Consider the following 72,089-nt stretch of genomic DNA (forward strand, 5'->3'; position numbering starts at 1 on the left):
GCAAACTCAGCAGAAACCTAGAAATGCGCTGTCAGTTCAACTTTGTGAAACTTGTGGTAAACCACATAGTGGGGTATGTTATAGAGCCATATGAGCATGTTTTAATTGTGGAGAGACTGGTCATTTTGCTAGGGATTGTATAAATCCACACCATTCTGGATCATTTACTACATCAGATGGATCAACCCATCTTTCTACCCCAAAGAGTTCACCATTAGTTAGTAGAGGCAAAGGTAGAGGTAGGGGTAGTACACCTAGAAGTCAGAGTACTGTGAATCAGCTAGAACTGGGTGATGCTTCGGCTAGAGTATACGCTATACAACAGAGGGAAGAGGCTGAGACTTTTCACATCATTACTGGTACTCTCTAAATTAGTAACTAATATATATATGTATTGTTTGACCCAGGGTCTGCGTACTTTTATGTTAGTGCCAGCATTGTTTACCTTCCTGCTGTCCCTCATATAAAAAAAATTTTAGTTATCTAAAAGTAAGTTACAGTAATGGAATTGCTCTAGATGAGGGCAAAGATGTTACAGTTAGTAATTATCAATAGATATTGTAATCAGAATAAGTTTTGGATATTAGTGAATTCGAAAAGGATAAAAGATAGGAAAATTTGATCTATGGGAGTGTATAGTAGTAACTATGCAATGTTCTTGATGTTTGTACTGTAAGCTGCAGATTACAGTACTGACTTGAGATTATTGTGTAAAGCTATGTACTACTCGATGGTACATCAAGATGAGAATAGTTGCCAACGACATTTGTATTGGTATAGTTATGCCAGGACAGAATTTTATTGTTGGAAATGAGTTTGGAAATCCTACTTAGGGAGTTAAAACTCAAAAGTTAGAATATCGAAAGGTTATAGTTTAGTATAAAAAGAAGTAAGTTATAGAACATTAATAGATAAAAAGAGTTGTTGAAGTAAAAATTTGAACAGTTGGTTCAGATATAACAAAGAAATGTTACAAATGTGAGTAAGATTGTTAACTAGAATGGTCAGAGGACCAATGACTAAATAAATAATTCTAACATGACCTCAAGGGGCATTCAATAAGGAAACATGAACCGAAATATTAGACAGAATAATAGTAAGAGAAGATTGGTGTTATACAAACAAAGTAAATGTTATATTAGATTGTTAAAAGTTTTACACAAATTCAGAGGAAAAAAGATTATACGATCATATAGAAAGGAGAAAATAAACGTGTGAATATTGTAAGACTGCTATTGGGTAAAATTTCACGGACAAAATTTATTTCAAAGGGGGGAGAATTGTAACACCCCTATGTTCGGTAGTGCGTTCTACTGTTCCAGTGACTAGTGTCTGTCCGAACAGCTAGAATGCCTTGAACTACATTTAAATGTTAGTGAAGAGACATAAAATAATGAAATACAATAAAAGAAAATACAATAAAAACAAAGGAAAAATAATAGCAATGAAATGTAACCAAGTTAAATGAGCCGAGAACCTTAGCGATGGGTGACCGCATCGGGAAGTTGTGGCGTGGACCATTGACTAGCCCTGGCCCACGGGGAACCCTGAAAAATATTTTTAAGTCTTAAATGAACATCTATTGAAGTATAAATGTCATTATAAATATCAAAGAAAAATTAATTAATTAGTACAAAGAAAAACAAGAAATCGAGAAAATGATAAAACTCGGTGTTATCGAAAAATCGGGAATACAACCCGAATAGGGGCATTATGGTCATTTGACACCTAGAGTTGACTTAGGACCTAAATATCCATGAAAAATAAGTAGTATTAAATTTTGGGAACCCCATGAAAAAGGAAATTAAATATGTAATGAAATTTAGGAAAAATGTGGGGGAGTAATTTGAATTATGAAAACTTTGGAATATTAAATACTTAATATAAGTTAGTGGGACACTAAGTGAGACCATATAAGCATATGTGGACAAATGTGGACAGCCATTCATCACCTTCATCTCCTTCATCCTTCATTGCCAAATTCCAAATTCTCTCCCAAACTCCATCGCCGTCGCACATTTGAGCTTCCATTTCCCATGATGAAGCCATGATCCTTCAATACTCCCTTCACTAAAGTTATTCTCCACACCATGGGAAGCATGTAGAAAGCAAGAAAGAAAGGTTTTGGTTAAGATTTGGTCAAGCTTCAAAGGTGGTAAGTGTGTATTTTCCATTCTTGCTTCCTTAAACTTTGAGAGGATGTTGTGGGTAGTTGAATTATGGAAGAATTTTTGAAGTTTGATGTTTTAATGGTGGTACACCATTTCGGTAGCCATGAGAACTCACCATGAACAGCTTGTCCTTGCATGTAAATGGTTGTTAAGATGTTAATGTAAGTGTTTATGTGCATAGAAATGATTTAGACAATGTGTACTAAGTGTATGTGTGATAGTGCACTTGGTTTTGGATGCTTGAAAGCTATTTGAAGGAGATGTGAAAATCGGCAACTTTAAAGTGTAGTTTAAAATGTGTTGTTTCATGGTTTGGTTTATTGAATTATGTTGTCATTGATGGCAGCACGTATATGTGTATAATGGTTTGAAATTGGGTATGTAAATGGGGTATGTTCATGTGGTTAAATGGTGTAAATGGACTTTGGAAAATTCTGTGTTATAGTGTGCATATTGAGAATGGTTACAAGCTGTCCAAAATGACCAAAATGTGTTGCTAAATGTGTTAATGGTAAGGTACAGACCAGAATTGGCATGAAGGAAGTAATTTGGTAAGTGTTGAATATGTAATTGGTAAGTGATGAGGATTGTGTAGTAGGGCAGTGTATGTTTTGGCTTAGAACCTTAAGTGTGTGACTCCAATTGGTATGAGACCAATTGGAGGTGAAACTAGGCATAAAATGTGCCAACTTTCATGAAGGAAGCTTACCTAAATTCTACCTAGAAGGTGACTTGAAAAATGACCAAATCCGGATTAGTGACTTGAAAACCTAAAAATTGACCATTTGAGTAGCAGATAGTTTTTTTACCATAACTTACCTTAAATAGGTCCAAATGACCTGAAATTTTTACTATGAATAGTTTAGACATATATCTACAATTCTTATGAAGACACCAAGGCCCAAAAATGGCCAGAACCAAGCCAAATAGCCTACACAAATTCAGATAGGAAAACTGGCCGAACCAAAAGTGACCTAAAAATGATCTATGCCTACCATTTTAGTGCATTCTGTCCAACATTGGTAAATTGACCATATCTTGGTCTATACAACTCAGAATGACCTGAAATTTTGCCCCGAGTGCAATAAGACATAGACCTACAAGTTTGTAGTTTGGACCGAAACCCAAAAATGGAGGGAACTAGGTCATCCGGCTAGATCAAAATAGTAAACTGAAATCCAATAAATAACAATAAAATGCAACACACTTGGAAATGAAATTGATAACATTAGAATTGACTCACTTAGAGTGCATCAAGGGTCAACATTATAGGTTGACTAATGAAATGAATTGAAGGGAATAGTACTAAGAAAATTTAAATATTGGATTTTATTGTTAGAAACAAATTCATTGAGTATTGAAACACTTTAAATTGTGTGTTTCAGTTGAAAAGGATATTGAGAAGCATAGGGAACACTGAGTCAGAGCCAAGAGGCATATATCAGAGGTCTGTACACAATACTTTTTATATTCACTGCTTTTACTAGAAAATTTATTTGGAGAAATGAGTTATGAATAATTTTTTATTATTTTGGCTTTGGGAATATTATTTGGAAATTATTGTGTTGCCTACTTTGCAAAATGGAAATTTTGAGATAAAATATGATTTGTGGTTTGTATAAAATATTTAAATATTGTGATTTGGAATTGGTTTGATTCACACTTGGCATGACAATATTATTATGTTCCTCCTCCATTTATGGGGTGAGTGTGATTATATTCCTCCCTCTTTGACTTGTCAGTCTGAGGTGAGTGTGGATGAGTTCTCATTATCCAGCTAGCTTCCTCCCTCATTGATTTCGATTAGTGGGGTGAGTGTGCCTTATCGTGATGTACACACGGCATGTTCGAAAAAGTTTGTGTCATGACCTAAATTGTGTTATCGATTGGCAACACTGTGTTATTCAATTGTTTGACCAAATTTATGTTATATGAGCTTTGAAAAATTCTGAATTGTTTGGATTGTAAATTTTCAACAAAAGTTTTACATACCGCATTTTAAATAGTTATTGTGCACCACTGAGTAAATTTTACTCAGCAATAGCTTTTCATTGTTGTTGCAGGTAGACAGACTGACAGGGCAGCAGACTAGGTTGCTAGTGCAACATTGAGAGTTCATCAGGTATATTGAGTATACCATATTTTGCATTTTGTATTGTAATGTATGTTCACTGTATATATATATTGTTCTTGGTTTTGAGCAGTTCTAAACTAAAATTGTAAACTATTTTAGCCTGTAAAAGTATTGTGATAAATTTATCCTATCTCAGTTTTTTTTTTTTTTTGGAAACACTGGAATGTTAATTGTTGAACTGAGTTGACAAATGTTGAGAAACTTGTTGTGCTGATTGGATATTGGAGTTTGGGGATTGAACAAAATATTGGAAGTGCTTTTTACAGGTTTATAATGAACTGTTTTATTCAAAATACAGATGGCACTGTGCTAAAATTTTTACAGAAATTATTAATACTTTAAATGTGTTATTTGGTTTCACTTTAGTAAAAAAAAAAAAAAATTAGCACTTGTCAATAGTGCTCACCACTATAAAAAAAAGTAAGAAAAGTTTTAAAATCCCTTATAGTGTATTTAATGGGTTATTAGTAGATGAAGTTGCTAATTCATTAAGCATACTACGGGATCATGTTATGCCTTACGAAGGGGTAGGGTGTGACTTGTTTTAATGGTATCAGAGCTAGCTTTTAAATTCTGTTTTCACTTGTAATTTGAATATTCTTTCTTCATAATACAACTGCTCAATGTCATTGTTTAATACATACAGTACATTACATTATAAATATGCACTAATAGGAGGAAATCTCCTTGTGTTATTGTTCAGGAGGTGTAATATCCTCTAATTGACTATGGAATAAGGGGATCATTCAGTCGATCAATCTATAGAGGCTAAGGTACAAGAGGATGCCCCAGCCCTTCAAAATGTGAGTGGATCAGCTGCACTAGTCCCCTCAATACCACAGTTCCTTGCTCAATTTGCTCAGCAAATGGGTGCGATGTTCCAACAGATGGCTTGTAACATGCCTACTCAAGCCCTCTGCAGACACCAGTGGTTCGACCACAGCCTTCAGCTAGGCAGTACGACAAGCTGATTAAGTATGGGGCTACTGAGTTCAACGGGATAGTGGATCCATTAGAGGCAGAACAATGGTTAGAAAGGATGGAAAGAGTTTTTAGGAAGCTGAACTGCAACTATGAGCTAAAGTTTGAATACTCAGCCTCACTTCTGCAGGGAAATGCATATGACTAGTGGAAAACCATTCCCTATAGTTTGGTGGAACCCCTGGTGCTGACATGGGATGACTTTCTCAGAGAGTTCAGACAAAAATATGTCCCAGATGCTTATGTGGACCAGAAGCTACAGGAGTTCCTAAGCCTGAAGCAAAGGAGCAAAACAGTGGCAGAATATGAGAGAAACTTCTTTCGATTGAGTCATTATGCAGAAAGGCTGCTTAACACTCCTAGAGACAGATGTAAATGTTTTGAGACTGGGTTAAGGCCTAGTCTAAGAATGCAAGTTGTGGGGTTCCGACACCAGAATTTCTCAGAGCTAATATCGCAAGCCCTGGAACTGGAAAGAGTTAAGAATGAAGAAACAGTTAAAAAGGGTACAGAAGAAAAAGAGAAAATTAGAAAGACTACTGATCAAGTTCCTGATAGTGGGTCAAGAAATAGAAAGCACTTTGGAGGATCTAGCTCACGCGAATCGGGTAGAGATAGATCTTCTGGACATAAACCACCCCGATCGGATCAGCAAACTCAGCAGAAACCCAGAAATGCGCTGTCAGATCGACTTTGTGAGACTTGCTGTAAACCACATAGTGGGGTATGTTATAGGGCCATATGAGCATGTTTTAATTGTAGAGAGACTGGTCATTTTGCTAGGGATTGTATAAATCCATGCCGTTCTGGATCATTTACTACACCAGAGGGATTAACCCAAGTTTCTACCCTAAAGAGTTCACCATCAGTTAGTAGAGGCAGAGGTAGAGGTAGGGGTAGTACACCTAGAAGTCAGAGTACTATGAATCAGCTAGAATAAGGTGATGCTTGAGCTAGAGTATACGCTATATAACAGAGGGAAGAGGCTGAGACTTTTGACAGACTGACAGGGCAGCAGACTAGGCTGCTAGTGCTACATTGAGAGTTCATCGGGTATATTAAGTATACCATATTTTGCATTTTGTATTATAATGTATGTTCACTATATGTATATATTGTTCTTGGTTTTGAGCAGTTGTAAACTAAAATTGTAAACTATTTTGGCCTGTAAAAGTATTATGATAAATTTATCTTATCTCAGTTTTTTTTTTTTTCGAAACACTGAAAAATTTATTGTTGAATTGAGTTGACAAATGTTGAGAAACTTGTTGTGTTGATTGGATATTGGAGTTTGGGGATTGAACAAAATACTGGAAGTGCTTTTTACAGGTTTTTAATGAACTGTTTTATTCAAAATACAGATGGCACTCTGTCAAAATTTTTACAGAAATTGTTAGTACTTTAAATGTGTTATTTGGTTTCACTTTAGTAAAAAAAAAAAAATTAACACCTGTCATTAGTGCTCACCACTATAAAAAGAAGTAAGAAAAGTTTTAAAATCCCTTGTAGTGTATTTAATTGGTTATCAATAGATGAAGTTGGTAATTCATTAGATATACTGCAGGATCATGTTATGCCTTATGAAGGGGTAGGGTGTGACAGTATCTCCCCCCAAACTCAAACCAGGCATTGTCCTCAATGTTAACATAATGTGCAAAATCAGAGCAAACATACAAAAATTTTAAGGAAGCATATTATTTATTAAGCATAAAAAATTTTTTAACATAAAGGAAATGAAAGAGACCTATGGTTTCAAGTTAGGACTAAGGCATGTAAGATATTATAATAAAGATCCCATCCTATAGTCCTAGCTCTAAAAGGCCTCTGATGATGATGATGATGGTGATGCTGGTGATCCTGGCTCCTCTTCCTCCTCATTTAGCTTGTCCATTATCATGTCCAGCTTATTGTGTGCTTCCTGTAGACTGTCCTCGATAGCTCACATCTTGTTATTGATTGTAGTCTCCATGCACTGTAGGTATGCGAGTACTGGGTCTGTAGGTGGTCGTGTGTATGGAGGCACTCGGACAAGGGACTCTTCGAGCATCCACCCTTGCCCTTCTTCTTGAGGCTGCAAAGTTTCGTCGGGTCCTTCTCTTTCTTCGTCTCTCTGAGGGATGGTGTTCCCTTCAGCATCCACCAAGTAGCATGTGCTAGCCACTTTCTTACATGTCCCCATGGATATGTAGATAGTTTGATAAATTCTCGATGTTCCAGTAACAAAGCGCAGTATGTGATGTCCTGGAATGAAGCCGAAGTGGAGGGCAATGGCGGTGACAAGGCCACCAAGTACAATGTGTCCGGTAGACTAATGGAAAAGGCATTGGAGATGGTTGCACAAGAAGAAACCGGTGCTACACCATTGTCCAGTGACTATACACCATAAAAAGAAAAGCTCATTGGCATTGACAATGTCAAGGCTATCGCCACGACCCATGATGGTGTGAATGGCAAACCAATGCATATATCGCAGTGCTGGATTAGTGATGCCCATGGATTTAGATTTGCTAGAGTTATACGACTCTGTGTTCATTGCAATGGAATCCCAGAAGTTGATGTTGTTGTATAGCATGCAGTTCTTTGGGATCTCTTGGTGGCCGACGCTGTCAAAGCCAAAGATGGCATTGGATTCATTACCCAGTCGACACCAAGGAGGCAAAACTCAATCTTGCCCCTGTCCTCCCTGTCGGTAGGCCATAAGGTATCCTTGAAGCTACCCAAAAATCATAGCGTGGTGTCTTTGTAGGCTAGAAATTGGAGTTAGGCGAACCTTATCCATCCAATGCTGTCAAGTAGCTCATTGATTTCATCTTGCAACCCGATTTGCTCTAAAAGCGGAAAATCCATGTATTTAGTGGAGGATATTTTTTGGGCATGAAGTTAGGTGCTCATTGCTTTGTGGGCATCATTTCGAAATCCCTAATGATAGAGATTTTGGGTTGTGGAGTGGGTTGTGGCTGTGGTTGCGGTGGAGGAGAGGCTTGTTGAGATGGTTGGGGAGTAGCTACCCTCATTCTTGGGTGTTGGGTTGGAGGCTGGGGTGGAGAAGGTGAGGATTCTCCTCTTTGCCTTGAAGAAGAGCCGATCCTTCTTGCAGATCTCTTCGCAGGAGCCATGGATGGGATTTTAGGAAGGAGAAGAGTAGGGTTTTGGTGAAGAGTGATGAGATTTAAAAGGTTTTTATAGGCTAGGAAGGGAGGAGATGAAGGGTTTTGTGTTTATGAAGGATTTTAATGCTAGGGGTGCATTTAAAAAGCCATTAGGACTCTTCGTTTCATGCGTTTTGCGCCCCAGGAGTCGCGTCTGCGACGAAGTACATGGGTCATGTATCACTACACGAGTCCCGACATATAGGGCCGTGTAAATTTCTGCCCGAAATTTTCAAAATCTGTCGTGGTACACGGCCCATGTAAATGAGCTTTGGGACTCGTGTAACTTTTTGTCTCTCGAGTTTCTTTACTGGACATGTTGCACAGCCCGAGTCAAATACTAGGAGGCCCGTGTAAATTTTTGGCTTTAAGTTATTCTACTAAAGACATTACACAGCCCATGAAAATTGGGCTATGGACCCGTGTAACTTTCTGTCTCTCGAAGAGTTAAAAATGTATGGAACCTACGGACTTCCAGAAAGTTACACGGGGCATGTAAAACCAGTACATGACACGTGTAATTTTTTCAAATCTTTGGCAAATGAAAAATTTCATCATCACAACACATGAAATGGATGTAAAGTTGAGTAATAGAGCTACTTCCCTGGTTTTCTCCATATTCCCTGTAACACCCCTAAGTTCGTTAGTGCGTTCTACTATTCCAGTGACCAGTGTTGTCCGGACAGCTAGGATGCCTAGAACTACACTTCGATATGAGTGAGGAGACATAAAATAATGAAATACAAGAAAAGAAAATACAAGAAAAATAAAGGAAAAATAATAGCAAAGAAATGTAACCAAGTTAAGCAAGCCGAGAACCCTAGCGATGGGTGACCGCACTGGGAAGTCATGGCGTGGACTGTTGACTAGCCCTGGACCACGAGGAACCCCGGAAAATATTTTTAGGACTTAAATAGACACCTATTGAAGTAAAAATACCATTAGAAATATCAAAGAAAAATTAATTAATTAGTACAAAGAAAAGTGAGAAATCGAGAAAATGGACAAAACTCGGTGTTACCGAAAAATCGGGAATGCAACCCGAACAGGGGATTGTGGTCATTTGATATCACACCCTACCCCTCTGTAAGGCATAACATGATCCCGTAGTATACCTAATGAATTACCAACTCCGTCTACTGATAATCCATTAATTACACTACAAGGGATTTTAAAAACTTTTCTTACTTCTTTTACAGTGGTGAGCACTATTTACAGGTGTGAAAGACTTTGGTGAACTGAAGTGAAACAACTAACTCATTTGATTTATTTGGAATATCTGTAAAAATTTTGGCAAGGTGCCATTTGTATTTTGGACAAAACAGTTCTTCAGAAAACCTGTAAAAAGCACTTCAATATATTTTCAAATCTCAACTCCAACATTTTTATCAACACAACACATTTCTCAAGTCAAATCCACAGTGATTTTCAAAGACTAAGATACAAAGATATAACACAATTTTTACAAGCCAAATAACTCATAATTATTTTACAACTTTCTTGTACAACTTAAATTTACAATCGCTCAAAACCAAGAACAAAATATACATACAGTGAATATACATTACAAGACAAAATGCCACATGTGGTATACTCACTATACCCAAAATCTCTCATTGGCGATACTAGCGACCTAGTCTCACGCCTCTGTCTCTCTACTGCGACGGAATAAAAGCTATCAGAGACAATGTCTCAAGGTGCACAACATTTACAAAATACAAATTTTAAATCACAATTCATATATCATATCAATAGTGGATACTTAAAACCATATTTAAATTCAAGACAATTAATGTCAACAAGAATTTAAACTCCATTTGTTAATATCACAATAATTTTCAATAAGTCGATCATGGTTGAATTCAATAGACAGATATGTCAATAAGAGTTTAAATCAATTTCACAATCTCACAATACATAATAACACAATTCGATCAAATAATCAAGAATACAAAGGTTGCCAATCTATAACACAATTTAGGCCATGACACAATTTTTTCCATATATGCCGTGTTGTACACCACGACAAGACATGCTCACCCCAATAATCAAATCAATGAGGGAGGAAGCTAGCTATATAATGAGAACTCATCCATACTCACCTCGATCGAAGTCAAAGAGGGAGGAACATAATCATACTCACCCTGCACTAATAAGTCAAAGAGGGAGGAATAATCACACTCACCCCATTAATGGAGGAGGAACATATTATCGTTGTCATGCCAATTGTGAGTCAAAACAATTCCAAACATTTTATTCAAATGATCCGTAAGAATCCAATAAATTTCCAAAGTTATAATTTCATTCACAAAATGGCAACACAATTCGTAATTCACTTCAATTTCCACAAAACCATTTACGTTGCTTTTCAATCAATAAGTATCCATCAAATACCATTCAAACAATTTTTCACGCTTTCAAACCATTCACAATGTTTTTCAATCAATAAGTGTCCACCAAACACATTTCCACAATTTAAAACAATGATATGCAAATAGTCAATATTTATTTCCATTGAAAATAATTCAAAAGAAATGCTTGTTGTGCACAAACATAATTTAAAACAATAATATACAAATATTCAATATTTATTTCAATTGAAAAATTCAAAAGCAATAGCCATTGTGCACAAACCTCGATATTTGTCTCCTGGTCCCGACTCATTTCTTTCCCTTTGCCGAGTCCTTGTTAATCGAGAAACACAATTTGAAGTGTTTCAAGCATAAATTAAATTGTCTCTATCGATGGTGTTTGGTAAATAATGCATCAACTCAATTATTCACTTAATCACCTAATATACCACCCTCGCTATGCTTTTAGGTAAATTAGGTTTTAGTGTCGTTAATATGTCACATTTGATAGGGTTTTAGGTTTGGTATGTTTTACCAAAGTCATTTCCTTGCTTAGTGCATTTTAATGCAAATTGTCGATTCCGACACTAGTTTGACCTAACCGACGATCTAGTTCCTCGGTTCTCGGTCTCGGTCGAAACTACAAACTTGTAGATCTAGGTCTTATTGCACGCGTGCAAAATTTCAGGTCAATCCGAGTTAAGTAGACCAAGTTATGGTCATTACACTATTGCTGGTCAAGTGGTACCATTTTAGGTCAATTTTAGGTCAAATTGGTCAATTCTGGTTCGGCCAGTTTTTGGACCTGAACTTTTGCAAGTTGTTTGACTTGCTTATGGTCATTTCTGGGTATTGTTGTCTTCATAAGACTTGTAGGTATGTGTATTAACTATTCATGGTTAAAATTTCAGGTCAATTGGACCTGGTTTGAGTGAGTTATGGCCTAAATACTCACTGCTGCCCAATTGGTCATTTTTCAGGTCCTAATTGCACCTAATCCGAATTGGTCAAATTTTTAGGTCACCTTGCAAGCAGAATTTTGGCATGGTTTCTCAATGAAAGTTGGCACATTTTGTGCCTAGTTTCACCCCAAATTGGTCTCATACCAATTGAGGTTACACATTCAAGGTTATAGGCTAAAATATTCACTGCCCTCAATATGCATTTCACACCCCAACTTCAAACACATACTCACCTTGCAAGGTTTACTTCCATACCCTACCAAACTGTTTTGGCACATTACCAAAAACATTTTCTACATTACATTAGCATTATTTTGGGCAGATTCCAATCACCCTCAACACACCAAATATCATTCACAATTACAATTTCTAAATACCATTACAACCACACCTAAACATTACAAACTTTACATACACTTTACAACATTCATTCACATACATATCATCAATCCTTCTAGGTCAATATTCTGCCCACTCTTCCTTCAATATACACCATTTCTCAAGTGTCCACAAGCTGCCACAAAACATTCATCAACATCACATTGCCGTACCATATGCCAATTCCCATCAAAGTGCATAATTCACCATATAAACATGCAATAACTCACTAAGTTACTAAATCACCATTATTAACATTCTTTCCCATCAATTATATGCACAAATACCTCATCATAAACGTGACCCATGGCTGTCCAAAATGAAAATAACAATAACTTTTCAAACTTAAAATTTTCCTTCACCAAACTAATACCCATAACATGCACAAAAACTTTAACAAAGGATTTCTCAAAATGCAAACTTACCTTTATTTGTAACTTGCTAAACCTTCACCAAACTTCTCAAATTGGGTGTCAATATCTTCCTTGTGATGTGTAGACAAAGTTTAATGAAGGAACTCAAGTGTTTGGAGTTGAAATGGAAGGAGGGATCAAGCTTGCATGAAAATGTCCATGGAGTTTTCTCTCCTTCATTCACGGCTTGGATGGTAAATGAAGAAGATGAAGTGGCTGCTGGACATAGTGGACTTACATCAGCCCCATAATGTGTTTATTTTATTCTCTTAGTGGTCCACTTACTCTAATTAATTCATATTATAAGTTACTTTCACTTAATCCCACATTAAACCCTTAATTCTCACTATTTACTTTAGGTACCACCAATTTAATTTTTCATTTCATTTTCTAAGTGTAATATTATTTATTATTAATTGAAATTTAGTTCAAAAGACACTTCGATGTCAAATGACCATAATGCCCTGCTCGTGGCATTCCCGATTTTTCTGAGATACTGGTTTTGTCTGTTTTTCGATTTCTCACTTTTCTTTGTACTAATTATTTAATTTTTCTTTGATATTTCTAATGATATTTATTCTTCAACAAGGGTCTATTTATGTCCAAAAAATGTTTTCCAGGGTTCCCCGCAGTCCAGGGCCAGTCAACGGTCCACGCCGTGACTTCCCAGTGCGGTCACCCATCGATAGGTTCTCGCCGCTTAACTTAGTCACATTTCTTTGCTATTATTTTTCCTTTGTTTTTCTTGTATTTTCTCTTCTTGTATTTCATTATTTTATGTCTCCTCATTCATATTGAAGTGTAGTTCTAGGCTTCCTAGCCGTCCGGACAGCACTGGTCACCGGAGCAGTAGAACGCACTACCGAACTTAGGGGTGTTACAATTCTCCCCCCCTTAAATAAATTTCGTCCACGAAATTTTTACCCAGTAGCTATCTTACAATAGTCATACGTTTATTTCTCCTTTCTATATGATCGTATAATCTTCTTTTTCTCAAATTTGTATAAGACTTTTAACAATCTAATACAATGTTTACTTTGTTTGGATAACACCAATCTCCTCTTACTATTATGTTGTCTAATATTTCAGCTCACGTTCCTTCTTGAATGACCCTTGAGGTCATATTAGAATCATTCATCAGGCATTGGTCCTCTGACCATTCTAGTCCATAGTCTTCCTCACATTCGGAATATTTCTTTGTTACATATGAATCAACTGTTCAAGTCTCTACTTCCATAACTCTTTTTATCTCACAATGTTCTATAACTTACTTCCTTTTGTACCGAACTATAACCTTTCGATATTTTAACTTTTTAGTTTTAGTTCCCTAAGTAGTATTTTCAAAATTATTTCTTAAAATTAAATTCATCCGCATAACTATGCCAAAACAGATGCCGCTGGCAACTATTCTCATCTAGATGTACTATCGGTTAGTACGTAGCTCTACACAATAATCTCAAGTTAGTATCAGAATCTGCAAATTACAAGATAAACATCAAGAACATTGCATAGTTACTACGATACATCCCAATAGATCAAACTTTGTTATCTTTTATTCTTTTTGAATTCACCGATATTCGAATCTTATTCGATTACAATATCCATTAGCAATTTCTAACAGTAACCTCCTTGCCCTTATCAAGAGCAATTCCATTACTGCATCTTACTTTTACGTCCTCTTGCCTTACATTAAGTAGGCTCACTAATTAGCTTTATAATTTATGGTGTGTTAGAAAATACTTTTCGCCGATAAACTCTTTCAAAACTAATTTCACTTATTATCACAATCCTTATCTTAAGGGCTAATCACTAATGCGTTAAAATTTATTCCTCTCAGAACGAATAACAACAACATATAGTTCTAACATTAATGTAAAAATATGAAAATTCCAGTCAAACAATACATATATATATCTCATTTGCTAATTGAGAAAGTACCAAAGAATGATGTCAAAAGTCTCACTTCTTCTCGTCAGATAGCGTATACTCTCGTTGAAACATCACCCTGTTTTGGCTGATTCACAGTAGTCTGACTTCTAGGTGTACTACCCCTACCTCTACCTTTGCCTCTACTAACTGATGGTGAACTCTTTGAGGTAGAAACTTGGGTTGATCCCTTTGGTGTAGTAAATGATCCAGAATGACCTGGATTTACACAATCCTTAGCAAAATGACCACTCTCCACAATTAAAGCATGCTCCTACGGCCTATAACATACCCCACTATGTGGTTTACCATAAGTTTCACAAAGTCGATCCGACAACAGATTTCGGGTTTCGTTGAGTTGGCTGATCGGATCGAGGTGGTTTCATTCAAAAGATCTATCTCTACCTGACTTCTTACTATCTCCGTCAGATCCCCAAAGTTTTTCCTCTTTCCAAGAGGGACCACTAGAACTCGTCACTGACTTTCCTCTTTTTCTCGCTCTCTCGATTTCTTTTCTCAAGAGCCACCTGCATTCAATTCTTTCTAATTCTAGTGCTTGAGAAATAAGTTCAGAAGTTGTTATGTTTGAATCCGACCACTTGTAACTGATACTAGGCTTCAAGCCGGTTTCAAACCTCTTACATCTCTCCCTATTGGTAGAAAGTAGACTTACTGCATAATGGCTTAGGGGGGAGAATTCCCTTTCATACTCAACACCGATCCGCCTGCTTGCACTTAGGAATTCTTGCAGCTTCTGTTTTACATAATCATCAGGGACATATTTTTTCCTGAATTCCCTGAGGAAGTCATTCCATGTTAGCACTGCAGGTTCTATCAGACTGTGGGGAATGGTTTTCCACCAATCATAAGCATCCCCAGAGCAAAGATACCGAGTACTCAAATCTGAGCTCCTCTGCAATGCGCTTTCTTGAATACCCTATCCATCCTCTCTAACCATTGTTCACCTTCTAGAGGATCTATCGTCCCCTTAAACTCAGAGCCCCATACTTCATCAATTTATCATAGTGCCTCGTAGGAGACTGTGGTTGTACCACTGGTGTCTGAATTGGGACTTGAGTAGGCACATTACCATCCATTTGTTGGAACATTGCAGCCGTCACGAGCGAATCGAGCAGCAGAATCATGATCGCAGGGGCTGGTGCTAGCATCAACCACCGACATTATGTAGGCATGGGGCATCCTTGCACCTTAGCCTCAATAGATTGATCGATCAACGATCACCCTCTTCCATAGTCAATGCGAGGATTTTAGATCTCCTAAACCAATAACACAAGGAGATTTCTCCCGTTAGTGCATATTTATAATGTAATGTACTGTATGTATCAAACAATGATATTGAGCAGCTTGTACTGCGGAAGAAAGAATATTCAAATGACAGTGAAAATGTAATTTAAAAACTTTGCTCGATACCACTAAAACATGTCACACCCTACCCTCCGTAAGGCATAACATGATCCCAGAGTATACCTAATGAATTACCAACTCCGCTTCATCGATAATCCATTAATTACACTACAAGGGATTTTAAAACTTTTCTTACTTCTTTTACAAAGGTGAGCACTATTTACAGTGTGTGAAAGACTTTGGTGAATCAAGTGAAACAACTAACTCATTTGATTTATTTGGAATATTCAGAAAATTTTGGCAAGGTGCCATTTGTATTTTGGACAAAACAGCTTCTTGTAAAACTGTAAAAAGCACTTCAATATATTTTCAAATCTCAACTCCAACATTTTTATCAACACAACACATTTCTCAAGTCAAATCCATGTGATTTTCAAAGACTAAGATACAAAGATATAACACAATTTTTACAAGCCAAATAACTCATAATTATTTTACAACTTTATCAGATAACTTAAATTTACAATCGCCAAAACCAAGAACAAAATATACATACAGTGAATATACATTACAAGATAAAATGCCACATGTGGTATACTCACTATACCCAAAAATCTCTCATTGGCGATACTAGCGATCTAGTCTCACTGCCTGTCTCTCTACCGCGATAAAGAATAAAGCTATCACGAGACAATGTCTCAGCAGTACAACATTTACCAAATACAAATTTTAAATCACAATTCATAAATCATATCAATAGTGGATACTTAAAACCATAGTTAAATTCAAGACAATAAATGTCAACAAGAATTTAAACTACATTTGTAAATATCACAATAATTTTAAAGAATTAGGATCATGGTTGAATTCAATAGACATTATAAGTCAATAAGAGTTTAAATAAATTTCACAATCTCACTATACATAATAAAACAATTCTATCAAATAATCAAGAATACAGTTGCCAATCTATAACACAATTTAGGCCATGACACAATTTTTCCATATATGCCGTGTTGTACACCACGACAAGACATGCTCACCCCAATAATCGAAATCAATGAGGGAGGAAGCTAGCTATATAATGAGAACTCATCCATACTCACCTCGATCGAAGTCAAAGAGGGAGGAACATAATCATACTCACCCTGCACTAATAAGTCAAAGAGGGAGGAATAATCACACTCACCCCATTAATGGAGGAGGAACATATTATCAGTGTCATGCCAATTGTGAGTCAAAACAATTCCAAACATTTTATTCAAATGATCCGTAAGAATCCAATAAATTTCCAAAGTTATAATTTCATTCACAAAATGGCAACACAATTCGTAATTCACTTCAATTTCCACAAAAACCATTTACAGTGCTTTTCAATCAATAAGTATCCATCAAATACCATTCAAACAATTTTTCACAGTTTCAAACCATTCACAATGTTTTTCAATCAATAAGTGTCCACCAAACACATTTCCACAATTTAAAACAATGATATGCAAATAGTCAATATTTATTTCCATTGAAAATAATTCAAAAGAAACAGTTGTTGTGCACAAACATAATTTAAAACAATAATATACAAATATTCAATATTTATTTCAATTGAAAAATTCAAAAGCAATAGCCATTGTGCACAAACCTCTGATATTTGTCTCCTGGTCCTGACTCAGTATTTCTTTCCCTTTTGCTGAGTCCTTGTTAACTGAGAAACACAATTCGAAGTGTTTCAAGATCAAATTAAATTGTCTCTATCGATGGTGTTTGGTAAATAATGCAATCAACTCAATTATTCACTTAATCACCTAATATACCGACCTCGCTATGCGTTTTAGGTAAATTAGGTTTTAGTGTCGTTAATATGTAACATTTTATAGGGTTTTATGTTTGGTATGTTTTACCAAAGTCATTTACATTCTTAGTGCATTTTAATGCAAATTGCTGGAGTCCGGGCCACTGGTTTTACCTAACCGACGATCTAGTTCCTCGGTTCTCGGGTCTCGGTCGAAACTACAAACTTGTAGATCTAGGTCTTATTGCACGCGTGCAAAATTTCAGGTCAATCCGAGTTAAGTAGACCAAGTTATGGTCATTACACTATTGCTGGTCAAGTGGTACCATTTTAGGTCAATTTTAGGTCAAATTGGTCAATTCTGGTTCGGCCAGTTTTTGGACCCGAACTTTTGCAAGTTGTTTGACTTGCTTATGGTCATTTCTGGGTTTGGTGACTTCATAAGACTTGAAGGAATGGGTATTAACTATTCATGGTTAAAATTTCAGGTCAATTGGACCTGGTTTGAGTGAGTTATGGCCTAAATACTCACTGCTGCCCAATTGGTCATTTTTCAGGTCCTAATTGCACCTAATCCGAATTGGTCAAATTTTTAGGTCACCTTGCAAGCAGAATTTTGGCATGGTTTCTCAATGAAAGTTGGCACATTTTGTGCCTAGTTTCACCCCAAATTGGTCTCATACCAATTGAGGTTACACATTCAAGGTTATAGGCTAAAATATTCACTGCCCTCAATATGCATTTCACACCCCAACTTCAAACACATACTCACCTTGCAAGGTTTACTTCCATACCCTACCAAACTGTTTTGGCACATTACCAAAAACATTTTCTACATTACATTAGCATTATTTTGGGCAGATTCCAATCACCCTCAACACACCAAATATCATTCACAATTACAATTTCTAAATACCATTACAACCACACCTAAACATTACAAACTTTACATACACTTTACAACATTCATTCACATACATATCATCAATCCTTCTAGGTCAATATTCTGCCCACTCTTCCTTCAATATACACCATTTCTCAAGTGTCCACAAGCTGCCACAAAACATTCATCAACATCACATTGCCGTACCATATGCCAATTCCCATCAAAGTGCATAATTCACCATATAAACATGCAATAACTCACTAAGTTACTAAATCACCATTATTAACATTCTTTCCCATCAATTATATGCACAAATACCTCATCATAAACGTGACCCATGGCTGTCCAAAATGAAAATAACAATAACTTTTCAAACTTAAAATTTTCCTTCACCAAACTAATACCCATAACATGCACAAAAACTTTAACAAAGGATTTCTCAAAAATGCAAACTTACCTTTATTTGTAACTTGCTAAACCTTCACCAAACTTCTCAAATTGGGTGTCAATATCTTCCTTGTGATGTGTAGACAAAGTTTAATGAAGGAACTCAAGTGTTTGGAGTTGAAATGGAAGGAGGGATCAAGCTTGCATGAAAATGTCCATGGAGTTTTCTCTCCCTTCATTCACGGCTTGGATGGTAAATGAAGAAGATGAAGTGGCTGCTGGACATAGTGGACTTACATCAGCCCCATAATGTGTTTATTTTATTCTCTTAGTGGTCCACTTACTCTAATTAATTCATATTATAAGTTACTTTCACTTAATCCCACATTAAACCCTTAATTCTCACTATTTACTTTAGGTACCACCAATTTAATTTTTCATTTCATTTTCTAAGTGTAATATTATTTATTTTTAATGGAAATTTAGGTCAAAAGACACTTGGGATGTCAAATGACCATAATGCCCCTGCTCGTGGCATTCTGATTTTTCAGATTCTGGGTTTTATCTGCTTTTCGATTTCTCACTTTTCTTTGTACTAATTATTTAATTTTTCTTTGATATTTCTAATGATATTTATTCTTCAACAAGGGTCTATTTATGTCCCAAAAATGTTTTCCAGGGTTCCCCGCAGTCCAGGGCTAGTCAACGGTCCACGCCGTGACTTCCAAGTCTGATCACCCATCGCTAGGGTTCTCGCCGCTTAACTTAGTCACATTTCTTTGCTATTATTTTTCCTTTGTTTTTCTTGTATTTTCTCTTCTTGTATTTCATTATTTTATGTCTCCTCATTCATATTGAAGTGTAGTTCTAGGCTTCCTAGCCGTCCGGACGATCAGTCACCGAGCAAGAGAACGCACTCTAGAACTTAGGGGTGTTACAATTCTCCCCCCCTTAAATAAATTTCGTCCACGAAATTTTTACCCAGTAGCTATCTTACAATAGTCATACGTTTATTTCTCCTTTCTATATGATCGTATAATCTTCTTTTTCTCAAATTTGTATAAGACTTTTAACAATCTAATACAATGTTTACTTTGTTTGGATAACACCAATCTCCTCTTACTATTGTGTTGTCTAATATTTCGGTTCACGTTCCTTCTTGAATGACCCTTGAGGTCATGTTAGAATCATTCATCAATCATTGGTCCTCTGACCATTCTAGTCCATAGTCTTCCTCACATTCGTAATATTTCTTTGTTACATATGAATCAACTGTTCAAGTCTCTACTTCCATAACTCTTTTTATCCACAATGTTCTATAACTTACTTCCTTTTGTCTTGAACTATAACCTTTCGATATTTTAACTTTTGAGTTTTAGATCCCTAAGTAGGATTTTCAAACTTATTTCTAACAATTAAATTACGTCACCGCATAACTATGCCAAAAGCAGATCCGTTGGCAACTATTCTCATCTAGGTGTACTATCGGTTAGTACGTAGCTCTACACAATAATCTCAAGTTAGTACTGTAATCTGCAGCTTACAGTATAAACATCAAGAACATTGCATAGTTACTACGATACATCCCAATAGATCAAACTTTGTTATCTTTTATTCTTTTTGAATTCACTGATATTCGAATCTTATTCTGATTACAATATCCATTAGCAATTTCTAACAAGAACCTCCTTGCCATTATCAAGAGCAATTCCATTATTGCATCTTACTTTTACGTCCTCTTGCCTTACATTAAGTAGGCTCACTAATTAGCTTTATAATTTATGGTGTGTTAGAAAATACTTTTCGCCGATAAACTCTTTCAAAACTAATTTCACTTATTATCACAATCCTTATCTTAAGGGCTAATCACTAATGCGTTAAAATTTATTCCTCTGTAAACGAATAACAACAGAACATATAGTTCTAACATTAATGTAAAAATATGAAAATTCCAGGTCAAACAATACATATATATATCTCAGTTGCTAATTGAGAAAGTACCAGCAATGATGTCAAAAGTCTCAGTCTCTTCTGCAGATAAGCGTATACTCTCGTTGAAACATCACCTGTTTTGGCTGATTCACGATGAGTCGACTTCTAGGTGTACTACCCTACCTCTACCTTTGCCTCTACTAGCGATGGTGAACTCTTTGAGGTAGAAACTTGGGTTGATCCCTTTGGTGTAGTAAATGATCCGAATGACCTGGATTTACACAATCCTTAGCAAAATGACCGTCTCTCCACAATTAAAGCATGCTCCTACTCTATAACATACCCCACTATGTGGTTTACCATAAGTTTCACAAAGTCGATCCGACAGCATTTACGGGTTTCTGTTGAGTTGGCTGATCGGATCGAGGTGGTTTTTGTCCAAAAGATCTATCTCTACCGGACTTCTTACTATCTCTGTCGTATCCCCCAAAGTTTTTCCTCTTTCCAGTAGGACCACTAGAACTCTGTTCTGCTGACTTTCCCTCTTTTTCTGCCCTCTCTGATTTCTTTTTCTCAGGGGCCACTTCAGATTCAATTCTTTCTAATTCTAGTGCTTGAGAAATAAGTTCAGAGAAGTTGTTATGTTTGAATCCGACCACTTGTAATCTGATACTAGGCTTCAAGCCGGTTTCAAACCTCTTACATCTCTCCCTATTGGTAGAAAGTAGACTTACTGCATAATGGCTTAGGGGGGAGAATTCCCTTTCATACTCGACCGATCCGCCTGCTTTGGACTTAGGAATTCTTGCGACTTCACGGTTTACATAAGCATCAGGGACATATTTTTGCCTGAATTCCCTGAGGAAGTCATTCCATGTTAGCACTGCAGGTTCTATCAGACTGTGGGGAATGGTTTTCCACCAATCATAAGCATCCCCCTGTAGCAAAGATACTGAGTACTCAAATCTGAGCTCCTCTGTGCAATGCAGTTTCTTGAATACCCTATCCATCCTCTCTAACCATTGTTCAGCTTCTAGAGGATCTACTGTCCCCTTAAACTCTGTAGCCCCATACTTCATCAATTTATCATATTGCCTCGTAGGAGACTGTGGTTGTACCACTGGTGTCTGAATTGGGACTTGAGTAGGCACATTACCATCCATTTGTTGGAACATTGCGTAGTCTGGCGAATCGAGCAGAAGAAGCTGATCTGCAGTGGTGCTACTGAACCACTGACATTATGTAGGCATGGGGCATCCCCTTGCACCTCAGCCTCAATAGATTGATCGACTGAACGATCACCCTCTTCCATAGTCAATGCGAGGATTTTAGATCTCCTAAACCAATAACACAAGGAGATTTCCTCCCGTTAGTGCATATTTATAATGTAATGTACTGTATGTATCAAACAATGATATTGAGCAGTTGTACTGTGAAGAAAGAATATTCAAATGACAGGTGAAAACAGAATTTAAAAACTTTGCTCTGATACCACTAAAACATGTCACACCCTACCCCTCTGTAAGGCATAACATGATCCCGTAGTATACCTAATGAATTACCAACTCCGTCTACTGATAATCCATTAATTACACTACAAGGGATTTTAAAAACTTTTCTTACTTCTTTTACAGTGGTGAGCACTATTTACAGGTGTGAAAGACTTTGGTGAATCAAGTGAAACAACTAACTCATTTGATTTATTTTGAATATCTGTAAATATTTTGGCAAGGTGCCATTTGTATTTTGGACAAAGCAGTTCTTGAAAACTCAAAAAGCACTTCAATATATTTTCAAATCTCAACTCCAACATTTTTATCAACACAACACATTTCTCAAGTCAAATCCACAGTGATTTTCAAAGACTAAGATACAAAGATATAACACAATTTTTACAAGCCAAATAACTCATAATTATTTTACAACTTTACTGTACAACTTAAATTTACAACTGCTCAAAACCAAGAACAAAATATACATACAGTGAATATACATTCTGATTACAAAATGCCACATGTGGTATACTCACTATACCCAAAAATCTCTCGTGGCGATACTAGCGACCTAGTCTGCTTTACTGTCTGTCTCTCTACTGCGGCGGCAATAAAAGCTATCATTTGAGACAATGTCTCGATGGTGCACAACATTTACCAAATACAAATTTTAAATCACAATTCATAAATCATATCAATAGTGGATACTTAAAACCATAGTTAAATTCAAGACAATAAATGTCAACAAGAATTTAAACTCCATTTGTTAATATCACAATAATTTTCAATAAGTCAGATCATGGTTGAATTCAATAGACAGTATATGTCAATAAGAGTTTAAATCAATTTCACAATCTCACAATACATAATAACACAATTCGATCAAATAACTGAAGAATACAGTGTTGCCAATCTATAACACAATTTAGGCCATGACACAATTTTTCCATATATGCCGTGTTGTACACCACGACAAGACATGCTCACCCCAATAATCGAAATCAATGAGGGAGGAAGCTAGCTATATAATGAGAACTCATCCATACTCACCTCGGTGGGAAGTCAAAGAGGGAGGAACATAATCATACTCACCCCAGACTAATAAGTCAAAGAGGGAGGAATAATCACACTCACCCCATTAATGGAGGAGGAACATATTATCAGTGTCATGCCAATTGTGAGTCAAAACAATTCCAAACATTTTATTCAAATGATCCGTAAGAATCCAATAAATTTCCAAAGTTATAATTTCATTCACAAAATGGCAACACAATTCGTAATTCACTTCAATTTCCACAAAACCATTTACGTGCTTTTCAATCAATAAGTATCCATCAAATACCATTCAAACAATTTTTCACAGTTTCAAACCATTCACAATGTTTTTCAATCAATAAGTGTCCACCAAACACATTTCCACAATTTAAAACAATGATATGCAAATAGTCAATATTTATTTCCATTGAAAATAATTCAAAAGAAACAGTTGTTGTGCACAAACATAATTTAAAACAATAATATACAAATATTCAATATTTATTTCAATTGAAAAATTCAAAAGCAATAGCCATTGTGCACAAACCTCTGATATTTGTCTCCTGGTCCTGACTCAGTATTTCTTTCCCTTTTGCTGAGTCCTTGTTAACTGAGAAACACAATTCGAAGTGTTTGATCAAATTAAATTGTCTCTATCGATGGTGTTTGGTAAATAATGCACTGAACTCAATTATTCACTTAATCACCTAATATACCGACCCTCGTTGCGTTTTAGGTAAATTAGGTTTTAGTGTCGTTAATATGTCACATTTGATAGGGTTTTAGGTTTGGTATGTTTTACCAAAGTCATTTCCTTGCTTAGTGCATTTTAATGCAAATTGCTGGATTCCGGGACACTGGTTTGACCTAACCGGACGATCTAGTTCCCTCGGTTCTCGGGTCTCGGTCGAAACTACAAACTTGTAGATCTAGGTCTTATTGCACGCGGTGCAAAATTTCAGGTCAATCCGAGTTAAGTAGACCAAGTTATGGTCATTACACTATTGCTGGTCAAGTGGTACCATTTTAGGTCAATTTTAGGTCAAATTGGTCAATTCTGGTTCGGCCAGTTTTTGGACCCGAACTTTTGCAAGTTGTTTGACTTGCTTATGGTCATTTCTGGGTTTTGGTGTCTTCATAAGACTTGTAGGTATGGGTATTAACTATTCATGGTTAAAATTTCAGGTCAATTGGACCTGGTTTGAGTGAGTTATGGCCTAAATACTCACTGCTGCCCAATTGGTCATTTTTCAGGTCCTAATTGCACCTAATCCGAATTGGTCAAATTTTTAGGTCACCTTGCAAGCAGAATTTTGGCATGGTTTCTCAATGAAAGTTGGCACATTTTGTGCCTAGTTTCACCCCAAATTGGTCTCATACCAATTGAGGTTACACATTCAAGGTTATAGGCTAAAATATTCACTGCCCTCAATATGCATTTCACACCCCAACTTCAAACACATACTCACCTTGCAAGGTTTACTTCCATACCCTACCAAACTGTTTTGGCACATTACCAAAAACATTTTCTACATTACATTAGCATTATTTTGGGCAGATTCCAATCACCCTCAACACACCAAATATCATTCACAATTACAATTTCTAAATACCATTACAACCACACCTAAACATTACAAACTTTACATACACTTTACAACATTCATTCACATACATATCATCAATCCTTCTAGGTCAATATTCTGCCCACTCTTCCTTCAATATACACCATTTCTCAAGTGTCCACAAGCTGCCACAAAACATTCATCAACATCACATTGCCGTACCATATGCCAATTCCCATCAAAGTGCATAATTCACCATATAAACATGCAATAACTCACTAAGTTACTAAATCACCATTATTAACATTCTTTCCCATCAATTATATGCACAAATACCTCATCATAAACGTGACCCATGGCTGTCCAAAATGAAAATAACAATAACTTTTCAAACTTAAAATTTTCCTTCACCAAACTAATACCCATAACATGCACAAAAACTTTAACAAAGGATTTCTCAAAAATGCAAACTTACCTTTATTTGTAACTTGCTAAACCTTCACCAAACTTCTCAAATTGGGTGTCAATATCTTCCTTGTGATGTGTAGACAAAGTTTAATGAAGGAACTCAAGTGTTTGGAGTTGAAATGGAAGGAGGATCAAGCTTGCATGAAAATGTCCATGGAGTTTTCTCTCCCTTCATTCACGGCTTGGATGGTAAATGAAGAAGATGAAGTGGCTGCTGGACATAGTGGACTTACATCAGCCCCATAATGTGTTTATTTTATTCTCTTAGTGGTCCACTTACTCTAATTAATTCATATTATAAGTTACTTTCACTTAATCCCACATTAAACCCTTAATTCTCACTATTTACTTTAGGTACCACCAATTTAATTTTTCATTTCATTTTCTAAGTGTAATATTATTTATTTTTAATGGAAATTTAGGTCAAAAGACACTTGGGATGTCAAATGACCATAATGCCCTGTTCGGGTGGCATTCACGATTTTCGATATTCTGGGTTTTATCTGTTTTGATTTCTCACTTTTCTTTGTACTAATTATTTAATTTTTCTTTGATATTTCTAATGATATTTATTCTTCAACAAGGGTCTATTTATGTCCCAAAAATGTTTTCAGGGTTCCCATGATCCGAGGAGCTAGTCAACGGTCCACGCCGTGACTTCCCGGTGCGGTCACCCATCGCTAGGGTTCTCGGCTCACTTAACTTAGTCACATTTCTTTGCTATTATTTTTCCTTTGTTTTTCTTGTATTTTCTCTTCTTGTATTTCATTATTTTATGTCTCCTCATTCATATTGAAGTGTAGTTCTAGGCTTCCTAGCCGTCCAGGAGACTTGGTCACGGGAAGAGAACGCACTCTAGAACTTAGGGTGTTACAATTCTCCCCCTTAAATAAATTTCGTCCACGAAATTTTTACCCAGTAGCTATCTTACAATAGTCATACGTTTATTTCTCCTTTCTATATGATCGTATAATCTTCTTTTTCTCAAATTTGTATAAGACTTTTAACAATCTAATACAATGTTTACTTTGTTTGGATAACACCAATCTCCTCTTACTATTGTGTTGTCTAATATTTCGGTTCACGTTCCTTCTTGAATGACCCTTGAGGTCATGTTAGAATCATTCATCAGTCATTGGTCCTCTGACCATTCTAGTCCATAGTCTTCCTCACATTCGTAATATTTCTTTGTTACATATGAATCAACTGTTCAAGTCTCTACTTCCATAACTCTTTTTATCTGTCAATGTTCTATAACTTACTTCCTTTTATCTTGAACTATAACCTTTCGATATTTTAACTTTTGAGTTTTAGATCCTAAGTAGGATTTTCAAACTTATTTCTAACAATTAAATTACGTCACGGCATAACTATGCCAAAACAGATGCCGTTGGCAACTATTCTCATCTAGATGTACTATCGGTTAGTACGTAGCTCTACACAATAATCTCAAGTTAGTACTGTAATCTGCAGCTTACAGTATAAACATCAAGAACATTGCATAGTTACTACGATACATCCCAATAGATCAAACTTTGTTATCTTTTATTCTTTTTGAATTCACTGATATTCGAATCTTATTATGATTACAATATCCATTAGCAATTTCTAACAGTAACCTCCTTGCCCTTATCAAGAGCAATTCCATCACTGCATCTTACTTTTACGTCCTCTTGCCTTACATTAAGTAGGCTCACTAATTAGCTTTATAATTTATGGTGTGTTAGAAAATACTTTTCGCCGATAAACTCTTTCAAAACTAATTTCACTTATTATCACAATCCTTATCTTAAGGGCTAATCACTAATGCGTTAAAATTTATTCCTCTGTAAACGAATAACAACAGAACATATAGTTCTAACATTAATGTAAAAATATGAAAATTCCAGGTCAAACAATACATATATATATCTCAGTTGCTAATTGAGAAAGTACCAGCAATGATGTCAAAAGTCTCAGTCTCTTCTCTGTCGTATAGCGTATACTCTCGTTGAAACATCACCCTGTTTTGGCTGATTCACAGTAGTCTGACTTCTAGGTGTACTACCCCTACCTCTACCTTTGCCTCTACTAACTGATGGTGAACTCTTTGAGGTAGAAACTTGGGTTGATCCCTTTGGTGTAGTAAATGATCCAGAATGACCTGGATTTACACAATCCTTAGCAAAATGACCAGTCTCTCCACAATTAAAGCATGCTCCTACGGCTCTATAACATACCCCACTATGTGGTTTACCATAAGTTTCACAAAGTCGATCTGACAGCGCATTTCTGGGTTTCGTTGAGTTGGTGATCGGATCGAGGTGGTTTCGTCCAAAAGATCTATCTCTACCTGACTTCTTACTATCTCCTGCATTATCCCCCAAAGTTTTCCTCTTTCCAAGTGGGACCACTAGAACTCTGTTCTGTGACTTTCCCTCTTTTTACGCCTCTCGATTTCTTTTTCTCGGGGCCACTTGATTCAATTCTTTCTAATTCTAGTGCTTGAGAAATAAGTTCAGAGAAGTTGTTATGTTTGAATCCGACCACTTGTAATCTGATACTAGGCTTCAAGCCGGTTTCAAACCTCTTACATCTCTCCCTATTGGTAGAAAGTAGACTTACTGCATAATGGCTTAGGGGGGAGAATTCCCTTTCATACTCGACCAGCGATGCCCCTGTTTGGACTTAGGAATTCTTGCGACCACGGTTTACATAAGCATCGGGGACATATTTTTGCTGAATTCCGAGGAAGTCATTCCATGTTAGCACCGCAGTTCTATCGGGTATGGGGAATGGTTTTCCACCAATCATAAGCATCCCCTGTAGCAAAGATCCGAGTACTCAAATCGAGCTCCTCTGCAATGCGATTTCTTGAATACCCTATCCATCCTCTCTAACCATTGTTCACCTTCTAGAGGATCTCGTCCCTTAAACTCAGTAGCCCCATACTTCATCAATTTATCATATTGCCTCGTAGGAGGCGTGGTTGTACCACCGTGTCTGAATTGGGACTTGAGTAGGCACATTACCATCCAGTTGTTGGAACATTGCGGTATCTGTGGCCGAGCGAAGGAAGCTGCGATGCTGCGGGGCGGTGGTGCTCTTGAACCACGACATTATGTAGGCCTGGGGCATCCCCTTGCACCTTAGCCTCAATAGATTGATCGGAGCGATCACCCTCTTCCATAGTCAATGCGAGGATTTTAGATCTCCTAAACCAATAACACAAGGAGATTTCCTCCGTTAGTGCATATTTATAATGTAATGTCTTGTATGTATCAAACAATGATATTGCTTGTGATTTATCTTGTGAAGAAAGAATATTCAAATGACAAGTGAAAGCAGAATTTAAAAACTTTGCTCGATACCACTAAAACATGTCACACCTACCCTCGTAAGGCATAACATGATCCGTAGTATACCTAATGAATTACCAACTCGTCTCGATAATCCATTAATTACACTACAAGGGATTTTAAAAACTTTTCTTACTTCTTTTTACGGTGGTGAGCACTATTTACAGTGTGAAAGACTTTGGTGAATCAAGTGAAACAACTAACTCATTTGATTTATTTGGAATATCTGTAAAAATTTTGGCAAGGTGCCATTTGTATTTTGGACAAAGCAGTTCTTGAGAAAACTGTAAAAAGCACTTCAATATATTTTCAAATCTCAACTCCAACATTTTTATCAACACAACACATTTCTCAAGTCAAATCCAGTGATTTTCAAAGACTAAGATACAAAGATATAACACAATTTTTACAAGCCAAATAACTCATAATTATTTTACAACTTTCTTGTACAACTTAAATTTACAAGCTCAAAACCAAGAACAAAATATACATACGGTGAATATACATTCTGATACAAAATGCCACATGTGGTATACTCACTATACCCAAAAATCTCTCATTGGCGATACTAGCGACCTAGTCTGCTGCCTGTCTCTCTCTACTGCGATAGCAATAAAGCTATCATTTGAGACAATGTCTCGATGGTGCACAACATTTACCAAATACAAATTTTAAATCACAATTCATAAATCATATCAATAGTGGATACTTAAAACCATAGTTAAATTCAAGACAATAAGTGTCAACAAGAATTTAAACTCCATTTGTTAATATCACAATAATTTTCAATAAGTCGATCATGGTTGAATTCAATAGATGTATATGTCAATAAGAGTTTAAATCAATTTCACAATCTCACAATACATAATAACACAATTCGATCAAATAATCAAGAATACAATGTTGCCAATCTATAACACAATTTAGGCCATGACACAATTTTTTCCATATATGCCGTGTTGTACACCACGACAAGACATGCTCACCCCAATAATCGAAATCAATGAGGAGGAAGCTAGCTATATAATGAGAACTCATCCATACTCACCTCGGTGGGAAGTCAAAGAGGGAGGAACATAATCATACTCACCCGGACTAATAAGTCAAAGAGGAGGAATAATCACACTCACCCCATTAATGGAGGAGGAACATATTATCGATGTCATGCCAATTGTGAGTCAAAACAATTCCAAACATTTTATTCAAATGATCCGTAAGAATCCAATAAATTTCCAAAGTTATAATTTCATTCACAAAATGGCAACACAATTCGTAATTCACTTCAATTTCCACAAAACCATTTACGATGCTTTTCAATCAATAAGTATCCATCAAATACCATTCAAACAATTTTTCACGTTTCAAACCATTCACAATGTTTTTCAATCAATAAGTGTCCACCAAACACATTTCCACAATTTAAAACAATGATATGCAAATAGTCAATATTTATTTCCATTGAAAATAATTCAAAAGAAAGCAGTTGTTGTGCACAAACATAATTTAAAACAATAATATACAAATATTCAATATTTATTTCAATTGAAAAATTCAAAAGCAATAGCCATTGTGCACAAACCTCGATATTTGTCTCCTGGTCGACTCGATTTCTTTCCCTTTTCTTTGAGTCCTTGTTAAGCGAGAAACACAATTCGAAGTGTTTGATTAAATTAAATTGTCTCTATCGATGGTGTTTGGTAAATAATGCATGAACTCAATTATTCACTTAATCACCTAATATACCGACCCTCATTGCGTTTTACGTAAATTAGGTTTTAGTGTCGTTAATATGTCACATTTGATAGGGTTTTAGGTTTGGTATGTTTTACCAAAGTCATTTCCTTGCTTAGTGCATTTTAATGCAAATTCTTTGGATTAGGGACACTGGTTTGACCTAACCGGACGATCTAGTTCCTCGGTTCTCGGGTCTCGGTCGAAACTACAAACTTGTAGATCTAGGTCTTATTGCACGCGATTGCAAAATTTCAGGTCAATCCGAGTTAAGTAGACCAAGTTATGGTCATTACACTATTGCTGGTCAAGTGGTACCATTTTAGGTCAATTTTAGGTCAAATTGGTCAATTCTGGTTCGGCCAGTTTTGGACCCGAACTTTTGCAAGTTGTTTGACTTGCTTATGGTCATTTCTGGGTTTTGGTGTCTTCATAAGACTTGTAGGTATGGGTATTAACTATTCATGGTTAAAATTTCAGGTCAATTGGACCTGGTTTGAGTGAGTTATGGCCTAAATACTCACTGCTGCCCAATTGGTCATTTTTCAGGTCCTAATTGCACCTAATCCGAATTGGTCAAATTTTTAGGTCACCTTGCAAGCAGAATTTTGGCATGGTTTCTCAATGAAAGTTGGCACATTTTGTGCCTAGTTTCACCCCAAATTGGTCTCATACCAATTGAGGTTACACATTCAAGGTTATAGGCTAAAATATTCACTGCCCTCAATATGCATTTCACACCCCAACTTCAAACACATACTCACCTTGCAAGGTTTACTTCCATACCCTACCAAACTGTTTTGGCACATTACCAAAAACATTTTCTACATTACATTAGCATTATTTTGGGCAGATTCCAATCACCCTCAACACACCAAATATCATTCACAATTACAATTTCTAAATACCATTACAACCACACCTAAACATTACAAACTTTACATACACTTTACAACATTCATTCACATACATATCATCAATCCTTCTAGGTCAATATTCTGCCCACTCTTCCTTCAATATACACCATTTCTCAAGTGTCCACAAGCTGCCACAAAACATTCATCAACATCACATTGCCGTACCATATGCCAATTCCCATCAAAGTGCATAATTCACCATATAAACATGCAATAACTCACTAAGTTACTAAATCACCATTATTAACATTCTTTCCCATCAATTATATGCACAAATACCTCATCATAAACGTGACCCATGGCTGTCCAAAATGAAAATAACAATAACTTTTCAAACTTAAAATTTTCCTTCACCAAACTAATACCCATAACATGCACAAAAACTTTAACAAAGGATTTCTCAAAATGCAAACTTACCTTTATTTGTAACTTGCTAAACCTTCACCAAACTTCTCAAATTGGGTGTCAATATCTTCCTTGTGATGTGTAGACAAAGTTTAATGAAGGAACTCAAGTGTTTGGAGTTGAAATGGAAGGAGGGATCAAGCTTGCATGAAAATGTCCATGGAGTTTTCTCTCCCTTCATTCACGGCTTGGATGGTAAATGAAGAAGATGAAGTGGCTGCTGGACATAGTGGACTTACATCAGCCCCATAATGTGTTTATTTTATTCTCTTAGTGGTCCACTTACTCTAATTAATTCATATTATAAGTTACTTTCACTTAATCCCACATTAAACCCTTAATTCTCACTATTTACTTTAGGTACCACCAATTTAATTTTTCATTTCATTTTCTAAGTGTAATATTATTTATTTTTAATGGAAATTTAGGTCAAAAGACACTTCGGGATGTCAAATGACCATAATGCCCCTGTTCGTGGCATTCTGATTTTCGATATTCTGGGTTTTGTCTGTTTTTCGATTTCTCACTTTTCTTTGTACTAATTATTTAATTTTTCTTTGATATTTCTAATGATATTTATTCTTCAACAAGGGTCTATTTATGTCCCAAAAATGTTTTCCAGGGTTCCCCGCAGTCCAGGGCTAGTCAACGGTCCACGCCGTGACTTCCCGGTGCGGTCACCCATCGCTAGGGTTCTCGGCTCGCTTAACTTAGTCACATTTCTTTGCTATTATTTTTCCTTTGTTTTTCTTGTATTTTCTCTTCTTGTATTTCATTATTTTATGTCTCCTCATTCATATTGAAGTGTAGTTCTAGGCTTCCTAGCCGTCCGGACAGCACTGGTCACCGGAGCAGTAGAACGCACTACCGAACTTAGGGGTGTTACATTTGACATCCCGAGTTGTCTTTTGACCTAAATTTCCATTAAAAATACATGATATTACACTTGGAAAATATAATGAAAAAATAAATTAGTGGTACATAATGTAAATAGCAAAAATGGGGAGTTAATTGTGGGAATAAGGAAAGTTAAGGTTAAACTAATATTAAATAATGGTTAGTGCTCCACTAACTTAGAATTGTGGGACATTTAAGAGCTAAAATGGGCAGAAATGAGTTCATCTTCAACCTCCTCTCAAACCAGCCGAATTTATCCTCCATGGGACTCCATGGCCACACCTTGAAGTCCTCCATGCATCCATGATCCAAGCTTTTATGGTTATGGTTTCTTCATTAAAAGTGATCACCATACCTTGCGCAGTAGATAGGCAACAAGAAGACCAAGTTTTGGAGAGGTTTTGAAGAATTTCCAAAGTGGTAAGTTTGTATTTTTGGGTTATTGCTTCATTAAAGTTAGTAGGAATGTTATGGGTACTTGAATTGTGGAAAGAATTTTGAGGTTTGATGTTGAATGGGGATGTGTACTTTTGGAAACCATGGAAACACCTTGAAGACAGTTTATTTTTGCTTGTAAATGGTGGATTAAAGCATTGATTAAATGTTTATGTGTGTAAGAAATCATTTGGGTGATGTATACTTAGTATATGTGAATGTGTATTGAAATTTGAATGCTTGGAAATTATGGGAATGTAATGCATGAAATGGTAGCCTAGTTTGGTGAACCATAAGGATGTTATTTCATGTTTGGATTATGAAATATTAATGTTGAATTGTGTTGGTTGTTATGGCAGTTTGGGTATGTGTGTGATGGTGTGAAGTTGGACATGTAAAAGTGTTATGGTTAGGTGATTGAATTGTTGTAAATGAGTTTGACAAATTCTGCACTTTATGGTGTATATTGAATGTAATTGTAAGCTGCCAAAATGACCTATAATATGTTGTGAACTATGTTTAGGTTATGGTACAAGCCAGAATTGGCTTGAATGTTGAGTTTGGTAAGTTTTAAAAGTGGTCTTTGATGTGTATGAAGGAAATGTAATAAGGCAATTTGCATTTTGGGCTTAGAACATTAAGTGTGTGGATCCAATTGGTATTAAACCAATTGGAGGTGAAAATAGGCACAAAATGTGCCAACTTTCATGAAGGAAGCTTGCCAAAATTCTGTTTGCAAGGTAGCTTGAAAAATGACCAAATCCGGATTAAGTGCAAATAAGGACTGAAAATTGACCATTTGGGAAGTAGTTAGTGTTTAGGCCATAACTCACTCAAAACAGGTCCAATTGACCTGAAATTTTGACCATGAATAGTTAAGACCAATATATACAAGTCTTATGAAGACACCAAAGCCCAGAAATGACCATAAGTAAGTCAAACAGCTTGCACAAGTTCGGGTCCAAAAACTGGCCGAACCAAAATTGACCTAAAATGACCTAAAGTGACCAATTTTGATGCAATTTGACCAGCAATAGTAAAATGACCATAACTTGGTCTACATAACTCAGAATGACCTGATATTTTGCCCCGCATGCAATAAGACATAGATCTACAAGTTTGTAGTTTTGACCGAAACCCAAGAACCGAGAGAACTAGGTCGTCCGGCTAGGTCAAACTAGTATCCCGGAATCCAGCAAATTGCAAGAAAATGCAAGATACATGGAAATGAATTTGGCAACATGTACCAACCCTAAAAGACTATTGAATGTGACATATTAGTAACATTAAAATCGAATTTACCTAGAATGCATCGAGGGTCGACATATTAGGTTGACTAAGGAAATAATAGAATTCGATAAATTAATTATTGAACCTTATTCTTAAAGATAGTTTAAATGAGTACTGAAACACTTCAAATTGTGTTTTTCTCAGTTAGCAAAGACTCACGGAAGGGGAAGGAAACACTGAGTCAAAGCCAAGAGACAGTTATCAGAGGTTTGCGCACAACTAGTTTTTAACTAATTTTGTTTGAATATTTCATATGATTAAATGACATATTTTTCTTATGTATTATGTTTAACAAGCATTGGATTTAATTCAATGATTGTTGAAAATTGTTATAGTATGTATGAATTTAGCTTTGTGAAATGGTATTTCCACAAGTATTAAGCATTGTTATGGATTGAATAAATTATGTTTTGGAAAATTATGGTAGAACATGTTTTGAATTGTGATGGTAATTTTCATGGAAAATGCAAATTTATGATTTGAATTGTGATGAGCATAAAAATTATTGGATATTGGAATTGAATTTGAATCGAATTATATTGTGATTTATGCTCACTAAAAGGATTGTGATATTATTTTATATCTCACTATAGATGCTTGACTAGGTTATTACCCGTCTCTCTCATTTGTTGAGAAGACAATGGAGTTAGTTGTGTTTTGATTACCATGGTACGTGCACAGGCTTAGATTTTCCTCTGATATGAGGTTGGATCTAAGTTTATTTTATCGTTATGGCCCTTGCGGAAGATTCATTATTGTGATGGTACTGTGCACGATGATTTGACCTCCCCGACCATAGGGAGTTAGAATCTGATTCGACCTCACCGACCATAGGGAGTTAGAATCACATCGAATATGGCCCTTTCGGATTAGTCTTGCATAGTTAGTGAGATAAAGAATGATTTTTGAGATACAGCATGGTTTTTGAGATACATAATGGCTTTTGAATGGTATAGAATTGTGATTTCAATTATGATTTATGTATAATTGATTTTGTTGGAATTACCTAAATGGTTAGTTATGATTTGATAAATTGAATTTCATGATCGAAGTCATTTTATACAAATGATTCACATTATTGGCAATGAATATTTTGAGTTTTAGAATTTGATGAGTATTCAGGTTTCCAAATTATTTACTGTAAATTTTGTTAATGTATATTGTACTATATTTTAAATTATAGTTGTGCACCACTGAGTTCACCACTCAGCGATAGCTTTGTATGCTGTCGCAGGTAAGAAGAGCATAGAGCAGTGAGTAAGTTTCTTTGAAGACACTTTCAGATTAGCTCCAGGTATATTATAGGTATACCGATGTACATAGGTTTTGATGTATGCATGTAATAATATGTATGTAAATTATTTGAGCAGTTGTATAAAAACTCTTGTAAAATATTTTGGTATGTAATTAAATGTAAATTATTGTAAATGTAAATTTGGGATTTCATTTATCTGAATAGTTTTGTAATATTAATTTTGAGTCTTGTAATCAATGAAATGTTTCTTTTATGAGGAGATTGATTTGATTATTGAGATTTGAATTATGGGTTCAAATGAAGTTATTGAAGTTGTATTTGAGAAAACATATTGGGAGCATTTTCTTTTGCAGGATTGAAGAACTGTTTTCTCAAAATACAGTAAGACTTTGCGAAATTTTGAAAAAATTTTATAACACCAGATTTTAATCGATGATTTAAATTTCACAAAAATTGTTTTTAAAATCCCTTGTAGTATATCTAATGGGTTATCAGTAGGCGAAGTACGGTAATTCATTAGGTGTACTATGGGATCATATTACATCTTACGGGGGAGGGTGTGACATATTTTGTAGTATCAGAGCAATGGTTTTAAAGTAAATTTTGAACTGTGAATTTGAAATCTTTTTGTCGGTAACTACAACTGCTCAAATGTTTGATACATATAGTACATTTACATCATAAATATGAACTAATGGAGAGGAATCTCCTTATGTTGGTTGTACAGGAATAGAAAATCTTGTGAAAAGATATGGAAGAGAAGAATGAGACAATAGAACAGTCCGTGATGGCAGAAGTACAAGTTGAGGCCCCAGCTCCACAAAGTGTCGAAGGCCCGACTGCACTGCTTTACCAGACAAATTATCGCATAAATGGCCCAAAGAATGGCCACTTTCTTCCAACAAATGGTCGATAATCACCCCAAGCCCAATTGCACTCCAACCCCACAAGGGCAGTGTGAAATAGAGAAGAGGAGGAAATCTACGGGTCAGAACTCGAGCAGTAATTTGGGGAAGAGAAAAGAATTTGAGGAACCCTAAGCTCAGAGATATGACAGAGGCGGATCATTAGGGCAGAGAACATCAAGATCTAGTCGTCGAACAACCAGAAGTTCCTATTCTGCCCATTTCTGCCATGTTTGTGGTAAGCTACATGGAGGTATTTATCGAAGGGCCTCTGGAGCCTGCTACAATTATGGAAAACTTGGACACTTTGCTAAAGATTGTACTAGAGCACCTCGATCTGCTTTCCGGAGTTCACAGATCGTCAGTCAGAGTCGAGATAGAAATAGAATTGGTACTCCTCACCACTATAACACAGTGAATCAACCCGAATATAGTAGCGCACCAGTCAGAGCGTCCACTATGCGCCAAGGGGAAAGAGCAGAAACTTCGGATGTAGCTGCTGGTAAGTTCTTAATTTTTGAAAGAAACAATGAGTTATTATTTGATCCCAGCACTACTTATTTATATGTTAGTGTTAGAATTCTATGTTTTGTTGCTATTCCTTTACAGGGGAATAAATTTTAATGCATTAGTGACTATTCTTTTAGGATCAAAACTACAATAACAAGTATGATCGACATTAATTTTGGAAGAATTGTTAGCTAAAAGTATTTTCTAACATACCATAAATTATAAAGCTAATTGGCAAGCCTACTTAATGTAAGGCAAGAGGACTTAAAAGTAAGTTACAGTAATAGAATTGCTCTAGATGAGGGCTAAAGATGTTACTATTAGTAATTATTAATGGATATTGTAATCAGAATCGGTTTGGGATATTAGTGGATTCGAGAAAGATAAGATGTTAGAAAACCTAGCCCATGAGGTTATAACGTAGTGACTATATAATGTTCTCGATGTTTGTATTATAAGCTGCAGATTATAGTACCGACATGGGATTATTATGTAGAGCTACGTGCTTCCTTGTGGTACAATAAATTAAGAATATTTGTAAGTAATCTATAAATTGATACAGTTGCGTCCGAATAGAGTACTATTAAGGGAAATAAATGTGAAAAAACTCTAGTAAGAAATTTAAACTTTAGAACTAGCCTATCAAATGACTACACTTGTAAGGTAGCTAGAGTCAGTGACTCGGTTACATTAATGTGAATTACCTGTACCACAGTAATTGCTATAAGCTTAGAGATATTAGTACGACTTATCATCCTCAGACGGATGGACAGTCGAAACAAGTGATTCAGGTAAATTTTGAAACTCATTGAGTTTCTATAAATAATGAAATGAAATGATAATAATAATAACCTGTAAAATGTAATGAACCCTCGAGAATATACTGAGAACTTCTGTCCTTGAATCCGAGGGAGATGGGACAGATACATCCCACTAACAGAATTTGTATAAATTAATAAGTGTCAAGCTAGCATACAAGTGGCACCCTATGAAACATAGTAAGAGAACGGATAACTCTAGATTTTGTGATGAAACTTCCGAGGACATAGAATAGTTAAGATGTAGTATAGGTCATAGTTGATAGACTAACCAAGTCTGCTCACTTTTTGCTAGTTCGGATGGACTATAGCCTGGAAAGTTTAGCCAGATTGTACATATATTAAATTGTAAAATTGCATGGAGTGCCAGTATCGATTGTATCTGATAGAGATCTTAGGTTCGCTTCTAGATTCTGGGGTAGTCTTCAGAAAGCCCTAAATACTAGATTGAACTTCAGCACAGCATTCCTCCCACAGACAGATGGCCAACCTGAAAGGGTTATTCAGATATTGGAGGATATGCTACGGGCTTGTATGATTGAGTTTGAAGGTAGTTGGGATACACACTTTCCTTTGATTGAGTTTGCTTATAACAACAGCTACCAATCAAGCATTGGGATGCCTCCACATGAAGCTTTGTATGGCAGAAAGTGCAGAACTCCCCTATGTTGGGATGAAGTTGGTGAAAGAAAGATAATTGGGCCAGAAATTGTTCAGCAGACATAGGAAAAGATTAAATTGATTAGAGATAGACTCAAGGCTGCGTCAGACCGTCAGAAGTCTTATGTTGATCTAAAAAGAAGAGATATTGAATATGCAGTGGGTGATAAAGTATTCCTCAAAGTTTCTCCTTGGAAGAGGATTATGAGATTTGGCAGAAAGGGGAAACTGAGTCCTCATTTCATCAGACCATATGAGGTTCTGGAAAGAGTTGGTCCTTTGGCATATCGGTTGGCATTACCTCCGGAGTTAGCAAGGAAACACAGTGTCTTCCATGTGTCCATGTTAAGGAGGTACAGATCAGACCCATCTCATGTACTATCAGTTGAAGAGATTGAGGTAAAATCCAGACCTCTCATATGAGGAAGAACCCATAGAAATTCTGGCATATGAGGTGAAACAGCTGAGGAATAAACAGATACACCTAGTTAAAGTGCTGTGGAACCATCGTTCAGGCCAGGAAGCTACTTGGGAACGTGAAGAGGATATGAGGAGACAACACCCATAGCTGTTCAGAAACTAATGCCAGTAAAATTTTGAGACGAAATTTTTTTTAAGGGGGGAGAATTGTAACACCCCTAAGTTCGGTAGTGCGCTCTACTATTCTAGGGACCGGTGTTGTCCGGACAGCTAGGATGCCTAGAACTACACTTCGATATGAGTGAGGAGACATAAAATAATGAAATACAAGAAAATAAAATACAAGAAAAATAAAGAAAAAATAATAGCAAAGAAATGCAACCAAGTTAAGCGAGCCGAGAACCCTAACGATGGGTGACCGCACCGGGAAGTCATGGCGTTGACTGTTGACTAGCCCTGGAACGTGGGGAACCCTGGAAAATATTTTTAGGACTTAAATAGACACCTATTGAAGTATAAATACCATTAGAAATATCAAAGAAAAAATAGTTAATTAGGACAAAGAAAAGTGAGAAATCGAGAAAACGGACAAAACCCGGTGATACCGAAAAATTGGGAATGCAACCCGAACAGGGGCATTGTGGTCATTTGACATCCCGAGTTGTCTTTTGACCTAAATGTCCATTAAAAATACATGATATTACACTTGGAAAATATAATGAAAAATTAAATTAGTGTTACATAATGTAAATAGCAAAAATGGAGAGTTAATTGTGGGAATAAGGAAAGTTAAGATAAAACTAATATTAAATAATGGTTAGTGCTCCACTAACTTAGAATTGTGGGACACTTAAGAGCTAAAATGGGCAGAAATGAGTTCATCTTCAACCTCCTCTCAAACCAGCCGAATTTATCCTCCATGGGACTCCATGGCCACACCTTGAAGTCCTCCACGCATCCATGATCCAAGCTTCTAATGGTTATGGTTTCTTCATTAAAAGTGATCACCATACCTTGGGCAGTAGATAGGCAGCAAGAAGACCAAGTTTTGGAGAGGTTTTGAAGAATTTCCAAAGTGGTAAGTTTGTATTTTTGGGTTATTGCTTCATTAAAGTTAGTAGCAATGTTATGGGTACTTGAATTGTGGAAAGAATTTTGAGGTTTGATGTTGAATGGGGATGTGTACTTTTGGCAGCCATGGAAACACCTTGAAGACAGTTTATTTTTGCTTGTAAATGGTGGATTAAAGCATTGATTAAATGTTTATGTGTGTAGGAAATCATTTGGGTGATGTATACTTAGTATATGTGAATGTGTATTGAAATTTGAATGCTTAGAAATTATGGGAATGTAATGCATGAAATGGCAGCCTGGTTTGGTGAACCATAAGGATGTTATTTCATGTTTGGATTATGGAATATTAACGTTGAATTGTGTTGGTTGTTATGGCAGTTTGGGTATGTGTGTGATGGTGTGAAGTTGGACATGTAAAAGTGTTATGGTTAGGTGATTGAATTGTTGTAAATGAGTTTGACCAATTCTGCACTTTATGGTGTATGTTGAATGTAATTGTAAGCTGCCAAAATGACCTATAATATGTTGTGAACTATGTTTAGGTTATGGTACAAACCAGAATTGGCTTGAATGTTGAGTTTGGTAAGTTTTAAAAGTGGTCTTTGATGTGTATGAAGGAAATGTAATAAGGCAATTTGCATTTTGGGCTTAGAACCTTAAGTGTGTGGCTCCAATTGGTATGAAACCAATTGGAGGTGAAACTAGGCACAAAATGTGCCAACTTTCATGAAGGAAGCTTGCCAAAATTCTGTTTGCAAGGTAGCTTGAAAAATGACCAAATCCGGATTAAGTGCAAATAAGGCCTAAAAATTGACCATTTGGGAAGCAGTTAGTGTTTAGGCCATAACTCACTCAAAACAGGTCCAATTGATCTGAAATTTTGACCATGAATAGTTAAGACCCATATCTACAAGTCTTATGAAGACACCAAAGCCCAGAAATGACCATAAGCAAGTCAAACAGCTTGCAAAAATTCGGGTCCAAAAACTGGCCAAACCAAAATTGACCTAAAATGACCTAAAGTGACCAATTTTGATGCAATTTGACCAGCAATAGTAAAATGACCATAACTTGGTCTACATAACTCAGAATGACCTGAAATTTTGCCCCGCGTGCAAAAAGAAATAGATCTACAAGTTTGTAGTTTTGACCAAAACCCAAAAACCGAGAGAACTAGGTCGTCTGGCTAGGTCAAACTAATATCCCGGAATCCAGCAAATTGCAAGAAAATGCAAGATACATGGAAATGAATTTGGCAACATGTACCAACCCTAAAAGACTATTGAATGTGACATATTAGTAACATTAAAACCGAATTTACCTAGAACGCATCGAGGGTCGACATATTAGGTTGACTAAGGAAATAATAGAATTTCATAAATTAATTATTGAACCTTATTCTCAGAGACAGTTTAAATGAGTACTGAAACACTTCAAATTATGTTTCTCAGTTAGCAAAGTCTCAGGGAAGGGGAAGGAAACACTAAGTCAGAGCCAAGAGACAGTTATCAGAGGTTTATGCATAACTAGTTTTTAACTAATTTTGTTTGAATATTTCATATGATTAAATGACATATTTTTCTTATGTATTATGTTTAACAAGCATTGGATTTAATTCAATGATTATTGAAAATTGTTATAGTATGTATGAATTTAGCTTTGTGAAATAGCATTTCCACAAGTATTAAGCATTGTTATGGATTGAATAAATTATGTTTTGGAAAATTGTGATAGAACATGTTTTGAATTGTGATGGTAATTTTCATGGAAAATGCAAATTTATGATTTGAATTGTGATGAGCATAAAAATTATTGGATATTGGAACTGAATTTGAATCGAATTATATTGTGATTTATGCTCACTAAAAGGATTGTGATATTATTTTATATCTCACTATAGATGCTTGACTAGGTTATTACCCGTCTCTCTCATTTGTTGAGAAGACAATGGAGTTAGTTGTGTTTTGATTACCATGGTACGTGCACAGGCTTAGATTTTCCTCTGATTTGAGGTTGGATCTAAGTTTATTTTATCGTTATGGCCCTTGCGGAAGATTCATTATTGTGATGGTACTGTGCACGATGATTCGACCTCCCCGACCATAGGGAGTTAGAATCTGATCATAGGGAGTTAGAATCACATCGAATATGGCCCTTTCAGATTAGTCTTGCATAGTTAGTGAGATAAAGAATAATTTTTGAGATACAGCATGGTTTTTGAAATGCAGAATGGCTTTTGAATGGTAAAGAATTGTGATTTCAATTATGATTTATGTATAATTGATTTTGTTGGAATTACCTAAATGGTTTGTTATGATTTGATAAATTGAATTTCATGATCGAAGTCATTTTATACAAATGATTCACATTATTGGCAATGAATATTTTGAGTTTTAGAATTTGATGAGTATTCAGATTTCCAAATTATTTACTGTAAATTTTGTCAATGTATATTGTACTGTGTTTTAAATTATAGTTGTGGGCCACTGAGTTCACCACTCAGCGATAGCTTTGTATGCTGTCGCAGGTAAGAAGAGCATAAAGCAGTGAGTAAGTTTCTTTGAAGACACTTTCATATCAACTCCAGATATATTATAGGTATACCGATGTACATAGGTTTTGATGTATGCATGTAATAATATGTATGTAAATTATTTGAGCATTTGTATAAAAACTCTTGTAAAATATTTTGGTGTAATTAAATGTAAATTATTGTAAATGTAAATTTGGGATTTCATTTATCTGAATAGTTTTGTAATATTAATTTTGAGTCTTGTAATCACTGAAATGTTTCTTTTATGAGGAGATTGATTTGATTATTGAGATTTGAATTATGGGTTCAAATGAAGTTATTGAAGTTGTATTTGAGAAAACATATTGGGAGCATTTTCTTTTGCAGGATTGAAGAACTGTTTTCTCAAAATACAGCCGGCACTTTGCCGAAATTTTGAAAAAATTTTATAACACTAGATTTTAATCGATGATTTAAATTTCACAAAAATTGTTTTTAAAATCTCTTGTAGTATATCTAATGGGTTATCGGTAGGCGTAGTACGGTAATTCATTAGGTATACTATGGGATCATGTTACATCTTGCGGGGGAGTAGGGTGTGACATTCCCTTTTGTGGTTTTGACTTGGTGATTCCTTTCCTCTCTTGATCTCTACTCCCCTTTCCAAAAATTCCTACAAAGTGAAATGCTAATAAGTATGAAACAAAAATCAATACAAAAAAGGAGAAAAAGAAAAGAAAAGTTTAGAAAAAATTTTGGGTTGTGTGACACCCCTTACCCGACTACAGTGTAGCCGAGCAAGTTATGCCACTCAGTGTGCCGGAGCACTCTATTTTATCTTAGTTCATTTTTATCATGGTTTTGAATACAATTTGTGAAATATAATTCATTTAAGTCATTTATCGAAATTATTATTTATTTGAGGTTCCGAAAATTTTAAAGAAAATCCGACAGAGTACCGGCTAAAAATGAAGAAAACAGTTCTTCGGAACCTGTGAAAAACACTTCCTATGATCATATTTAATCAATCCCAACTCCAATTATCAACAAAGTCTTAGAATAATTTCAGCAATTTCATTTATTTCTCAATCATTCATCTCATGGTACTCATATACAATTCACATTTTGTATCACATCAAGTTACAGCAATTTCTTAACGATTCCTCTATTTGTCATTTCACATCATCATTAGACTCAAATCATAAATAAATTCTCACATGTGATTTATAATCACAAATTACAAGTACTTACATTAATACAAAATTATATTACATTTGTTCAAATACATATGATAAAATAAGAGTTTAATTACCAAATTTACAAAAATCTCAAAATACAAAATGGGACCTAGTGTCCTACCAATGCACTGTAGTCTGTGAGGTGACACAGACGCTATGCAGAACTGTGAACTGCCTTACCGAATCTGTGGTCTACTGGGCCCTCTGTCCAAATCTTCAGTACCTACGCGTTGCAAAAGCGATGCGCTAAGCATAAAGCTTAGTGGTGCCAATAATGCAAGAAAATATAATATGCAAATAAAGATAATAATTTCCTTGCTATTGTGTTCATAATAAATGAATAATTACAAACTTATTGCTTAGTCGAGGGCTAATCATGTTTTATGATATTAATTTCTTCATGCATTTCGTTAATTATTTTCTTCATGATCTTGAGCTTCTTTGTATTTTTGTAATCATTCCTGATACTTAATTTTCGTATTTTCTTTAATAATCAATTCAATCACAGTTATACTTTTCCATGCCCAAGTAACCTATACTGGATGACTGGACTGGATAACGGGTCGTTGGCACTGGACACCGCGGTGCCTCGGGCCGTCATACCATGGGACGCAGAACGTCAACCATGTATGCAGTCAGTATGGCTAAAAAGCCATGATATCACATAATCGGGCATAAAAGCCATGCATACGGGCATAAAAGCCATGAATACGGGCATAAAAGCCATGAATACAGGCATAAAGCCTTTCGCAGTACTACTAAAACAATACCCTATTGGCATGCCAAACTATCCAAACCAATCTTGTTAGGTATACTAGGGCATTTGATACTTTAAAATTCTTCAATCTTTGAATTTTAACTTTTGGTGTCACTATTCATTTCATTGGTCAACAAGAAAGTTGACTTTTGCATAGTGAGTAGGTACATTGACTTTGGCACTTCAAACATACCACATTTTTCATTTAAAACTTGTTGGAAGTGACCACCATTACCATTTCTAGGCTTAAACCAAGGGAACAAAATTTTCAGTTTTTGAAGCTTAACTTTACTGTTCTATTAAGCACTGTTACAGTGGGAATTTGAGGAAATGGTAAACATGAAAGTTGTTCCTTATTTTGTCTAGTTGAATTTATTTTTTTGAATCACTCCATTTGGAGTTTTGTAGCTCAAGTTATGGCTAAAATAAGTTTACTGTTCACGTGTACTGTTCATGCTGAGATTTTGGGTCCAAATTTTGTCAGTAATTTGATCAAGTTAAGTTCATAATTTGGTCTAACTTTCTTCTTATGAAATGTTCTACCATACCTTAGGTTTCCATAGGTTCAAGAATCACCTAAATCCGAGTTTTCTAGAGAGAGTTATAGCCATCCAAACATTACTGCTCAAGTGAAAATCTGCAGAGTTGCAGGTTTGATAACTTAACTTTGCCCAATAATTTGAATGGGTTAATGGCATAATTTGGGGTGATGTTCCTCATGAAAGTTGTTTTTCTATATCTTATCTTGTTGCTGTAAAACTTTCAGGTCAATTTGACCATTCTACAGTGAGTTATGGGTTACTGTTCATTTGGTCATTCTGCAGGGGCTGTTTGCAGGGTATCCGGATTGGGGCCAACTTTTGGTCCTCTTGCTTTGGTCTTTTAGGCATGGTTTCTTCAGCAAAAATGTGCCATTATAAACCTAGTTTCATGTCCAATTTGCCAAACACCAATTGAACCTACACAGCCAAAGTTATGGCAGTCCAATTGGACTGAAATCTCAGCCAACATGCTGCTGTCTTTAGGCAGCCTACCATTCCACTTTGCCATGCCATTTTTCAATCCAATTTATGGTCAACATACCTCAAATGGTTACTAATTGACCATTAGAATGTTCTTTAACCATTTCATAAGCCAAGTCAAATTTTCATTCCTAAACCCTAGCTAAATTTCAAAGTTTTTCACAATTTCCCTAATTTACTCTTTCATTCTCTCTCTCTATATATATATGTATACACTTTAAACCTAAGCTCTAGTTCACTCTAAGTCCATCAAACACTCCATTTCTATTCCTTCAATAGGGCTGCCGAAATTCAAGGAGTACATATACATAAATTTCATTCATTTAATTCACAATTCCTTACTTATTTTAAGTCCTTAATATGGAATAAAAGAAGTATAAGTATAAATAGGCACTAACCTTTTTGAAACCAACCTTGAGCTTGTTATTCTTCAAGATTTCTCCTAGAATCATAATAATCATAATCAATTATAACTTCACTTTCCTAAATTAAATATCCAATAAAAATTCAACAGCATTTCCCCTTAAATTGGACTAAACTCCTATCATAAATCTTAAATCCACAACCACCCATTAATACCCAATCTGGCAGCTTGTGCATTAAAATTTATATATAATGATATAACCGTTAGATAAATCCCAAATTTTAACCATATATTCAAGACATCCCTATACAATATCAGTAAAAATTTTAACATCAAATAATCTCTATATCATGAGATATCAAAACATTCATTCAACCCTTCAAAATCTGAATTTTTGCAGAAATCAGTCTTACTCAGACAGCTCATGCAAAACAATTTATATCTCATAAACCACAAGTCTAAAATTCACCAAATTTTAACCCAGCAGCCTCAACATCCCAAATATCATTTGTACCAAATTTCATAATTTTATAAGCATCCTAACTATTTATTTTTCTAAAATTTCAGTAGCCAAAATTTAGAATTCAACCTACAGACAGCCTGTGTTCAACAATATATTTCTCCAAATCCAACAGATGAACAATCACCAAATTTTAACCATAACTTCCACACATACATACCTCAAACATATCCAAAAATCAGCCATAGATGTTGTGCCAAACGCACCTGGATGGAAGAGAAACATGCTGCCCTGCTGAACCCCTTTTTCTGCTACTGTTCATCTCTTTCTCCTTCTTCCTTTCTTTCTTTCTTTTCCTTTTCTCTCTCTTTCTCTCTTATTCCAGCCCGTATGAAGAAGGAAACTGCTGGTTTCCTTTGTTTTTTTTATCTCATTTTAAGTCATTTTTATCTCTTTTTATTGGTTTGTCAAATGGTGATTGGAGGGGGCTTTTAAATGACATCATCATATGTCATAATTAAGCATTTTCCTTCATTTTCTTTTCTTCTTTTCTCTACTCATTTTCAATTCAATTTTTAGCAATATTTATTCATATTTTAGATCATTATAATTATTTACTTAACTGGACAAGTTGGCCAAAAATCACCTCTAAAGGCGAAATGACCAAAATGCCCTCCGTTTGGCTTAACGGGTCAAAATTGTCTGTACCGATTGAAAAATTTTTCTAAATATTTTCTTGGCATTCTAATGCCATAGGAACCTCAATGACCCTTCTCTGGAGTCCCAAAAATTATTTTATGAATTTTTACCCGGGTCTAGGGTTCCTAGTTGCAAGAACCGCAACTTCCCTCCGGTTACCCATCGCTTAGGCACCGGCTCATTTGACTTAGTTGTATTTTATTTCTAAAATTTTTACTAAATTTTTCTTATTAATATTTGAGATAATTATGGTTCCTGACTTTAGTTTAAATATTTTTTCGGACGTTCTAGCTGTCCGGACCGACACCGGTCACCGAAACAGTAGAATGTACGGAGTTGCTACCGGGAGGATGTTACAGGTTGCCTCCTAACAAGCGCTTGTTTATAGTCTGTAGCTAGACTTTACTTATCTATAGTCTGTCGGTAGGAGGATCGAGGGTGCAATTTACTCCCGTTTCTATGGGTTCTCCCTGAAAGTAAGGCTTCAGCCTCGGTCCATTGACCTTAAATGCACTTGAGGTTTCTCTCCACACTTCTACTACTCCATGTGGGAAGACTTGGGTGACCTTGAAAGGTCCGGACCATCTTGATTTAAGCTTCCCTGGAAAGAGTTTCAATCTAGAGTTGAATAAGAGGACAAGATCTCCTTCTTTTATCTATTTCATTGCTATGCTCCTGTCATGCCATCTTTTCGTTTTATCCTTGAAGATTTTGGCATTTTCGTATGCATCCTGTCGGATTTCTTCCAACTCATTCAGTTGTAAGAGGCTTTTCTCACCAGTAGCTTTGAGGTCAAAGTTTAGGATCTGAATTGCCCAATAGGCTTTATGCTCAAGTTCAACAGGGAGATGGCATGATTTTCCATAAACTAGTCAGAAGGGTGTTGTGCCAATTAGGGTTTTATATGAAGTGCGGTATGCCCATAGTGCATCATCTAACTTCATGCACCAGTCCTTCCTGGATCTATTTACAGTTTCTCCAAAATCTACTTTAGTTCCCTATTTGAGATCTCTACTTGACTGCTGGTTTGAGGATGATAAGGTGTGGCCACCTTGTCAGTCACTCCATACTTTTTCAATAGTGTTTCGAATTGTTGGTTGTAGAAGTGACTTCCTCCATCACTGATTATTGTCGTAGTGTGCCAAATCTTGTGAAGATGTTCTTTTTAAGGAACCTTGTGACCACTCTAGCATCGTTAGTTGGTGTCGCAATCGCTTCTACCCATTTTGACACATAATCAACTCCAACCAGAATATACTTGTTTCCACGGGAGGAGGGAAATGGGCCCATGAAGTCTATTCCCCATACATCAAACAATTTTATCTCAAATATGCCATGTAGTGGCATTTCATTCCTTCTTGAACTGTTGCCTGTTCTTTGGCATTGATCACAACCTAGCACAAAGGATCTTACATCCTTAAACAAATGTGGCCAGTAAAACCCTACTTGTAAAATTTTTGCTAGTTTGATTAACTCAAACCCTACTTTCGTGGTGATCTCTCAAGACATCTATGGTGCTTTTTAATTAACTCAAACCCTACTTTCATGGTGATTAAATTAATTAACATCCTTTAAGACCTTTGACCAATTTTTAGGTTCCACAGAGGCAGCAGCCTATGTCTAGGTCAGAATTCCTAGGTTCAAGATCTTGATTTTCTAATATTAATCTTTACCTTTCAGTCCTTTAACCAACATCTACAATCATGTCTAAGTGGGTACTAGCACATAACATGCATTAAGATCACAAGAAATTAAATTAAGAAACGAATCTCAAATCCAGTAAATAAAACTTAATATTCATCCATAATAATAATTACAAGCATTACTCTCCCGAATCCAGAATAAGGAAACTACTCACTCATGGTGAGTTCAGCAAACATCATGATAAAAGGTAAAAATAGTAAAAAGAAAATCATGTAAAAGAAATAAAGCGATAGAAATCTGTTTTGGGATATGAAGTGAAAGAACCAAAGATAGTTTGCATCTTTGTTCTTGTGGAGCTTTTTGCTGGAAAACTTCTTTTGGTGCCGATATAGAGCCCGACAATAGCAGCCTTCAGTAGTAGTCCCAACAATCGTCCTCTTTTCTGATGTTTTCTTTTCTATTTATATTGGTTGCTCTAGGGTTAGGTCACTTTGAGTCCAAAGGGCCTTAGGAGTCTCATTTTTATCTAAAAATAGGAGGGGAATCCGAGTTATAAAACTGGCTGCAGCATAGTACACGGCTCGTGTGTCACTACACGGGTCCCGTAATGTAGGGCCGTGTAACTTGTTGGAGGAGAATTGCGAAACCTTATTTTGGCACAGAAAGTTACACGGGTCTGCGCCAACTACGCTGACCGTGTACTATTGTTCCCATAAGGTTCTTCAAGTTTACGCCTAGTAGAGACTTACACGGGTCCCTGCAGATTACACGGGTCTACTTACACGACCTGTGTACTTGTGTTTCTCATTGATTCTCTTGGCTTTCTTCTGGCAGAGAGTTGCACGGGTCTGAAGCTTGGTTTACACAACCCGTGTACTTTGTATCAGCAGCAATTCTCTGTCTCTTGACTCCTCCAAGCTTTCCTTTGTACTCCTATACTTCTGCGGCTTCACCCAAACACCTGAAATGATGCAGAAAACATGGAATTAAGGGCTTTACAATAGAAATTACAAAAACTGATGAAGTCAACTATTATGCATGAAAATACTTGCCTAAATGCTGTGAAATAGTATGCAAATGTGCTTAAAAACATCTACACAATTCAAGTGTATCAGAATCATGCCCAGAAAGTGACCATAACTTAGTGAACAATTAGGCCAAATTCGGATTAGGGCACACTGACCTGTAGAAAAATGACCAAATGAACAGTAGTTACATAAATGACCATAACTTGGTCTAGAATGGTCCAAATCAACTGAATTTTATACCGATAGAAATCTGAGACATTGCCCTACAACTTTCATGAAGAAAATAAACCCAAATTGTGACCATAACCTGTCCAAAAACTCACCTACAGTCAATGTACAAAAACTGCCATAATCCAGGAAATTACCCAGAATTCTGGGTAACACCAAATCTAGCAAGCCATGTTCAAATGGCCATAACTAGGGCTACAAAACTCAAAATAGAGTGATTCAAAAAGGGAAATAAAGTTAAGACAACAAGGAACAACTTCTATGAAGAAAACTTAGCCAAACTACCACAGCAACTTGACCAATGGAACAGTGTAAAATAGGACACCAAATCTGAAATTTTGGAATTTCACCTAAGAAACTTAAAGTTTGAGGAAAACAACCAAAACCAACAAGTTAGGTAACCAAAATATGCCATGTGGATGAAATTAGAATTCTCATACCTATTAAGCATTAGAAAATCAACAAATTGACTTGAATAGTATCGTAAATAGTAACTCCAAAATGAAAATTTCCAAAAACGTTAGTTTAAGCATATTGGGGCTAGAATTAAGTATATATAAATTAATTATTGGATTATTGTGAGATAAGATACTGAAACACTATAAATTGCATGTTTTAGCTGAAAAAGACCTGGAAAATGATAGGGCAAACTGAGTCAAGGCCTAGAGGTGACTCACAGTAGGTTTGTGCACAATGAACTTTAATTTATCATTTTCTAATTGAAAACTTATTTAGCTATGCATTGTGAAATGGTTGTACTAATTATGGGTTTCGAGAAATGCTGTGTTGCCATTTTATGAATGGAAATTTGAATTGGAAATTGATTTGTGTTTTGCGTGAAATGTTTGAATAACTTGATTTAAATTATTTTTGATTCACAATTGGCATGGAAATATCACTATGTTTCTCCTCCATTTATGGAGTGAGTTTTACTATATTCCTCTCTCTTTGGCTTACCAATCTGAGGTGAGTTTGGATGAGTACTCATTAGCTAGCTAGTCACATCCCTCATTGATTTCGATAAGTGGGGTGAGTTTACCTTGTCGTGGTGTACAACACGATATATTTGGAAATTTTGTGTCATGGCCTAAGTTGTGTTATTGATTGGCAACACTATGATTATTAAATTGTTTGATCAAATTGGTGTTATATTAAGCTTTGAAAATTGTGAAATATTTAAATTGTGATTTATTATAAATGTGATTTGAAAAATTGTGAAATATGATTGTAAAATATTTGAACTGTGAATTAATGACAAATGTTTTATATTTTGTATTTTATATTTTATTGTGCACCACTGAGTATTTTTATACTCAGCGATAGCTTTATTTGCTATCGCAAATAGAGACAAGGAAAGAGCAGTAGAGTGAGCTATTGATTGTTGAGACTACACGGAGGCTTTTGTACGGGCATTTTGTTATACCCTTGTGGTTTATTTTGATGTAAATAGTTTAGTCTCATATGTGTTAATGTAAAATTGAGCAGTTGTACATTAAAGTTTGTAATAATATTATTTTTTATTTTCTTTTGTAAATTAAGACTCGTGTATGTAAAGTTAATTTAATGCAATGTTTATGAGTTTATCGAATTGTTTTGAAAAATTTTTGAGTTGTGAATTTTGAATCGAGATTGGGTGGATTTGTATTGATTGAAAGTATTGGCGGTTGGGGTTGAGAAATGAAGTGTTTTTACAGGTTTTTGAAGAACTGTTTTTCCCAAATGTAGACGGCACTCTGCTGAAATTTTTTCAAAATTTACATAAAAATAAAAATGTACAAAAATTTTAACTAGTCTTTAAACTTCAAGTAAAAGTTTTTAATTCCTACCAAAAGTGCTCGCCGCCTTCGAAAAGTAAGAAAATTGTTTTAAAATCCCTTGTAGTATATTTAATGGGTTGCCTATAGGTGAAGTACGGTAATTCATTAGATGTACTACAGGATCATGTTACATCTTATTGAGGGGTAGGGTGTGACAAACAATGTTAAGACACTAATTAAAAGGACCAAACAGGGCATTTTTGTGTTACACGGGCCATGTAACGCATTGTTGGAACCATGTATTGAGTACACGACCCATTTTGTAATTTTCACATGGCCTGTGTAATATGTTATACAGCCCGTGCTCCTAAACACTACCCTATTTTCTAAATTACATGGCTTGCGTAGTGTTATACAGCCTAGTGCTGTGAAACTCTTTGTTTCTCCATTTTGGCACTATACTGCTTGTGTAACTTTTACACCACTTGTATAATTGCCTAACATGTCATTAGACAACTTATGTAACATTTATATAACTTATGCAATGATAAAACCATAAATTACACAACCTGTGTAACGAGGTTGTGTAACTAGAAAAATAGAAAAACATAATTTCAACTTTTGAAAACCTAGAATTTCCCAATTCTTAACCAACAAACATCATGCAACAAAACTTCTAATAGCAAAATAGGGTGGGTCCAATATCAATTAAAGGGTTTGGCATAGTAAAGGGCACAAAATAATAATTTCAAAATGTCATTACAAGTGGTGTAACTTGTCATTACATTAGGGTGGCTCCTAATGTCATTTCAAAATAGCAAGTGGTGTAACTTTTACACCACTTGTATAATTGCCTAACATGTCATTACACAATTTATGGAATGTTTATATAGCTTATGCAATGACAAAATCACAAATTACACAACCTGTGTAACTAGGTTATTGTTAATAATTTTCCCTAGAGCATATCATTGTATTGTATCTTATAAACATTTATTTCCCATTTAATGGCAAATATTCTTTTCTTTTAAATTTGAATTGTTTGAATTTAATTAAAATGTCCTTTAATTGTTTTAAATATTCTTTTATATTGTTAGATGTTCTATTCTTAAGTTATTAAGAATATGAGTAACAGAACATTTTAGTACAAGATATTATAAATTTGGTTCACAATTAAGGATACTTCATTGGGCATGATTTATCTGAATTGAATGTCACTTATGTTTATGTCAATGGATTACCATGAAATACTAATGGGATGGAATGGTGAGTCTCATGTCATAAGATAAACATGGTGGGCACTTATAAGATAAATGAGCCGAACTAGTGACACAAGATGACTTGTACATAGAGTTTACTCTTGTCAATACAAAGTTATTTAGGTCATAATAGCGCATATAATCCCTTGACTTGAGATAACATAGTTATCTTGTATATAGGTGGTTTGAGTTTGATACTGCTTTCATACTTGTACTATGTATAGGTAATGTGGAAACCCAATATTTTATTTATTTATTTATTTATTTTAATTAGCCAATAATATTTTAATATATTTATAAAAAAGGAATATTTTATTGGATGGCCTACTTATTTATTTAATTATATATATATTATTTTTAAAATTAAATATATATTTGTAATCTGAGCAACCTAGTTCAATAATAACTCTTATCTCAATTTTAAACCTAATAGAACTCTTGAAATATATATACCATAATTATATCTTCCCGCAAAACTGTACTCTTAAAGCCTGTTTACTACCTTCTTTTTCTGCCAAATGTTAGTAGTATGCCCTAGAGCATATCATTTAGTATGTATCTTATATATATTTTTATTAATAAAGGTATTTCCACTTTTCCGTTTACATAATATATTTATGTGTAATAGAAAAGGTCCATTGATATTTTGTTAGAAATATTATTCTTAAGTTGTTAAGAATATGAGTGACAATATTTCTAGCACGAAGTATCATAAATAGGTTCACAATCGAGGATACTTCATAATAAGGACATGACTTATCCAGAAAGATTGTATTCATGTTTGTTCCCAAGTTATTTATATGAGATATAAATAAGATGGAATGGTGAGTCTCATGCCATATAACAAACATGATAGGCACTTATAAATGATAAGTAGGCCGAACCAGTGACGCTTATGACAAGCACATGGAGTTTACTCTTGTCAATGTTTTGTCATAAATCATATCAGTGCATATAATCTTTAGACCTGAGATAGCACAGTTATCTTGTATATAGATACTTTGAGTTTGAATCTACTTTCATACTTGTACTGTGTATGGGTATATGAGCATCTGTTGACTCTTACTAGTTATATATGGAGGTAGGTGTTGATCAAGATGGAATATGTTCCTCTAAGTAAATAGAGATAAAATCCTATGTTCATTTAATTGTTCTTGATGTTTCAAGTTCCTGGCCAGACCAGATAGATTTATTAAAGAGTTTCGATGAGAAAAATCTTTTAATCAAGAACTGGAATTAAAAGAGAACATAATATTCATAGCAAATGGAGTTTGACATAAACCATGACTCCAATTTGAGTTGGGATTTTGTAAGAGAGATTCTAGTGCATGGTAACATATGATTATAGGTTCATTTAAGGTAAATCTTATTACTAATTGGGTGGCCATGGCATGCTATGCTAGGTGTTAACCATGGTCTATGAGGTTCATAAAATGATTTAGAGAAATCATTTATGGTAAGAAAGAGTTCTGATGATATTAAGAGTTGATATCATGTCTCATTGCCAATTAGTGATGAGCCTAGTAAGTCACACACATACACAAGTTATCACCTATTTAAATATGATTTAATTAATTAATTAAAGAGTTTAATTGATTAATTAAATAGATTTGGTTTGCAATTAAATTGCAAAGTCCCTAGCATGACTTGAAACCAAATCTAGATTATTGGATGTGTAGTATAAATTAAATTTATATTTAAAGTGTTTAAATATGAATTTAATTGATGAGAAATTAATTAATAGAGATTAATTAATTAATTTATATTTGATATAAATTAATTAGAAGAAGAAAATAATTATTTTGGGTTAAGAACTCAAAATTAAGACAGGGCATTTTGGTCATTTCACGATGACACGTGGCACCATGAGATGGTGACATATGGGATTACACATAAGCTTGCCAAATGTTTTTTTAATCATGTAAGATGATTAAAATCAAGATTAAATATAGGTTTGACACTTGGCACAATGTGATTGGGTCACTTAAACCTAGAGCTAATCAAAGGGTGACATGTGGCAAGGGTTTAATGTGTTAACCTAGCTATTTAAGTGGGGTTATGAAAAGAAAACATAACCAGCAGCCTCTCCTCTCATATGTCACGCCACTTTGAGCCTCTCCAGCTATTTCTCTTCATCTCTCATCAATTCAAAGAGATTAGCCATCAATCTCTTGAATTAAGAACACTAGAAATTGTTTCTAGTGTCCTGTTTGCATCTCTAATCTCTTAAAAGGCAGAACTTGAATTTCTAATTAATAGAAAGGGCTTTAGAAGCTGTTCAAGGGCTGCCATAGGTGTTCTTGGTGTGGACAAGCTAGAGGGACAACATGCGGTGTCACGAAGGGAAATCTCAAGCGCGCGCAACTGCGACTGGTGTCCTCAAGACGACTCAAAGGCACACAGCTGCGACATCAAGAGGTTAGTGTAATCGTTCTGATTTAATCTAGGGTTCTAAAATTAATCTGATTAATTTTAAAATCTTAAATGGCAAATACAGATCCAAAAACATATTAAAAGAGTTTTAATATGTTGTTTATCATTGAAATCAAATAGATAAAAATAAATCTTGCATGGTGCATGTGACCCTAGGTGAAAATTTTTGAATTCAATGGTATAATCTTGTGTTTTTCACGCCTGTTCCTTCAATTGGTAAGCCACTATATTTGCCATTTAGATTGTTGATTATATAATTTAATTGTGTGTATGATCATGAGATCAAGAGATTATTGCTGGTTGCAAAGCAAGGTGTGGCGTCACACATGGTGAAGCCACCAATGGTGGCGGCAACAATGGTGGCTCAGAATTGAATCCCTTAGAAAGTCCATGATCATACCATATTTACTGCTTATCCATGAATGCATGAGATGTATGGGAATGTATGCAATTATATGATATATGCATGCTAAATGGATAATGTGCAAAGTGAGACCTTAATAGTAAATAGAATGACCATAAAATCTTCCAAACAAATGATTAAGTTGGAAATGCTATAATTAAAGTAATTATAACATAAGCCCTCCATTGGGGCAATTATTTTAAGAAATTTTAAATAGTTGCATGAGATGCAATTAATTTAAGAGATTTTCTTAAGAATAATTGTTAAGCATGAGATGTTGTAAATATGTAAATGGTTTGGTGGCCAATATTGGATGTACCTGAGGACATTAAAATTATTTGCATAATTAGCTCAATGGGATCAACTTAACTAATGCAAGATAAGTCAATAATGGATGTACAGATTTTGAGCATTAGGGGCTAGGTAAAGGATTGAACCTCACATGATATGTGATGGGCAAGGAGGTTCTCACTTATAGTTTTTTGTAAGTCCAATAATGGATGTCCCTGAGGATGATCAATAGAATTATAAGAATTCAATCACCCACTAGAAATCCATCCAACTAGGATTTCGTTTTCTACTTTGGAAGTGTAGGATTCGCTAAGTTAGTGGGAGGACCAATTTGATTAAAAGACCATAATCATTTTGGTTAATTACATGATACATTTACTAATTAATCTGGTTATTTTCTGCGCTTAATTTTGATAAAAATGAGCACAAAACAACCACCACCATCCAATATCCTTGCAAGCATACTTGATCACAACACAGATTGGCTAAGAAATTTGAAACTTGTCTTGAACCTTGAACATATAGGATATGTTCTAGATTCAAATGTTCCTGGTCCCTACCTCCAGAGGCCACTTAAGAGGAACATGAAACTTTGGACAAGTGGAAGGAGCATGATATGAGAGCTAAGTGTTAAATGTTTGCTTCCATGAGTAATGAGTTACGTATAACATGAAAACTTGCAGAGTGCAAGTGAGATCCTCCTTCACCTACAAGAGTTGTATGGTGAGCACAGAATGCTAGGTATGAGATATCTAGGCAAATATTCCGTATGAGGATGTCTGAGGGATGGATAATGTTGGGGATCATGTCCACAAGATGATTCGGATTGGCGGAGCAGCTTGGAACATCTTGACTTCAACATGGGTTTCCAACTACAAACGGATTTAATCCTTCAGTCCCTTCCTTAGTCTTTTGGGAATTTTGTAACAAATTTCCATATGACTAAACAGGAATGCACTTTAGCTGAATTATTGCCCAAAAGAATATGCCAAACATAAAGGAAAAGAGGTAGCTTTGGTTGCATCTTCTTCTGCTGGAAAGTCCAATAAGAAGAAGGGCAATAAGAAAAAGAAACTTCAGATTCCTGGTCCTTCCAAGAAAATAGCTAAACAGAAAAGGAAGACTAAAGCTGAAAAAGGCAAAGGAAAGTGTTTCCATTGCTAACAGAAAGTGTTTCCATTGCCAAGAGAAAGTGTTTCCACTAGCCAGAGTGTAGCAATCTAAATGAAAGCAATGCCATGGTGAAAACCAACTCAAGTTCAAAATATACTTGGCACTTAAGGTTAGGTCATGTTGCAGAAGATAGGATTGCAAAATTGGAGAAAATGGGGATTCTATCCTCATTGGGCTCTGAGCTACTCCAACTTGTGAATCTTGCCTTGAGGGCAAATGACTAGATCACCCTTTGTTGGACAAGGGCTATTTTGGAAAAATATTGAGCTAATACATAGTGATGTATGTGGTCCATTTAAAGAAATGGCTAGAGGGGCTTTCATTATTTTATTACTTGATGATAAATCAAGGTTTGGGTATTTGTATTTGATGAAATACAAGCATGAATCCTTTGAAAAGTTTAAGGAATTTAAATCAAGTAGTAAATCAAACAAAAAATATTAAAGCTCTTGATCGATCGTGGAGGTGAATATTTGAGTACCGAATTTGATGAATACTTGAGAGAGCATGGCATCTCATTGTTTCTCACCTCTCCAGAACGCCACAAACGAATGGTGTATCTGAAAGAGAAATCGTACTATTGGATATGGTACGTAGTATGATGAGCTATCTTGATATGCCAATCTCCTTTTGGGGATTTGCATTAGAATTTTGTATATTCGAATAGGATTCCATCAAAATCAGTTTCTTCCACCTTATGAGATATGGCATGGAAGAAAACCAAGTCTTAAGCATGTTAAGATTTGGGGTTGTCCTATATCAAAAGCAAAAGATAAATTGGAGACCGATTCGTAAAAGGTCGATTTGTTGGATATCCAAAAGATAGTTTTGGATATTATTTTTATTTGCCTACTTCATAAAGGTTGTGATAAGTAGAGATGCCACATTTCTTGAACAACGGTTTGTTCAAGAAGGAGGCAAAGGAAGGCAAATAGAGTTAGAATTGGAGAATTACGACCAACCAGCATCAGATGGATATAGATCCATCTAGTCAACCTATACCCATTGATGAAACATCTACAATTTTTCCTCGTAGAACAACCGGGGTATCTCACCCACTGAGATATGGTTTTCTTCATGAAGAAGAACAAGAGTTGTCTACTCATGAAGAAGTAGATCATGGAGATGATCCACTTACCTATGAAGAAGCTATATCGGATATAGACTCTTCAAAATGGATTGATGCTATGAAATCGAGATTGATTCCATGTATAAGAATGAAGTTTGGGATCTTGTTGACCCACCTAAAGGTATTGTACCTATAGGGAACAAATGGGTTTTCAAGAAGAAAATTGGTTATGGAAAGGTAGAGACCTATAAGGCAAGGCTAGTAGCGAAGGGTTTCGCCAAAGGCAAGGAATAGACTATGAGGAGACTTTGTTGCCATGCTTAAATCAATTAGGATTTTATTAGCAATAATGCATACTATGATTATGAGATTTGGCGGATGGATGTCAAAACTTTTTTTAATGGATACATTGAAGAAAACATTTTCATGGAACAACCTAAGGGATTTGAATCCCAAGATGGTTCCAAGGTATGCAAGCTAAAGCGATCCATTTATGGGTTGAAACAAGCTTCGAGGAGTTGGAACATCCGTTGATGAAGCCATTAAATCCTTTAGTTTTATAAAAATGAGGATGAGCCATGTGTATATAAGAAGGTTAGTGACAGTGCTATCATTTTCCTTGTCTTATATGTGGATGACATCTTGTTGATGGGTAATGATACGGTATGTTGACGACTATAAAGGTATGGTTGTCAAATACATTCTCCATGAAAGACTTGGAGGCAACCTATATTCTTGGGATTCACATCTATAGAGATAGAGCGAAAAGGATAATTGGTTTATCACAAAGTCTATACTTGGAAAAGGTGTTAAAGAGGTTTAACATGCTTGATTCCAAGAGAGGATTGTTACCATGAGACATGGTATCCATCTTTCTAAAGAGATGTCTCCAAAGACATCTCAAGAAAGAGATAAGATGGCATTCCATATGCTTCGTATTGGAAGTTTAATGTATGCAATGTTGTGTACTAGGCGGATATTGCATATCTTTGTAGTTTGACTAGCGGTATCAATCCAATCCAGTTTGGAACAACGGATAGTCACAAAGAATATTCTTAAGTACTTAAGAAGAACTAAGGATTTATTCTTGATTTATGGAGGTGGAGACTTGCAATTGGATGGTTATACCGATTTCGATTTCCAATCGATATCGATGATAGAAAGTCTACCTCTGGATATGTGTTCATTTGTAATGGAGGTGCAATACTGGAAGAGTTCCAAACAGAGCACGCACGCCAGCATTCCACTCGAGAAGAGTATATTGCATCGATGCTTGCAAAAGAAGCCGCTTTGGATAAAGAAGTTCGTGATGTAACTTACAATAGTTCCTTCCATTGAGTCAAAGGTTCCATTACACCTGTGACAACAATGGAGCAATATATAGGCTAAGGAACTAAGGTCTCACCAAAATCCAAACACATAGAAAGGCACTACCATATTATCAGAGATATAGTTGGGCAAGGCAATATAGCCATGCAGAAAATAGCATCAGCTGAAAATCCAGCTGATTCATTCACTAAGCCTTTGTCACAAGCTCAGTTAGACTGACATCTTGAGAAGATGGGTCTAAGGTATTGTAATGAATGGCTCTAGTGCTAGTGGGAGATTGTTAGTAGTATGCCCTAGAGCATATCATTTAGTATGTATCTTATATATATATTTTTATTAATAAAGGTATTTCCACTTTTCCGTTTACATAATATATTTATGTGTAATAGAAAAGGTCCATTGATATTTTGTTAGAAATATTATTCTTAAGTTGTTAAGAATATGAGTGACAATATTTCTAGCACGAAGTATCATAAATAGGTTCACAATCGAGGATACTTCATAATAAGGACATGACTTATCCAGAAAGATTGTATTTATGTTTGTTCCCAAGTTATTTATATGAGATATAAATAAGATGGAATGGTGAGTCTCATGCCATATAACAAACATGATAGGCTTATAAATGATAAGTAGGCCGAACGGTTGGCTTATGACAAGCACATGGAGTTTACTCTTGTCAATGTTTTGTCATAAATCATATCGATGCATATAATCTTTAGACACGATAGCAGTTATCTTGTATATAGGTAGTTTGAGTTTGATCTTGCTTTCATACTTGTACTTGTATGGGTATATGGGCATCTGTTGGCTCCTACTAGTTATATATGGAGGTAGGTGTTGATCAAGATGGAATCTGTTCCTCTAAGTAAATAGAGTTAAATCCTATGTTCATTTAATTGTTCTTGATGTTTCAAGTTCTGGGCCGAGACAGATAGATTTATTGAAAGAGTTTATGAGAAAAATCTTTTTAATCAAGAACTGGAATTAAAGAGAACATAATATTCATAGCAAATGGAGTTTGACATAAACCATGACTCACTGAGTTGGGATTTTGTAACAGAGAGATTCTAGTGCATGGTAACATATGATTATAGGTTCATTTAAGGTAAATCTTATTACTAATTGGGTGGCCATGGCATGCTATGCTAGGTGTTAACCATGGTCTATGAGGTTCATAAAATGATTTAGAGAAATCATTTATGGTAAGAAAGAGTTCTGATGATATTAAGAGTTGATATCATGTCTCATTGCCAATTAGTGATGAGCCTAGTAAGTCACACACATACACAAGTTATCACCTATTTAAATATGATTTAATTAATTAATTAAAGAGTTTAATTGATTAATTAAATAGATTTGGTTTGCAATTAAATTGCAAAGTCCCTAGCATGACTTGAAACCAAATCTAGATTATTGGATGTGTAGTATAAATTAAATTTATATTTAAAGTGTTTAAATATGAATTTAATTGATGAGAAATTAATTAATAGAGATTAATTAATTAATTTATATTTGATATAAATTAATTAGAAGAAGAAAATAATTATTTTGGGTTAAGAACTCAAAATTAAGACACAGGGGCATTTTGGTCATTTCACAGTGTGACACGTGGCACCATGAGATGGTGACATATGGGATTACATGTCACACCCCGGCTTAGCGGGCCCCAGCTCAAGCCCCTCATTGGGTGGCCATCTTGCCGCGAGTGGAGTTCAATCCCTTCGAACCCATATCACCTCACGGGTTTGCTTCGCCTCTTACCAATTGAGCTGCTAAATGTGACACCCCTTACCCGTGTACAGTATACCCGAGTAAGTAATGCCACCTGGTGTACCGGCACACTCTAATATTTCTCAATTAATTTAGAAAATGCTTTTGCACATAATTTATGAAATACAAATTATTTAAACCATTTATCAAAAGTATCATGCATTTAAGGTTAAAATTTTAAGAAAATCCATGAGTCAGTAAAAATGGAAAACTGCTTCTTATGAACCTGATAAAAACACTTCCAATACTTTTATTTCATCATCTCAAACTCCAATATCCCAAAATCTCAACAATATTTCTCAAACATTCATTATCAACACCAAATTCAATATCATGATTTCCACATTTCAATTTCCATTTTCATTCATCATTCACATGTGATGTTCGCATGTAAATCACAAGTAAACATCTACTTTTCCATTAACAAATACAATTTTCATAATTTACATATACATCAAAATATATTACATGAGTTCAAATACATATGAGAAAATACAAAATATCAAAATGACAAAATGACACCTAGTGCCCTACCGATGCTAATCAGTAGTGAGGTGACACGGACATTTGGCAGAGCCCGGATAGACTCACCCAATGCAGTCAGGCTCACGATCGGGATCTCCGTTACCTCGTGTGTGAAAAAAACTACGCTAGCAGCAATAATGCTTAGTGGTGCAATAATATAATAGAAGAAAATAGCAAGAAAATAAATGTGTATACAATGTGTATGCTTTCTTTGTTTGTTCTTGGTATATTCATTATATCATTAGATTTATTCACTTTTATTCATTTGGTTGCCCAGTAACCTACACTAGGTGACTGATAACGGGTAGTACCTAGTACCTCACACCATCGGTCACATATGTATCTCGGTGTTGCAGCGAGCGGCTAACAAGTGTAGAATAATATCGAGCACAAGGCCAAGTCTCAATACAAAGGAATGGCTAAAAGCCATGAAATCACAGAATGGCATTTTTGCCATGTGCGATCTTATACCCTATTGGCATGCCACACTATCCACCCCCCTCTTGTTAGGTATTATAGGGCATTTGAAACTTTTAAATTCTTCACTTTGTGAATTTCAACTTTTTTGGTGTCACTATTCATCATTGGTCAACCAAAATGTTGACTTTAGCATAAAAATGTGTACATCAACTTTGGCACTCCCAACATACCACATTTGGTGTTTTAAACTTGTTGGCATTAAGTGTTTTTGCAATTTCACAGTGCAACCCACACTAGCAGACAATTTCAGTTTTGTTGCCCTTAGTTAACTGTTCGATTGGTCACTGTTACTGTTGGAATTTGAAGAAATGTAAATCATGAAAGTTGTTCCTTATTTTGTCTAGTTGAATTCCTTTTTGAATCACTCCATTTGGAGTTTTGTAGCTCAGATATGGCTCAAAACCCAAGCTGTCGGATTGCATTCTGCAGAAATTTACCATATCTACAGTGCAGGAACAGTAACTTGAGTCACTTGGTTGGTTGGGTTCTGGCCATAATTTGGGGTAGGTTCCTTCATGAAAGTTGTTTGTCTATGTCTTAACTTATTGCTGTAAAATTTCAGATCAATTGACCATATCTACAGTGAGTTATGGCCAAATGAACAGTTACTGTTCATTTGGTCAATTCTGCAGAATTCAGTGCAGGGAATCCGGATTGGAGCTGGGTTTGACCTTTGCTTTGGTCTTTTGGGCATGGTTTCTTCAGCAAAAATGTGCCATTATAAGCCTAGTTTCATGTCCAATTAGCCAAACTTCAATTGGACTACCACTGCCCAAGTTATGGCAGTGCAAAGGGACTGAAATTTCAGTCCCTATGCTGCTGTCCATAGGGCAGAATTTTACTTTCACTTTGCCATTCTATTTTTAAGTTCTAATTATGGTCAACATACCTAAAATGGTCACTAATTGACCTTATAATGTTCACTTACCACTTCATAAGCCAAAACCAAATTTCACTCTCAAAACCCTAGCTTCACATTATGTTTCCTACATAATGCCTTAGTTAACATACCAAATTATTATTCTTATGTTTATAAACTTTCAACTTAATTCTAGTTCACTTCAAGCTCATCAAACACTCCTTACTATTTCTCCACTAGGGCAGCCAAAAAATTCATGTACACACACATGAATTTTGTTCATTTAAATGACATTTTCTTACTAAATTCAAGTGCTCATTCATGAAATTAAGGAGTTTTAGGTATATAGTGCACTAACCTTGTTGTATGCCAATCCAAGCTTGAGAAAGCTTCACTTTCTTTCTTCTTCTTGGCTGCCAAAAGCTTTAGCAAGGTGCTAGGGAAAATTTTTGTGAAGATGACTAAAGGTTTTATGGTGATTTGGTGGGTTGTCTCAAGCTTCCATTAAGCTCCCATGGAAGAATAGGGTTTTGGGAGAGAATGTAACGTTTTTGGGTGAGGAAGATGGCTGCTGAAATTTTGTTATTTTGGTCTTATTTAGTCTCTTTTAATAGTTAGTCAAACAATGGCTTAAGTGTGATTGGTCCAACTCCTTAATGACATCACCATGATGCCATAATTGATCTTTTCTTCATTTTCTTTCCTTTCCTTCACTACTCATTTTAAATTTCATTTCTAGTAATATTTCTTTATATTTTATGTCATATTAATTATTTACTCAACTGGGCAAGTCGGCCAAAATCACCTCGGAAGGCGAAATGACCAAAATGCCCTCCGCTTGACTTAACGGGCCAAAATTGTCTGTACTGAGAAAAATTTTTCTAGGTATTTTCTTGGCATTCTAATGCCATAGGAACCTCAATGACCCTTCTGGAGTCCCAAAAATTATTTTATAATTTTTTGACCCATCGCTTGGCACTTACTGCTTGTGATTGTATTTTATTTCTAAAATTTTACTAAATTTTTTCTTATTAATATTTGAGTTAATTTTGATTCCTGACTTTAATTTAAATATTTTTCCGACGTTCTAGTCGTCCGACGACACACCTGCCACGGAGCATAAGAAAATGTACTGGTTTGGTGGGAGGGTGTTATTACACATAAGCTTGCCAAATGTTTTTTTAATCATGTAAGATGATTAAAATCAAGATTAAATATAGGTTTGACACTTGGCACAATGTGATTGGGTCACTGAAAGTTAGAGCTAATCAAAAGGGTGACATGTGGCAAGGGTTTAATGTGTTAACCTAGCTATTTAAGTGGGGTTATGAAAGAAAACATAACCAGCAGCCTCTCCTCTCATATGTCACGCCACTTTGAGCCTCTCCAGCTATTTCTCTTCATCTCTCATCAATTCAAAGAGATTAGCCATCAATCTCTTGAATTAAGAACACTAGAAATTGTTTCAGTGTCTGTTTTGCATCTCTAATCTCTTAAAAGGCGTAACTTGAATTTCTAATTAATAGAAAGGGCTTTAGAAGCTGTTCAGGGCTGCCATAGGTGTTCTTGGTGTGGACAAGCTAGAGGGACAACATCCGGTGTCCTCAAGACGACCTCAAAGGCGCAGCACACATCACACATCACAAGAGGTTAGTGTAATCGTTCTTGATTTAATCTAGGGTTCTAAAATTAATCTGATTAATTTTAAAATCTTAAATGGCAAATACAGATCCAAAAACATATTAAAAGAGTTTTAATATGTTGTTTATCATTGAAATCAAATAGATAAAAATAAATCTTGCATGGTGCATGTGACCCTAGGTGAAAATTTTTGAATTCAATGGTATAATCTTGTGTTTTTCACGCTTCCGTTCCTTCACCAAATACTCTCAAATAGGTATTTTTCATCATCCTTTATTTATTGTTATATATATATATATATATATATGTCGACACCATATTTTGGCCGACCTCCAAAGTCAAGGGACTTTTTAATCGACTTTATAAGCCGCTCTCAGGCGATGTCTTTTGATCGCAAACGACTTTTCCGAACTCATCGATTGCTCGACCATAGAATGAACAAATCCCACACTTAGTTAATTATTTTCCGATCTCTTATCAGATGGGTTTGAGCCAATGTCAGGTCTCTGTACCATCCAGTCTTGCCCTCGATCTCTCTTTACAAATATTGTGGAAATTCATTTAGCTAATGCTAGAATCGAGTTCCTCACTTGAATGTCCCAGATATTTCTTAAAATAAAGTTAAGGTTTCTGTTCGGTCTACTGACGATCTCGATCTGAAGAATTCAAATCAAGTCTTTCTAATGTTCTAAAGATTTACCCGATGTTTGGTCATGGCTAAGTCCGGTCTCAGGCTTACAATGTTTTCCGATCTCTTATACTTAGGTTAATGTTGGCTTTCAAGTTTGATGTCCAATACATTCAAACAATTAAGTACTCATATGATTTGGACGCTTTCCGATCTCATCAAGAATTTGAACAGAAAAAGGACTTCAATTCATTTCAAAATAAAAATTACAAGTCATTCAGCTTGAGGGTCTCCCCCAGCCTGCTCTTTAGGTACATCATCATTTCTCTCATTTTCTCTCTCTCTCTCTCTCTGGCTCCTCATCGCTCTCATCTTCAGCCTCTGGGGCGAGCTCATTCATGCAGGAGAAGTCTTCTTCAGGATACCGCTTCCTCAGCTCGGCCAGAAGGTCATTATATGTGTTCACATAAGCCCCGGCTCCTTTGTGGTGCTCTCCTCTTCCTTAGCTTGGAGCTCCTCATCCTTGGCTCGGACCTCTTCCTCCTTCGCCCGAAGGCCTTCAGCATAATGAGCGAGATTGGTAGACCAACTAGCTCGGGAGTCTTCAAGTTCTCACTCCACCTCCGCTATCCTCTCCTCATAATGATTCACTCGATCTTCCATTCTGGCGATGTAGTCGTTAGCAGAGGAGAGCTGAGCTTGTGCAGCTGAGGCGTCTTGGACTACCTTAAGGATCTCCTTCTTTAAGGTGTGGGCTTTCTCTCTGAGTACGTGCTGGTTTGCAATGGCCTCTAAGCCTAAGCTCATTGTTTGAGCTAAGATATCATCCATGCTCTCCTCCGCCAACTGGTTTCAATCTTCTTGGAAGCAGATGGAAGCTCCCATGACTTTGGCCAGGCCGGGATTCCCTCTTGTAGAGTGGTTCCTTTCTAGTGACTGGATCAGAAGTTGAGTGCCCCGGCAAAGTATCCTAACCGTAGGACCTGAGGTTTACCCTTCCGCATTGGAAGAGATCGGAGGAGGCGGGGGAGGCAGAAGCTCGATTTGCTGAGGAGCATAAGTGATGAGCTTTACCTTAGGGATCGGTTGCTCCTAAGATCGAGGAGGAGAGCTCGGCACCTCTACTAATTCACGACGAGGGGTTTAAGCATCAGCAATGGTGGCCCCCTTCATCGCCCACACTTTTCTGGAGACCTCCCTCTTTCGCTTGCGGCTCTCCTTAGAAGCATCGTCGCCCGCCATGCCTGCACAAAGAAGAAGTCAGTGAGTTCGCTAAGATTCAGAGACCAGAGATATGGGTAGTACCAGGGCCGAGGTTAGAGAGCTGAAGCTCATATTCTTTGTCAGTGATCAGCCGCGTCATCCAATATTTTAGTTCGGCCATAACCGCATCAAAGCACCTGAATTTTTGGGTAGACACCTGAGATTTTAACTCTTTCACCATGGCGTCTTCATCCTTATTTAAGGCGATCTTCTTTGGGATCGGAGCTACCAAGTGTTGCCAACTCCATGGGATACCCTCAAAGCCGTTTGAAATCTTGCTCCTCAATATGAAAAAGCGGTCCTTCCAATTCTTCAATGAAGAAGGGAGATAGGTAAAGAAGGAGCAGTTCAGCTTAGCTTGAAAGAACCATAACTCATCATCCTTCCTTCGGGCAAGCCTATGTAGCTCGGCAAAGACTTTAGGCATGGGCTCCAGTCCCTTAGCTCGGAAGAGGCCCCGGAAAGCTATTAGAGTCCGCTAGGAGTTCGGATGCACTTGAGCTACTGAGATGTGGTGGAACTTTAGGATGGCCTTGTAAAATTCGTCCAAAGGAAAATAGAGCCCGGCCTTCAGCTGCTCTTCGTATACTATGATGAAATCGACCTCATCAAAGAAGTGATCAGCCCGATGATCGCCATGGCACTTGATCAGTTCAAAGGAGTCGATCCGCAGGTTGTACTCTTGGCTTATAGATTGAAGATTGGTTTCTCTCAGGACCGAAGGTGACTCATCCACTGGCAGGTTTTCTCTTTGGAAGATGATCCTCGCTTCGATCTGGCAGCCGGACCAGTAACCGGAATGATGGCCGTGCTGGTTTGACCACCTAATCTAATTACATCGCCCTCTTCTGAGGTCAACAAAACATGGACGGAAGGCGGGCTCGCAGCCCTCTGACCCTCGGCACCACTCATTTTCAAGGAAACAAAAGATGTTTAACTAAGAAAAGAATCAAAATCCTTACCGGAATGAGATCGGTGCTGGAAAAACTTGAAGAAATGAGAGTGTCACACCTTACCCCTCTGTAAGGCATAACATGATCCTGTAGAATACCTAATGAACTACCGAGCTTCACTTACCGATAACTCATTAAGTACCCTACAAGGGATGTTAAAACAATTTTCTTACTTTTATAAGTGGTGAGCATTTTCTAATAGGTATTAAAATTATTTATTCGAAGATTTAAAACTAGTAAAAATTTTTATCCCATTTTATTTTTTCGCAAATTTTATAAAAATTTTGGTAGAGTGTCGTCTGTATTTTGAGAAAACAGTTCTTCAAATACCTGTAAAAAGCACTTTCAAAGATTTATCTCAATAACTTTATCAATTTCACAGCCATCCCAACCAATTTCAATATCATTTATCAATTTTCAAAATTCAACAATCATCAAAATACTACCAATTAATTTCATTCAAATTAAAACAAAATATTTCCTTTCATATTTCATTAAAGATAAAACAATTTATATACAACATTCCAAAAATTTACATTAAGAGAAATCCAAACCAAAACTTATCACAAGCTTTATACAACTTTATACCACTTTATACAACTGCTCATAACTAATTTTACATGTCCATACAACTACATACATTTACTTACATCAAAATGATTTTTACAATCAGGGTATAAAATATACCCGATAGACTTCAAGGTAGGTAGTCCTTAATCCTCAGCAGCTTACTCTGCTGCTCCTCTAGTCTCTATATCTGCAACAGCAATAACAGCCATCTCTGAGTACTAAGACTCAGTAGTGCACATCATAGTAAAATAATCTTTATGCGGAATTTAAATCATATTTATTCAAAATTTAAATTGAACATGAGCAGTACATTCAAAACATGACTTATAAAATTTTAATCCAAACAATTTCCTTTCAAAAGTCTCAAAACAAATTTTATAAAAACACACAGTTATATCATGCCATTCGAAACAAATATAATCTCAATAGCCAGAGGCTAAGGAGAAATCACAACACAAGGCTAGCTAGCTCAAATATATGGGAACCCATTCTTTTTCTTCTTCTACTGGCACACACCTCAACACTTCAGCCAAAGAAGGAATCAAAATTCGAAACTGATTTCCCCCACTAGTCATGCAAGTGAGGTGTTCAAATTTATGGTCATGACACTGTGGTTTCAAAACTTATCTTAACAATTTACTAAACATTGATTGCCATTTCAAACATACACAAATAAACTTTCAACAATTCAAAGCAAAAGCATAATACACATTTCATGCACTTTGTAAATAAATTTTAAAGCATATTGATGTTGTGCATAAACCTTAAGCGAGTCACCTCTTGGCCTTGACTCGATCCCTCGGGTTCTTTCCCAGTATTCTTTTCCACTGAAACACACAGTTTCACAATGTTTTAGTATCATGACTCATCAAAATTCCAAAAATAAATTCAAATTCACTTATACCTACCTTTAATATGTTAAACTTGACGTTCTTTAAAATTTGTATTTCGGGATTACTATTCACTACACTATTTAAGTCAATTTGTTAACTTTCTAACGCTTAATAGGTATGGGAATTCCAATTTCACCCACATACCACATTTTCGTTACCAATTTTATTGGTTTTGGTTGTTTTCTCAAAACTTAAGTCTTTTAGGCAAATTTTTAAATTTTCAGTTTTGGTGTGTTATGTTGCACTATTCCACTGGTCATTTTGCTGTTAGAATTTGGCTAATTTTTCCTCATAGAAATTGTTCCTTATTGTCTTAACTTTATTCTCCTTTTTGAATCACTCCAATTGGAGTTTTGTAGCTCAAGTTATAACCATTTGAATCATGGCTGCCGGATTGGCCTTAACCCAGATTTTCTGGGCAAATTCTGCTTTTGGAAGTTTTAGGTCACCAATTTTGGGTAGCTAAATGACTTGGTTAAAGGCATAATTTGGGTTTGTGTTCTTCATGAAAGTTTTAGGTCTATATCTCACTTTCTACTGGTAAAATTTCATGTCATTTAGACCTGCCTAGCCCAAGTTATGGCCAAATGAACAAATACTGTTCATTTGGTCATTTTTGTACAGGTCAGATTGCCTAATCCGGATTTGGTCAATTTGTTCACTAGGTTTTGGTCACTTTTTGGGCATGATTCCTGAATGAAAAATGTGTCATTTTGTGTCTAGTTTCATTCCCAATTAGCCTCACACCAATTGGGCTTGTAAATTTTCAGTTTTGGTCCCTAAAAGGGACCTAGGTCATGCTGCCTGCAGATTGACCCTCTCCAATCCGAATTTAAACTTGTTTCCAACAATTCATACACATCACAAATGGTCACAAATTGACCATTTCTCAACTCAAATAAGGTCAATAACATCATTTGGCTAATTCTCAAATTTTTCTTTAAATTTTCACATGCTCAAAACCCTAGCTACACACAAAGCTCAATCTAATGCAATTTAAAGTGTGTGTTCATGTTCTACACACCTAATTCACCTCAAATAACCATTCAAACCCATCAAATTCATTCATATCAAACCCTAACCCTAGCTGGATGAATTTTCTATTTGGTCCCTCAACAATTATTTTTGTTTGGATTTAAGTTAAAATCTAAGTTAACTAAACTAAAACATAATCATTTAAATACAAATTTTCAAGTTTAAATTACTAACCTTGTGTGAAGCTTTTCTATCCTTTTTAATTCTTAAAATTTTCTTCTCTTTCTTGTGCCCAATCTCTTGTCCAAGCTTGATTATCAAAGTTTTGTTGAGAGAGCTACTAATTTTAGGGTGAGAGTTTAAGGTTTGCAAGAGCTTTTAGGTTCATCAATGGTGGAACTAAGGAGAAAGAGAGAGGTAGGGGAGATGGACATTTTTTTTACTTTGAAGAAGAAGAATGAATTTTTTTTTTCTTTTTATTTTTGTCTTTTAATTGTTAGGATTTATCCCAAATTTCAATTTTTAAATATTAGGTTTATTGCATCATGCTTATGTCATGCATGATGCAAATAAACTTTTTCTTTTCTTTTTTTTTCTTTTTCATTTATTTTTCTATTAGTTTTTTAATTTAACTCTTGATCCCAAAATTTTCTTTTCTCTAATTTTATTGAACAGTTAGGTCAGGTGTCAGCTCTAGGGGTGAATTGACCAAATTGCCCCTCGCTAGTTTGGCCCGGTTTGCAAATAATTCAATATTTCTTCCGAATCTCTGACCTAATTGTTTGAATGGCTTAACAATTCTTTTTTATGATTTTCTCTTTTCCACTGTGTTCGCAATAGTCCTAAGGACCGCGGCGTCACATTTTACGGTTCGAAATTTGAGTTTAAATTAACTTCAAAATCCTTCCCGAAAAGGTCACCCATCGCTGTGACTCTCGGCTCATTTAACATTTTATGTTCTTTTTTTCTTATTTATACTTAACTAATTGACAATTACTAATTATTTGTGCTTAGGACTTATCTAGTTGTCTTAAGTGTGGTTCTAATCCCCTTAATTGTCCGGATTGACACCGGTCATCGGAATAGTGAAATATACCAGGCTATACAAATAGGGGTGTTACAGAGAGAATGCTGAGATTGCTAGCAAAGCTCTGAAAATGACATAAGGGAGCTACTGACTGACCCTCCCCCTATTTATACCCATTTGAGCATTTAATGCTCACAAAGTCCCAAGTGGCGCATCGGTTAGCAGAATTCGCTCGCTTTCCTAACATGTCGGGGGAAGATTCTAGAAATATAATAATAAGACCAAATTAAAGAGATCGGTTAGCTAGGGTTTTCGGATTGAGCAAACTTTCGAAGCCACATATCGGCTAATGACGATTTAGTTAGAGATTAGATCGGATATGTACATCAGAAATTGAAAAAATAACTAATGTAATAATTAAATAATAACCTTCAAATAAAATTTCATTTCATTTCCAAAAGGTCGAATTACATCATTTGGGCGATCTCAAGAAATCGGATTACATCATTAAGGGAATCTTTAAAGATCAGATGACATCATCTAGGCGATCTCTAAAGATTAGTACTACATCTTACCCAATAAGGGCCTATGTCAAAGCCTAGTCTTGTGGCTGAATCAAAAGATGTGTTTGATCAGAAAGCCAGCCACAAGTATTGGATAAATGTGCAGCTCAGATAGGGTGACTATAACTCTCATAATGGTGAGCGGAGTCATCATCGATGTCATCGACCAGAGCTGAGCTGCAGTCGGGACGCCCGATGAGGTGAGGAGAGAAATGAACTTCAAGAGGTGGTCA

The sequence above is a fragment of the Hevea brasiliensis genome, chromosome 3 (genome assembly GCF_030052815.1).
Source record: "Hevea brasiliensis isolate MT/VB/25A 57/8 chromosome 3, ASM3005281v1, whole genome shotgun sequence".
NCBI classification, from domain to species: domain Eukaryota; kingdom Viridiplantae; phylum Streptophyta; class Magnoliopsida; order Malpighiales; family Euphorbiaceae; genus Hevea; species Hevea brasiliensis.